Below are 72,089 nucleotides of genomic sequence, written 5' to 3' on the forward strand. Positions count from 1 at the left end.
GCAGAACGTTCTCCACGGCGTCTCCAGACTTTGTCACGTCTGTCACGTGCTCAGTGTAAACCTGCTTTTATCTGTGAAGAGCACAGGGCGCCAGTGGCGAATTTGACAATCTTGGTGTTCTCTGGCAAATGCCAAACGTCCTGCACGGTGTCGGGCTGTAAGCACAACCCCTGCCTGTGGACGTCGGGCCCTCATACCACCCTAATGGAGTCTGTTTCTGAACGTTTGAGCAGACACATGCACATTTGTGGCCTGCTGGAGGTCATTTTGCAGGGCTCTGGCAGTGCTCCTCCTGTTCCTCCTTGCACAAAGGCGGAGGTAGCGGTCCTGCTGCTGGATTGTTGCCCTCCTACGGCCTCCTCCACATCTCCTGATGTACTGGCCTGTCTCCTGGTAGCGCCTCCATGCTCTGGACACTACGCTGACAGACACAGCAAACCTTCTTGCCACAGCTCACATTGATGTGCCATCCTGGATGAACTGCACTACCTGAGCCACTTGTGTGGGTTGTAGACTCCGTCTCATGCTACCACTAGAGTGAAAGCACCGCCAGCATTCAAAAGTGACCAAAACATCAGCCAGGAAGCATAGGAACTGAGAAGTGGTCTGTGGTCACCACCTGTAGAACCACTCCTTTATTGGGGGTGTCTTGCTAATTGCCTACAATTTCCACCTGTTGTCTATCCCATTTGCACAACAGCATGTGAAATTGATTGTCAATCAGTGTTGCTTCCTAAGTGGACAGACTGATTTCTCAGAAGTGTGATTGACTTGGAGTTACATTGTGTTGTTTAAGTGTTCCCTTTATTTTTTTGAGCAGTGTATGTACTGTACTCGTTGTAGCGCTTTGGGTTTAAGAAAAGTGCAATATAAATAAAATGTATTATTATTATTATTATTATTATTATTACAAATAAACTTTCTTAGAATATTGAGTTAGTTTGTAAATGTTTTAGGAACATACCATCCTTTTAATGTTTTTTTTTTTTAATGGATATTGTCACGTTCCCATACATAAAATAGAATGTTTGAAAAATGTAAACGTTCTTAGAACATTTTTAGAAAATAATTTGTTAGCTGGGTTTCTAATTTCAGCAATCTTAAGATGCTGTCTGACTGGATGGGAAGGAAATACAGATGGTTTATTTCCCTAAAAAATGAATAAGGAAATACTTTTCTAGAGAACTAGTTTAACATTACATTCCAGTTAAACTGACTTTTCAAGATTTACGTCTCAATCATTCTGTTTATTTCAATAATTAAAACAATCATTGCATGTAGTCAATTAGCAGCAGCTAATTGCAATCAGCAGCAGCAATAAATTATGAATTATTAAAATAATAAAGACAGAAATAGCAGAAATGAAACATTCACATCTTAATAAGCAAAAAGGTGACCTCAGCTCAAAGACTTCCCCACAAAAGTCAATAACCTTTAAACTCTTTCACTTTCTTACTGCCACAACAGGTGATGTTAAGAATGCAAAACATTTTCCACATCACATTGTGTATATATAAACGCAGTTTACAGAGAAGTTTACAGATGCTGCTCATGACCGATGATGCAGAGATGGGGGACGACAGTACTCAGGTTTGATTTTACTACTTCTAAAAATATTACTGCTACATTGTGTGTGTACATACAATCAATTCCAATGGAAGTTGAGCTTCATGCTCAAGTAGTAAATTGTGTTGAGATTTTTTTAAATATCAAGTGAAAAATGCGTGGGCAGCCAATCGTTGTGAGGTTCAGTTAGTGACGTCTGTCTTGAGCATATAAAATATGCAGATTACGCCTGAGTTTATGCTGAATTTAGTGTGTAAATCATATTGTTTAGACATTTGATGCTTTGCAGTTGTCATATACAGTATATGCTAAATATTGCAGTTTGGATGCTTTCATTGTGCACTGTAAAAATTTTCCAGGAATTTACAGGATTAAAGAGCATTATTTTATAATAAATTAATAGTTAGAAATTTACAGTAAAATTATTGCATGCTGGGTCATTTTCTTAAGAATTACTGTTAATCAACAGCAAAATGATACTTATCTAATGGGCCATCTTTTGTCTCATGAATATATAATTAGTTCCCTTGCAAATAATTTTGGCTTAGGGCAAATTGAAGTTTCATAACTCTATTTATTTAGGCTATTTTTTTTTTTTTTTTTTACTGTTGTAGCCTACTAGAGCTGACTTGAATGAATTGTTTGCTTTATTTCATATTGTATAGCTTCTTATACCATTTACTTATACTTTTATAATGGCTATTATTGATCATTAAAACTGACATTTAACAAAAAAAAAAAGAGACAGGGTTGTGTTTTATGTCAGGTTTAATTGTATTACAGTGAAGATAATTAGAGTACATATGCCCGAACCATATATTAATAAGTTTAATATTTTTTTTAAATGTAAACAAAAAGAGGCAGGGTTGTGTTTTATATTTTGTTTTGTTACAATGTAGGCGTTGCCTGAACCACATTTGTGTGGCTATTATGTTTAAGATTTTTAAAATTAAAACAAAAAGAGGCAGAGTGGTGTTTTATAGCATATTTCGTCTTTCGGTTACCTAAAATATACATACATAGATAACTGGAGTAGCCAGAGCGAGCTGAGTGACGTTATCAAGAATGCTGCTTTTCCATTTGCAGAATTACGGAACTTAATTCGTTCCGATTTGAATTTGGCATACTTGGCATTGAGAAACACCCTATATATCCTTGGAAAGCTCTAAGACTCTAGCTTTCATATTTAAAAACTAAAAAGAAATTAAATAGCAACAGTAATTTATTCATTTGTGATAAGTGAATGCATCTAAGTCATAAGGGGCGTTGAGACCTTTATAATGAAATCAAATTGATATGGTCAAATCGGCGTCATTGTTCATTACTGTGTTTAGTTTGCGGTGTAGGAAGCCTCAGTCAGGACACGCAGAGCTGACGTTGTAATGGCAATGGGGGTGGGTGGGGGTGGGGTTGTTTTCGACACTCGCGCTGTACACGGTAAACCAATCACAACAAACTGAGCTGTCTGGCCAATTAGAGCAGAGTAGCTCGCGGAAAGAAGGGATTTAGAGAGATTGATTCATATGGCTAGTCGTTTCAGAATCATTGAGAATGTGGTGATGTGCAAATGTATATTATGAAGGAATTAAACAGTTTTTTGACCTTTGATGCATGTAAACCTGTTGTAAGAGACTCTAAAACAACATCAGGAAACTTTAAAATAGAATAATTGGGGCATTTTAAGACAAAAACAAAGTAATCAAAGTAAATTAACTGTTTATTTCTTCAGCAGGCAGAAATAAAGCACTGTGGAACATTAGAAATCACTACAGATCTACAACAGGAAAGGCTGCCTAAAAAAATGGATACATTTCACAGACTTCATCTTGAAGGCAGACATCACAATAAACTGAGAGCTACAGATATTCTTCAGTTAAATTCTGTACATTCATTACAGACCCATGAGTCTTGTGCTGAAGAGGAACTGATTCAAACGTACATACAAAAACTACTGATGATGGACTACAGAGCAAGATACATTAAAACTAAAGAAATCGATGACGAAGTACACAATGAACAAGGCAGCTATGATTCATTAAGACAAGAGGCAGAGGGTTTTTTTTCAAATGTAAGGTCAGTGTCTAATAAAGAAAACAGTAAATCTAAACAAATTCACCCGATGGATGTTCAGATGGCCGTGTTTCATTGTGCTGATGGTTTCCTGAAGCAGCTGATGGTCACTAAACTGTCCCAGTGTCAGTACGCTCTGCCTCTGCTTGTTCCTGATCCAGACACACAACAAATTGAGTTTCCTCTCTGGACATTCAGACAAATCAACAAGAGCTGGAAGATGAGAAACACCAACAATGAGATCATCAGTCAAACCCATCCGATCTACAAGGCGCAAACTCCAATGGTGTTTTTCTTTAGGTTTGGCTCTGTGTCCTCATCCAAGTCTCAGCTGATGAACAGTCTGATCAATGAGAAACACAACACGTTCTTCCACAGGAACTGCCCAGGCAGCAGCAGAACCAGAGTCCTGATGGATGGAGTGGTGGAGATCACCTGGTTCTGCCCCTCTGGATCATATGATGATAAATTCACGGACTGTGTTGCGTTCTGTAATCTACACGGTGATGCAGGAGATCATGAGAAACAGCTGCAGATCCTCACGGAAATGGCCTCAGTCAATGTTGTTCTTCTACCACAACTTCAGAAGAATGACAAAAACATGATAAAACTTCAACCACTCTACAAGGACTCAAAGCCACTCATTTGTCTTTTTACAGAGGATGATTCTGATGTAACTGTGATAAACAAAAAATATAGGATTGGTCTGAAAAACACAAATCAGTCAGATGTATCTGAAGAACTCAGAAGAGCTATAAATGATTGTCTCTCAGAATCATCCTCCACTTTCAGACTTGAAGATGTGTCTAAACACTCAGACATCAGAGTAGATGAGGAAGATGATGAAGACTGTAGGAGAGGAAGAGAAGCAGCACAGCAGATGATGAGTTTACTGGAGAAGAAAGATCTGACAGAAATCAAAGAATCATTTCTGCCTCATCAGGGGAAACTGTGGCATCAGTGGAGTCAGAAGAACAAAGAACTACATCGACCTCGAGCAAATGAGACGGAAATGGACATCAGTAGAAAACAAAATGAGATGAAGAAAATCCGTGAACAGCAGCATGAATCTGACATTAGTGAGTTTATGAAGTTCTTCATTAAGGAAATGAACACAGATACTGGATATAAGATGTATTTCATTAAATGGCTCGGAATCATCATGGATGAATATATCTCAGCTGACCTTTCTGATCTACATCATAAGTGTAATGAAAAATGGTCAGCAGTCTTACAAATGAAAGACAATGATGATGAATCTGAACAACTGACAGCTGAACAAGCAGAACTTGATAGAATATCTGGGAAACTTCAAGCTGCATCCTTTGGTTTGGAGCACATCATGAGGGAGATCGGTCAGATCTATGAATCATGTTCATCTGTGAAGAAGAACAAGAAAGATCTGCAGTTTGACTTCTCTTCTCTCCCGAGTCTTGCAGCAAAGATGATGATCTCTGGATTTCCACTGGAGCTGATGGATGGAGATGCTGCTCATGTTCCTGTGATCTGGATTTCTGCTGTTCTAGATAAACTCATCCAGAAACTGGGAGACCAGAGAGTCTTTGTGCTGTCAGTTTTAGGGCTTCAGAGCTCTGGGAAATCCACCATGCTGAATGCCATGTTTGGACTCCAGTTTGCCGTCAGTGCTGGCAGGTGCACCAGAGGAGCTTTCATGCAGCTGGTCAGAGTCTCAGACGAGATGAAAACACAGATGAACTTTGACTATATTCTGGTTGTTGATACTGAGGGTCTTCGTGCTCTAGAACTGGCTGGAAGTTCAACAAGACATCATGACAATGAATTGGCCACATTTGTTGTTGGTCTTGGAAATCTGACCTTGATCAACATCTTTGGAGAAAACCCATCTGAGATGCAGGACATTCTACAGATTGTTGTTCAGGCCTTCCTGAGGATGAAGAAGGTCAGACTGAATCCCAGTTGTGTGTTTGTGCATCAGAACGTTTCAGACGTCACAGCTGGAGAGAAAAACATGGAGGGAAGGAGACGACTGCAGGATAAACTGGATGAGATGACAAAACTTGCTGCTAAAGAGGAAGTGTATGATGCTGAATGTTTCAGTGATGTCATTGACTTTGATGTTCAGAATGATGTGAAGTATTTTGCTCATCTTTGGGAGGGCAGCCCACCAATGGCACCACCAAACCCAAAGTACTGCGAGAATATTCAAGAACTGAAGGAAACTATTATGTCTCATGCCTCAAAATCACATGGAATGATGCAAATAGACTTAAAAAATCGTACTAAAGATCTCTGGGAGGCTTTACTGAAGGAACGATTTGTCTTCAGCTTCAGAAATTCTCTGGAGATTTCAGCCTATAGGAAACTGGAGACCGAATACAGCAAGTGGTCCTGGAGTCTTCGCAGTGCCATGATGGAAACTGAGAACAAACTACACATCCAAATAGAAAATGAAGCAATTCATGAGGTTGAGGAAACTGATCTTCAAACAGAACTGAAGACGACAAGTGAAGAAGTGGAGAAATCAATGTCTGAATTCTTTGAGAAAGATGCAGAAATACTGATTCAGTGGAAAACGTCATTTGAAATCAAAATCAAAGATGTTCAGGAAAACATTGTGAGAGAAACAAAAAAGAAATTAATTGGGATTCTTCAGCAGCGAGACCTGAAGAAAAAGATTGATGCTCAGAGGACACATCATGAAAACACTCTCTATGAAAAGAGCAAAGAACTTCCCTTAAAACTCAAAGACAAAGTAAATGATGATGAAACACTAAAGAAAGAGTTTGAATTGTTTTGGGAACAGAGTGTGAATAGGATTGTCTCAGACACTCCTCCAATCAAAGACATTGACATAATGAGAGATGTGAGGGATATCTTCAGTAACATCAATGAAAGTGCTCCTGTAGATCACATTAAAGAGAACAGTGATTTCACCAAGATTTTCACTGTGTCGAGTTATTGTGAATATGTTATTTTCAAAAAGTCCACAAAAAAGGGGGTTAGAGAGGTGGTAAAGGGTGCTTACCGAAAAGTTAAAAAAACATTTGGATACAGTCGAACTCTGTCTCCAGAGAAGGAAGCTGAAATCAAGTCATTAATCACAGATGTTGAACAGCAGACAGACAAAATGATTGAGTCATTTAACATTACAAAGATGGGCTACAACATCAGCTGCATTCAACAACTCACAGGTTACATCAAGAACAGAGTAACAGAACATCAGAAAGGAGTGAAATATGAGTTCAAGAATGAATTTGTCATTGATTTGGTTCTTTCCATCTGTGAGAGAGCAAACAAGATGATCAAAGACCAACAAAGACTGTTCAAGGAAGCCAATGATCCTGGAATATATGTTGAGAAGAAGAGAGAAGAGTACTATAGTATTTTCCAGAAATACTGTCATGAAGCAACATCAGCTCCCATTTTTGGTAAGATCATCTGTCAAAAACTTAAAGAGCCCATTGAGCAGAGTGTCTACAAGAAGACTGCCAGATATCTGACATATGAATTGATGAAAAACTGTGAATCACTGAATGGAAACAGATCAAATCTGGAGAAACACATCCTGAAGACACTGGCAGAAGAGGAGGATTTTGTCAAATACATGGATTACATGAATTATCCCAGTCATCACGTTAAGAGTTTCATCAGAGATGAAGTCAGTCGGTACATCACTGATAAGTTCAGTGTCAGTGTTTTACCCAAGATGAAGGAGAACATTAAACTCTTGCAGCAGAAGATCATGAAAGCAGCGCATGAATCTACTGAACATGTTCAAGCGAACAGAGGAGATGTTGGTTTGTGGTTGAAGAGTTTCACACAGAAGCTCTCAGATGTGCTGATCTTCTCTGAAAAAGACCTCAGTGGAGTGAAACATGAGGATGTTGATGATTTCAACCTCCTAGAAGATGTGATAAGACAAGAACTTCCTACTATAATGTCTGAAATCAGCAGTGGATTCAACACAGAGACATTTCCAGTAAAGTTGGACAGTAAGTTCAGACCATATCAGCTTCTGTTTGATCACTTCTGTCAGTGCTGTTGGGTTCAGTGTCCGTTCTGTGGAGCCGTCTGTACCCACACTACAAAAAATCATTATGGAGATCACAGTGCTCCTTTTCATCGTAGTATTGGTCTGAATGGAATATATTACAATAATACATCTAACTTGTCTACTCATATCTGCACATCAGCAGTAGCAAACCACACTCTATATTTTCATCCCAATGCCTCAGATGATAATGTCCTCTGGAGAGAATACAGAAGAGCAGGAGGAGTTTATGCAGACTGGAGCATCACCCCTGATCTCACTGAACTGCCCTACTGGAAGTGGTTTGTCTGCAGATTCCAGAAAGATCTGGAAAAATACCACAAGAAAACATTTGAGGGGGAAGGAGAGATTCCAGATGAATGGAGAAAATACTCAAAACAAGAAGTTATTGAGAGTTTGGATAAATACATGTAAATGAACAAGTAAAATAAGTTTCTTTTGGTTTTCGACTCACAGAACACTTTGAAATTAGTACCTGTTTGTCGCTTCAGTGAGTCTGAAATCATACCTCAGTTCACAGAATACATCAGAGATGAGTTAAAGATTTGAAGGGTTCTGTTTTTAAAAAATATATTCATCACATCAGTATCTGTAAAGTGATCTCTACTTAAATGCTCTGTTCCAGACAGCTCTGAACTCAAAGTTTTCCCACATTCTACTTTAAAATAATGACTGGAAAGCAGCTCAATTATCCCAGACTTCAGTGAGAAGTGTCATTTGATGTCATTTCAAAGATACTGGCAACTATTTTGCAGTTATTTAAAAAAAAATGTTTTTTTCAATTTTACCTATATTGCGTTTTATTTTAGATTTAGTATTTTATGGGTGTCAAAGTTAATTGTTTAAATTAAAATTAAGTTCTTAAACGTTTGGGAGGAACATATTCATTTAATCCAACCAATCAGTGCTAGAATAAGCGTATAGCCTACTGTATAAGCCACTGCTTACCACTGTCCTATGACAGTTTTCCACACCAACACCTCCTTAGCTGGTTCCCACTAAAGTCAAGAAAGTCAAGGGGGTAACTTTGGGGATCGGCTCAGGTGAAGTCTCGAGTTCAAGCACTCCATCACAGACAGTAATCCTCTCTTCCATTCAAATATTACGTGAACTTGTGAATTAAGATGATTTGAATGTTTAACACTAGCCCATTCTTTAATACAGTTATCACTATGTAGTGGCAAAGGCGGTGGAATGTGAAGGTTTCAAACTTATGAATATACGATATATACTGTGCATCTTAACCAAAAAATTTTATCATTTTTATTTTAGAGAACATTGAGTAATTAATTTTTTTTACTAATTACTTTAAAATTGGTTTCTAAAATCTGCTTAAAACTTAAACACAAATATGATACCCATTAGTGCTTTCAGTATCCTCCAATAAACTCCTCCAAATGTGTATCTTTGTGTCTGCCCATCTAACTTTCTATGGGATTAAAATATTACGTGAACTTGTGAATTAAGATGATTTGAATATGTTTAACACTAGGCCACTCTTTAATACAGATATCACTATGTAGTGGCAAAGGCGGTGGGATGTGAAAGTTTCAGTTTTCTTTTTTTGTCATTTTTATTTTAGAGAAAATTGTGAGTGATTTAAATGTTTTACTAATTACTTTAGTTTAAAGCTGCTTTCTAAAATCTGCTTAAAACTTAAACACAAATATAAAACCCATTAGTACTTTCAGTTCCATCCAATAAACTCCTTCAAATGTGTATATTTGTGTCTGCCCATCTAACTTTCTATGGGATTAAAACGTGGGCAAATTTTAAACCTGTATGTATGAATGCATGTGTTTGTGAATATGCACAAGAAGAAAACAAAAATAAACTTAATGTATTCATGTGAATTTATTTACCTCTGTGTGTGTGGCTAACAAGCAGTGGCGTCATGCCCATTCAAAGTGAGGGGGCACGTGCCCCCTCAGATTTTTCCTCCCTGATAATTTTTTTGTCACAACTTTATTCCTATTATGCTCCATAATATACCAGAGCCTATAACGACTCAAATGTATTCTTCTGTATGTGTAATAAATCGGTCAGCATCAGCCCTTTTTCCTAATATGGTGTCTGTGTATATCAAATCTAGAGCTACGCGCGTAGCGCTCTAGAATCTTTGCTGTGTATGTTCAAGCAACTCACTCGTCTCACACGTTGAGCTGGCAATGTTTTACAGATGGTCTTGAAGTGGTAAGTGGGCAAAGCAACAAATCAGCATTGAATTAGTTATCGGATGATATTAAAAGGTAGTGGGATTATTTGTGGTTGACCTGGAAATTTTAACTTGATCAAAAAGTTATGGATTTGATATTAGCTGCGAATTCAGAGCATTAACTTAAGTTGTGTCAGTGTAACGTTATCGATAGCTAGCCTAGTCTAACCGTAAACTAGTTGGCTAACGTTACTGCCATACAAATCTGATCGGTTTTGAAACATCTGTTCTGTTTTGTCTTGTGTCAAAGTCTCCAGCTGGTTCAATTGTTTTCAGTTTCATAGAAACGAGGGTGTTAAATTTGTTGTAGGCTAACTGCAAAATCCAACCTAACGTTATCAAGGCATTAGCTTTTCTGTTAGCTCATAAATTACTCTTTACAAGTTCCTTATTTAAAATATAATAATGAGCAGTGTAACTACAGTATTTCAATGATTTTACTAAAGTAATGTTACATATTACATTTGATTTGATTACTTTTTTACATTTCTGTCAAATATTAACCATTTTCAAATAAACGGGGTAGTGTTAACCTTATTCAGCACTGAAATCTGTCAAACTTCTTTCAAAGTCCTTCATCACATATTAATATTAAAATAACTTAATTTCAGAGCACCACAAAGTCAGACCTCGGCACCTTTATGTACCTTTAATGTAAGATCGTTCTTAGGTCACATACCAATTTAAAATCATAACATAAAAACTGCAATGGTACTGTTTTTAAAATCATGTGTAGTAGGCCTAAGTGTACAGTAAGTGTGTGTGTAAACATGCTTTAATGAAGTAGACTTCAAAAAGCTTTTGAATTTGAGCTTACAGTTCTTTCATCAACCTGTCTTTTACATAAACTTACAAAATAGATACTTTAACTTAGTCCTCAGATAGAGGAGGGTTGCTGCTAGCTCCGTTAAGGTATTTCTGTCCCTCCCAAACTGCATTGAAATGGTATGTTTAGCAGCCAGAATTTAAACATTTTCAGGGGGAGAAACCCCCTGACCCCTCCTAACATGATCCATATCACCCGTCAGAAAACAATTGCAACGTCTCAGATTGTGCCCTCCCAGAATTTTGGCTTGCATGACGCCCCTGCTAACAAGTTCCAGAGCAGGTTTTGCTTTAGGTAATAAATCTCTAACCGTAATTGGACCAATCAGCTGTGAGCATTAAGTGACCATTGTCTGATGCAATAAAGTCACTCCTTTAAATGATCTTGCTTTAAATTAAAGGGCACCTATTATGCAAAATTCACTTTTACATGGTGTTTGAACATAAATGTGTGTTGGCAGTGTGTGAGCAAAACCACCCTAGAATGATAAAAATCCACCCAGTAGTTTTTTTACTATCTCAATAAATCATAAGCACTGTCTCAGAACGCCCTGTTCTAAGATTGCTCTCACTGTGACGTAGAATTGCACTAAGCCCCACCGACGTGTTTGATTGACAGTCTGGTTTTGGCATATACCCCGCCCTCGGTGATCTGTACACCATCGCCATTGTTTCAACGACAGCCGGTAATGTCTCCTAAGAAGTGTAGGTGTTCTGTTGTGGGATGTAAGAATGGACATACTAGTCTTCACTGACATCAGAGCCACTGAAAACGCAGCGGATGGATTTTATTTATGAAGAAAAGGCGCCACTTAAACTTCCTAAATACAAGAATCATTTTCTGACTGACTGTTCAGTGAACGAGGGTCAAAGTTAATCCTCAAGTGTGGATCGTTGCCTACTGTTCGCGATCCAACGTCACCTCCAGAAGAAGTAAGTGTATTTTATGATTTTTGAGCAAATAGTCATTTCAATCTATGTCAGCCAGTTCAACAACAAATGCGTCTAAAGCTATTTATTGTCGTCGATGTCTCAACAAACAACGTCAGACAGTTTTATGTCACGTACATTATTTTTTGCAGCAATAACAAATGTAAAATGAATACCTCTCTATCTCCATAGACTACTTCATCTACTTCATATACATCTACTTCGCAAAGGAAAACTCGACTCGCAAACAAACTCGATCCACTTTGCAAAGGAAAACTCGACTCGCAAACAAACAGAAAGCAATGTGCAAGCACAAAGGTCAGTTTGAGTGAAAATGCAGTGGAGTAACAAATATGTATTGTGTTTTACAAATATAAATAAATGAGCCAAGATAATACTTCACAAATATATACAAACCATCCTTCAAATTGCATGTAACCTTTGAACAAATACCAAATCTAGTGCATACAAATGCATATCTGTCTGTTATGATTGTGTGACACTTCGCTTTTTATGAGATCTCTCGGCTCGATTTTTTCACAAATGCGTCCAGGCAGATTTTCTCACAAATGCATCCAAGCAGATTTTCTCACAAATGCAGTTGAGCAACTTCCTCTTCTAAAACAGTAGATGGCGCTAAACTAGAGGCTAATTTAGCGCTAGTCTTCCAGGAGAAGCACTGATTTGAAACTTGCCTTTGCCTACAGCTGAGTTTCTGTCTTATTTGATCTATAATTAACCTTTTTGAGGTTTTCTCTTGCAAAATGTTTATTGCATATCTAGACAGAAATCCACATTAGCACTTAGTAGCACTTCGCTCTCTAGGATAGGGGAATCTATAAGCTGAAAGCTCTACCATCATGTTGCTTTTTGTAATTTTTTTCTGCATCGGACTCATGCGAAATTACTAAATTAGTGATTATGTCTACACTTGAATCTATTTCTTTCGTTCTCCATAAATTAATGAGAACATTTCATTTAATTGAAAGGAGGGTCCCACTTATTTATTTATTTAGTTGGAATTCAGTCAGCTTAACTGTTAATGTAATAAAATAATTAATGAAAAAAAAATATATATATATACAATTGTTTCTTAACTTGCCTGTGACGTAGCCTATGCAGTGCCCAAATTATTATTTCGGACACACAAATGAAACCCGCTGCTCAATTAAATGAAATGTTCTCGCCATCTACTGTTTTAGAAGAAGAAGTTGCTCAACTGCATTTGTGAGAAAATCTGCCTGGACGCATTTGTGAGAAAATCTGCCTGGACGCATTTGTGAGAAAATCTGCCTGGACGCATTTGTGAGAAAATCTGCCTGGACGCATTTGTGAGAAAATCTGCCTGGACGCATTTGTGAGAAAATCTGCCTGGATGCATTTGTGAGAAAATCTGCCTGGATGCATTTGTGAGAAAATCTGCCTGGACGCATTTGTGAGAAAATCTGCCTGGACACATTTGTGAGAAAATCTGCCTGGACGCATTTGTGAGAAAATCTGCCTGGATGCATTTGTGAGAAAATCTGCTTGGATGCATTTGTGAGAAAATCTGCCTGGACGCATTTGTGAGAAAATCGAGCCGAGAGATCTCATAAAAAGCGAAGTGTCACACAATCATAACAGACAGATATGCATTTGTATGCACTAGATTTGGTATTTGTTCAAAGGTTACATGCAATTTGAAGGATGGTTTGTATATATTTGTGAAGTATTATCTTGGCTCATTTATTTATATTTGTAAAACACAATACATATTTGTTACTCCACTGCATTTTCACTCAAACTGACCTTTGTGCTTGCACATTGCTTTCTGTTTGTTTGCGAGTCGAGTTTTCCTTTGCGAAGTAGATTGAGTTTGTTTGCAAAATGCTGGATTTGTTTGTTAAATTATGGCACATAATTCGCTCCATAGTAAGTGTGTAAGTGTAAGTTGCGCGAAAGTTATCACAATTTGTTTGTGTGTGTGTGTGTGTGTGTGTGTGTGTGTGTTGCACACATAGACTATTGTGTCTTTTAGAAGAGTATAACAGCGTATGCAGGCAATTATGACACACACACAAACTTAGCGTGACTGCTCTGTTTACTCTCTCTCATACATCACTGACATAACACCGGAACAAATCCGGAAACACATGTACAAAGTGCATCATGGGAAATGTAGTCACATAACAGTGTTAACACAATATACAACATCTCCTTCCCCCTAATTCTTTTGAGGTAACACAAAGATTACAATTTAACTAATATCAGTAGTTATGAATTTATGAAATTCAACTTCTCTTTTGAACATTCAGTCTTCTTTTTGATTCCCTCATGTATATGAACACAACTAATTTCCTGGGAGTGAGGGTAGACTACCTCAAACCCTAGCTGACCCTTTTGGGGATTATTCTGCCCCGAAGCAATAAGGGTAGCTCCTAACTAAGTATAATCCAAGAAACGCTGAGGTGGGTGCCGCTCCCTAACTGGATATCGGCGGCCTATTTGGTTTCCATTTTCTGTCGGTACAACAGGTGATGCCTGTTCCTTTACAGATGGACAATTTGAGGTCTGGGTAGGCTCAGTGGTAAGTACTTCAGGAGCTGGCGTACTGCCACTAATTTGGTCAGTGACATCCGCGACTTCGGGAAGATCCGTAAATGCGTTGGCTCCCTTAAGCAACTGATCAGTGTGTCTCCTCCAAGACAAATTCCCAGCAGTTTTAACTTTATACGAGACTGGACCCGTCTGGGCCTCCACAGTAGCTGGAACCCATTTCGGACCACCACCATAATTCCGGGCCAGCACCGGTGAGCCTATCGAAAAGGTTCTGTCCTTTGCTCGCAGGTTCCGTCGCTGTACCTGATTCTTTTGTTGTCGTAAGACAGTTTCTTTGAGTGTTGCTGGTTTAAGCAGCTCAAAACTTGTCCTGAGCTCTCTATTTAACAACAAAGACGCTGGTGACGCTTTGGTAGTTGCGTGCGGAGTACTGCGATAGCACAGCAAGAAGCTATGAAGGCGTTGATGTAATGTCCCCTGCCCGAGTGAAGCTTTCAACGCATGTTTCATGGTTTGGACAAACCTTTCTGCTAACCCATTTGTTGCAGGATGGTAAGGTGATGACGTGATATGCTGCACCCCATTTGCTTGTAGAAATGTGGCCATCTCGTGAGATGTAAATTGGGGACCATTATCTGAGACAAGCTGCACTGGAGGTCCAAATCTACTGAAAATTTCTCCCAGTTCCTCACTTGTCTTTTCAGCTGAGGTAGATTTCATGATAGCCACCTCAGGCCACTTACTGTGTGCATCTACGACAACCAGCAGCATTTTGTCCTCAACTGGGCCTGCAAAATCGACATGAATGCGATGCCATGGTTTCTCTGGATATTCCCATGGGTGCAGCGGTGCCAGTTGTGGTACATTGCGTATGCGCTGGCATGACGTACATGTTCTTGCCTTTTCCTCAATTTGCCCGTCCACTCCTGGCCACCAGAAGTAACTCCTGGCAATTTCTTTCATTCGGACCATTCCACAGTGTCCCACATGCAACTGTTTTAGCACTTGCTTGCGCAGAGCCGGGGGAATAATCACTCTCCTTCCCCACAGCAAGCAGCCTGACTGCACTGAAAGTTCATGACGTCGAGAGATGTATGGTTTTAGCTCCAGGTCATCACTCTCCCCTTTTCCTGTCATGACGATATCCATGACCTTGGACAGGACAGGGTCATTGCGTGTGCTCTTACGTACTTGCACAGCTGTTACTGGGGCCCTTTCCACCTGGCTGAAGTAGAAAATTTCCGCAACTTGTGCCTCTTTTATCCTGTCAGCGAGAGGCAATCTGGACAGACCGTCCGCATTTCCGTGCAATTCCGACTTCCGATATTTGATGTCATAGGTGTGAGCGGATAACAACAAAGCCCATCTTTGCATCCTACTGGCAGCAAGAGAGGGAATGCCATGGTGTGGGCCAAAAATTGCAGTGAGTGGGCGATGGTCGGTCAGCAACGTGAACTTCCTTCCAAAGATGTACTGATAAAACTTGCGAACTCCGAACACAATGCTCAACGCTTCTCGCTCGATCTGAGCATAGTTAGCTTCTGCTTTACTCAGACTCCTGGAAGCAAATGCGATCGGCCTCTCTTGACCGTTTGGCATGATGTGGGACAAGACAGCTCCCACACCATATGGAGAAGCGTCGCAGGCCAGCTGGATGGGAAGAGCAGGGTCAAAATAAGTAAGGACATTTGACCTTAAAAGTGTCTCCTTTGCTCTTTTGAATGCCACCTGGCATTCAGAGGTCCACCTCCAATTTTTTTCATGAGACAACAATTTGTGCAGAGGTTTCAGCAGCATAGCAATGTTCGGTATGAAACGGCCATAATAATTTAGTAAACCGAGGAAAGACCGCAGCTGGCTTACATTTTTGGGCACTGGAGCATCCACAATGGCCTTAACCTTGGATGGAGATGTGTGCAAACCAGAGGCATCAATGACATGCCCTAAGTACTCGACTGAAAGCTGGAAAAATTCACATTTATCCTTGCGCACTCTCAATCCGTATTCTTTCAGTCTCTCAAGGGTAGCATCCAGGTGTTGTAAGTGTGACTCTTCATCAGTGCCAGTCACTAAAATGTCGTCTAAGTAACACACCACTCCTGGAAGGCCCGCCAGGATCTGATCCATCGCTCGCTGAAAAACGGATGGAGCCGAAGTAATTCCGAATGGTAACCGTTTATACCGAAATAGGCCTTTGTGGGTGTTGATGGTGAGAAGTTCTCTGGACTGTTCCTCAACATGCATCTGCAGGTATGCTTGGTTGAGGTCGATTTTACAGAATTTTTGCCCTCCTGTCAGCCCCGCAAAAAGATCATTAATGTGAGGCAAGGGGTATTGTTCTGCTGACAACACTGGATTTACAGTGACTTTAAAATCTCCACAGATCCTTATACTGCCGTCTTTCTTTAAAACTGGAACAATGGGTGTTGCCCACTTACTCACACTGACTGGTTCCAGCACACCCTCCTTCATGAGTTCAGCTAAGCTTGCCTCTACCTTGGGTTTTAGCGCATACGGAAGGGGTCGGGCCTTTAAAAATTTTGGCTGGCTTCCCGGCTCTACAGTCAATTTCACTTTGATTCCCTCCATGCTGCCCAACTCCTGTTTGAAAACATCACTGTGTTTTCGGAGAATACCTTCAAGGTCCAGTGTTTTAGGTGTCATCATATGTATGGCCGACCAGTCCACCTTGAGTTGTTCCAGCCAAGAACGTCCCATCAACGAGGGGTAACCACCCGAGACCACATACAGAGGCAGTTTTTTTGTTTGTCCGTTCAGTTCAACTGTTACCTGAGTGAGTCCTTTCATTGTCACCGTTTCCCCAGTGTAAGTCTTAAGAACCACATCAGGTGGTGTGAGTGGCAGGTGGCTCAGTATTTCGCTGTATACCGCATCCGACACAAACTAATCTGTCCCGAAGTGTGTCATTTAGCACTTCACCAAATTCGCAGTGTTCAGCTAATTTTTTTAAAACTGCTACAAACATTGTCACGGTTTCTCCTTCCAGCTGATTTCGTCGGTGAAATCGAAATCGCTCTGCAATTACTAAGGGCTTTGGAGAGAAATGCGCTTTGAGAGTGCCCACTAATTGAGCATACGTTTTCTCTCCCGGTTTTTCTGGCTGCAGGAGGTTTCGCAGTAGTGCGTATGTCTTTGGACCCATCACACTTAAAAAAGTGGGTACTACTTTCTCTTCAGTAATGGCATTCGCTGCTACAAAATACTCAAATCTTTCTGTGTAAGAGCTCCACTGCTCACTACTTTCATCAAAGGGACCAATGTTGCCAAAAACTGCTGCCATTTTGTACCGTTCTCTGTCGTTTTCAATCAATTCAGTCACTTATCTGAATCGTTGTCTTTCTTCCCTCTCTTCAGTCAAGACGTGGATTAGCAGCAGGCTCGTATTATTTCTCATTTCCAGCGATCTCGCCGTCAAACCGCTTCATTTCCGCATTTACACCACACACGCGGATTAACGAGATCCTCGTCGCCACTTTATTGTGTCTTTTAGAAGAGTATAACAGCGTATGCAGGCAATTATGACACACACACAAACTTAGCGTGACTGCTCTGTTTACTCTCTCTCATACATCACTGACATAACACCGGAACAAATCCGGAAACACATGTACAAAGTGCATCATGGGAAATGTAGTCACATAACAGTGTTAACACAATATACAACATCGACTGTAAAAAATATGGACGTAGTGTCTGTGACGTCACCCGTTGGTTTCTGAAGAGCATTTTTGAAGCCTAAAGTAGGCGGAGCCGGCCGTCGCCATCTTGGCCTCGCGTCACTCCCGGATAACAGAAAATAGGCAAACAGGAGGGGCGTGAGTGGAGCTGAGGAGCCGAAATCACCTAGCTCGACGTCAAAGATATAAACACTGTTTTATATCTATGATATAAAACTGTTTTATATCTATGATATATCTATAAACACTGTTTATATCTATGGCTCGACGTGATCGAGTTAGCTGATGATGTAAAGCCAATTAAAAGTTCCTGTTTTTGCCCGTCGAAATATTATAATATTTAAAAGACACGGCTACAAGTGAGACTGTGTATTGTGATTCTGTACTATTCTGCTAACGTTAGTTGAAAATGTATTATGCAGTAACTTAATATTACTCTGAGAGTGTGTGTGTGACAGTGATTTATGTGCACATGTCAGTCACTCTTTCTTATGGTCCGTCAGCACGGCATCGCTCGTCAAGTTCGTAGAGAGCTTATTCAGTCCATTTTAAATTCTGATTTTGGCCGCCTCTCAAATGGGTTATATTACCTATGAAGTTCAAGTAAATGCGCTAGAAAATCCGCGCTCATTCATGGATGTGCATTTATAGCATGTACGGAGAAAGCGCCGACGCCTGCATGATTTCATCTGGCGTAAGCATATTATAATCTATACCTGTTCCGTGAGAGCAGAACGAACGAGCCTTTATTGACGTTTTTAAATCTGAAAACTCCAAAAAGCAACGAAATTGTCAGACATCCATTAGTGCATGTTCACAGAGGAAAACTGAAATACAGCGCTGGTTGTTCTCTCTGTGGCAGGGCCAATGAAATTCTTCCTGCCTGCATGTGGTTGGTTAGTCCACTTGTTGAGTTTCCTCCTATCAGTGGGCTGTAGCAGCATATATAAACGGGCTGGCTATGGTGTTAACGAGTCACCGCCCCTTCACGGATCGTCATTCGGTCGCCATCCAGGTATGTTGTGTGATGTTAGCTGGGTTGTCAATGGTATAATGTAGCTAACATTAGCCTATTTTCAGAGTGGCATACGAGTTTCCTGCGGCTGGCAGTTTATTGAGTTTGTTCCTCCTCTGGTAGGTGAAGTCATATTGGTTTTACACTTTGTATCCACTTGTATTGTAGCGACATTTTTGTTGTGTACAGTCAAAGTTTGGGGTGAGAAGTACGGCCAGTATGAATGTTTACACCTCAATATGGAAGTGCTTAGTTTCCGCTGGCACACACTGTCCTCCCGATCGACTGGACGAGCCCTTAGTCTGCATGTATGCGTTTATCTGCCTGACTGGTTTGGTTCCCAGGAATCGTACCCATAAGGTATGTGATTTAAGTCATTCTCGCCTGGGTCGCGTGGCAATCTTTTGTCAAGAGAAACAGATTTTTAAGTAATTGTTCGTAGTTAATTCGTCTGATTGTTAACTTGTAATTCTATAGATGCATCAAGTACGGATGGGTGGCGTCTGCATGGCCGATTAGCTTTCTTGCGGTTGGACTGCGTGGAACTACTGTCCGAAGGCGCTGTTGCTTTGCTGTTAACAATTGGACGGACATCGTTGTATTTTGTGTTTGTGTATTACGTGTGTGTATGCGTGTGTGTGTTTGTGGTTTATATCTTTTTCTTTTGTATTAGTTATTTTTTTGTATTTTGATTTCAAATCTGTAAGGTTTAAATTGAAAAGTGTGAACACCCCTAGTCCATTCGTTGTCTCTGTAAAGTGACAATTCTGAGTGTGTTTCAACTGACAATTCTGAGTGTGTTTCAACTGTGACAATTCTGAGTGTGTTTCAACTGACAATTCTGAGTGTGTTTCAACTGACAATTCTGAGTGTGTTTCAACTGTGACAATTCTCTGTGTAACTTCATTCTGTCGTTACAGGAGCTGAGTGCGTAAAGCAGGGGTGGATTGCTGGTGGTGGTCTTTCTCACGAGTGCTGTGTCATGAGTGGTGTGTGTACTTGTGTGTGAGTGTGTGTGCGCACAGGTGTACGGGCCAGGTGACTTGCCGTGGAGACCTTATGTGCCCTTTATCCCCTGCTCTGCCTCGGCTCCTTGTTCGCTGACTTCTCAGGTCGCTCGGTGTGTGTCTTGTTGAATAGTGACATTGTTGCCTATGTGTTGTTGATTGTGTCTTGTGAATCTTATACAAAGTATTTATTTTGAATAAAATGTATATATATTTTTGTATCCACGTCTCCTGCCACTTTACTGTGAACGAACCTGTGTTGTCTTAAAGCAGAAATTCCATTGTATTGTCCCTGGCAAGATTCCAGGGTGGCGTAGTCGCTAGTCGATCTCCTCCGATTTCCTCGCCCTGCTACATCTCGATATACTCGACGACAACAATCCTAAGCCGTGGGCGAAGTTAACGTTACTTAATGGGTGTATTCAATTGTATGAAATAATCCCGAAAAAAAAAGCACAAACACTGCAGAGAAAGCAAGTTCAACAGCTAACACTTGCTGAGGTGAAGTGACGGCTAGTAACAACAGACAAGCGGCTAGCATTGACATCAGCGACACTCTGTCACTCAAGTGGCCACACCCTTAATTATGCAGAACTTTAAATATTAATCAACTAAACGGATGAGTTATAAAAAAATTCACCCCCCTCACAGTTGTCATGAAGGGCAAAAATAGCTGTATAGACCAAAGCCACATACAGACACCAGGCTGTAAACACGTTTTTTTCTGCTGTAAAATTTGGCATTTTAACATGGGGGAGATACAGATTTGACTCACTTTTGACATCAGCCCTTAAGCGGCCAGTCAACGAATTGCAGTTTAACTCACTTCCGTGTTGGTTTCAAGAGAGAGACGGGGAGGTTGCCGCTTGGTTTGAAGCCGTTTATGGGGGGTATAGGCGGCGCCATCTTGGAAAATCTTGGGAAATCCTAACCCCGCCCACCTTCTGACACAGCGCGCGTCAGCTCAGCTTGCTCTGCTACTCCGGTTATCTCTGTGTATATTTTAGGCAACGAAATATGTTATAAAACACCATACTAACTTTTTTCGTTTTCATTTAAAGAAATCTTAAACATTATAGCCACACAAATGTGGTTCAGGCAACGCATATTGATTATATTCAACTGCACATAACGTTTGCCTATTTATGAAAAAACAAAATCTAAAACACAAACCTGCCTCTTTTCATTTTAATATAATATAAAAATATTAAACATTTTATGGTCCAGGCAATATGTGCATTTGTACTAAACAACAGATTTTTGCAGTAAACATTACAGATCATCTTCGTTGTATTAAAATTTAAAATGACAAAACTCAACCCAGTCTCTTTTTGTTAAATTTCAGTTTTATCAATATTAGCCATTATAAAAGTATAAGTAAAAGGTATAAGAAGCTATACAAATAAAGCAAACATTTCAGTCAAACATACAAAGTCAGCGCTCTAGTCTAACCATACAACGGTAAAGTTAAATAGCTTATAAAGTTATGAAACTTCCCCTCAGCCAAAACGATTGCCCAGGGAAAAAATTATAGATTCACGAGACCAAATATCGCCCATTAGATATACACAAGACGAATTATATCTCATGTTTAACCACTACAGAGAGACCAGAGTCCGCGGCATTGGCGGCAAACCTCAGAACGTCTAGCCGAGGAAAGGTTGCTCCAGGCGGGGTACATGAGCGCCGAGCGCCCGGTCATCGCTGGATCAACTGGATAAAATTTTCATAAATCTTTAAATAAACCACAGATTTGAGCTTTAAACAACTACATTCTCGCATGAAAAACTCTTAAAACTACATTTCATGAAACAGAAACAGTAGTATTATATGTCAACTGTATTAAAAAAGGGCGCTTCTTATGTTGTCATTCTCCGTGGCGCTGCCTTGTCAGCTGTCAATCAAGCTGTCAGTCAAAGTTAACCACGCCCTTATTGTCATACATTTTATATCTAAATACGATCTAAACTAACGAGTTAGAAAAAAATTCACCCCCCTCACAGTTGTCAGGCACTCGGAAGCTATCGAAAAATACAATAAAAGTCCATGGGACCAACCTGTAAAAACATGAATTTATGCTGTGAAACGGACATTTTAACATGGGGGCTATGGACATTTGCTCCCTTTTGGGACCTGCCCCTAGCGGATTTTCGATGTATTGCAGTTTTTCGCACTTCCGGGTAGGCTTCATTTTTCAGATCAGAATGTTGCCGCTTAGTTGCACATCCATAATTGCAAAGGGGACGCGATTAAAACTCTATAAGTACATAAATGTATCAAATAACCATTCCGAGACGTTTAGTCCATTCTCATTCGTGTTTATTCTGTGCCGGACTCTCTTCATCATCTGGGTCCAGCAGGGCGGGGATATGCAGCTTATTTACATTTAAGGTGGTACACACCAAAACAGCTCTTTTTAAAACAGGCCCCAAAAATGACATTTTCAAAAGGTTATAATAAATTAACTGTGGGGTATTTTGTGCTGAAACTTCACAAATACATTCTGGGGACACCCAAGACCAATATTAGGCTACATCTTGTAAAAAGAGGCATAATAGGTGCCCTTTAAGGGTCACTTCACAGGAATAGAATTTAAAAGACAAAATCGCCAGGCTTTTAGTGATGACGATTAGGCTATTTATTCTAATTATTTTATATGATTTATATATAATTATACCCATAATCCATTACAGAGCTCAAACCTCAATCAAAAATGTAAACTAAGCCTAAACACCTTGATTAACAAATTATTAGAAAAGATTGAAAACACTGAAGCAGTACTGCAGTTGACGAGATAAGTAATGACTAAAGGCGGGCATACACTGTGCGATTTTCGTCCGATTTTGAGCCAAATTCTGACTCCTGCGACTCTTTTTCGGGTCGGGCCGATTTTCAGCTTAGTCGTGCATCGTTTATTGTGCAGTGTTCGTGCAGTGTACAGGGGGAAACGAGAGGCGATTAACCTCTCCCGACAGGCAATCGGATGGTCGGAAGAATTTCTGGCATGTTAGAAATTTTGGTCGCTCCTCGTGACTAATAATAATTTAATACATAAATTGGAAATGCTAAATCATCTTGATATTGATAGCTGAAGCTTGTTTTGACAATATCTCTGGATACATGATATCGATAGGCACAACCCAGCATGAGGGTTTATCGCGCTGATTTGCGCATATTTCACACGTATAGTGTGAGCAGTGAAGTCGCAGCTCGACGTTCGGACCGTATAGTGTGAGCACATAAATCATAAGCTTTGGCTTTACATTGCATGCAATCTACTCATTCAGTGTGAGTATGTACCTTGCTGAAATCGCACAGTGTATGCCCGCCTTAGTGTTGAAAATTTGTTGAAAGGTTCTGTGGATATCACCATTATTGTGATTATGTTTGCTTTAGTTGAGCTCTTGAATTTTTATTTTTTTATTTTTCTGGCTGCTGTAACAATGCGTTTATAAAACACATTTGCTTTGGCACAGAAAGCTGAGATTAAATGCGATCAGGTGATGTTATCAGGCCAGTTATTGATGGTACTATAATCATCATGAAGTGGCCCAATTCACTGATCTTATCCAATCTAGACAACAGAGATTAGGATAGTTGTGTCATTAATACATGTAAGTTTTGCATCACTAATCTTGTGAGACAACAGCATGAGATCCAGCAATGTCGTGTAATATGCTGAAGGATTTGAAGTCAAATCAAGCGTAGCATCGGTACTGGCAGATCACGTTAGTCAAGCTCGCATCGGCTGACTCTCAGCTGATCCATGTCTACCAATAGGAATACGATTGCTGCTCTCCCTGCTCTTATCCATGCTAGGCTACATGGATGCGCAGGGAGTTCTTGCCCAGAACAGAACCATACCGCCAATACAAACTGTATGCTAACAGTCAATCGTACTTGACTATAGTGGTCCATAAACATTTGACTTCTGTTGATCTGTTTCTCTTTCAGTCTCTTTCTGCTCTATTGCAATAGTTAAAATTTTATTTAACAGAATTCAAGGACCAAGAGCCCAACTAAAGCAAACAATGATCACCATACATTTTGTAATCAATACAAAAATAACACATTTTCAATAAAACATCAACACCTAACCTCTGTTAATTCTCAATAAGAGTGTAATAGAATGAGGATTAGTTATGTCTGCAGGTAAGACATAACAGGATAGTGTAAGGGCATCATAGAGAAAGTGACAGACCCCATAGAGTGGGGTATGCCAATGGTGCCAGCTCCCAAAAAGTCTAGACAGGTGTGTATATGTATCGACTTCAGGAAGTTGAACAAAGCTGTTAAGAGAGAAAGGTTTGTCTTACCCACCGCAGAGGAGATCACAGCAAAGCTGAACAGGCCAACAGTATTTTCCACACTAGACACAACTGCAGGGTTCTGGCAAATTATACCAGCAAAGACTGACGACCTTTATTACTCCAATAACCAATTTACTGTTTCAAATACCTATTGAAATATCCAGCGCTCCTGAAATTTTCCAAAGGAAAATTATGGAAACTCTAGAAGTTCTGGAAGGGGTGGACGTTTACATAGATGATATTATCATACATGAAAGAGACATGCTGGTGCACGACCAGAACTACAGTTGGTGATGGAATGACTACAATTGGCAGGGCTGAGGTTGAACACAAGAAAATGTAGGATGAAGCAAGAAAATCTACTTTTTTTAAGTTTTAAATATGGCTGACTGTATGTTCTGCAGTAGAGGGAAATACAGTGTCCCTGTTGAAACCAGCACACATACACACAGTCTCCCACACAGAGGTCAGTATGCAGCAGACATAACACAGACATAACCTGCTTTACAACAGTTATGCTTTACATTGGCCTATTTTTATTTATTAGGGTGGAGGAAATGAAGACACTCTGTCTGTGTGTTCTCAGACAGTTGCTGATGTGAATGCGCTGGGCTTTTTTTATGGCAAACATTTGAATGTGTGGCATCTCTTTTATTGTAGGATTTTTCACAACCTGCCCCAGAAACTGAGGCCTCTACCTCAATGGGCTTCAGAAGAAATGTGAACAAGGTAAGGATTTAAAACCCTTGACATAAATTACAGTCAGTCCTGTGTTTGTAGGAAGTCAAGGAACTTTTTGTGATTTGATGAGCCTCCAGAAAACTTGTAATGATCATGTTTGTGGTGGAATTATGTTTCAGGTGGAAACAGACTCAGTCAGAGCCCTGTACAAAAGGAGTCTTGAACTAGACTGCACACTAAAGGAGTCTTGAACTAGACTGTTCACTAAAGGAGACTCGAACTAGACTGTTCACTAAAGGAGCTGGACTGTGAGCTGAGGAGGCTCCAAAAAAAAAAAAAAATGTCTGTTTGGAGATCAAACAGCTGGATAAAACTGATCTCAGTATGTGAACTTATTTAACCAAGTAACACTTTACACAAACAGCAAAAGCTTTCCCAATGTGAACACTTTAAGAACAGGACACTTCAAACAGTAAACTCACTGTGATCAAGGCACATGAACAGTATCCAGGCAAACGTCCCCGTGAAGTTGGGCTGGGCTGGTTAGCTGCTGCGTTGAAAGTAGAAGAGCAGTAGAGCAGTCAAGCAGTCGGGCCGTCGGAACACCACAGAAAGCCCGTTTCAACTGACAGCATAGAAACCAGAATACGAGCAAAGCTCACAATGACGCACAGATCAGGGGAGTCACTCACCGGCAATCACACATCCCATCACATCGAACTATACAGTAGGCATATACGGCACTCAACTTGACAGCATCGGGGCCGTGTTTACACGGCGGCGGCAGCCGTAGGGATCGCGAATTCCAATTCCGTCAAATGCCGGTTTCGTTCCAGATCCTCGTCGGCTTCGCGTTCCAAATGCACTCGATTAACTCACCGGCCGGGTGTCTTTTCTGGATGCCATCTTCTCCCCCGCATCTGCTGTCCCCACTGTCGGCCATAATCAACATATAAAGCAATCCCACCCAACATACGTGCCAATCATCAGTCTAGTGTCTTCCCGCCGAACACCTGAAGCTGATTTATTCAATTCAATTCAAATTTATTTGTATAGCGCCTTTCACAATACATATTGTCTCAAAGCAGCTTTACAGAGAGTGCATTTCAGAAATGTACATAGAAAAATACAGTTAGTAAATCATGTATTAATTTAGGGCATAACATATCGCCGGCGTCGAGTCATCTCTTCACGGGTGTTGGGGCATCTGAAGGTTCCATGTGAGGCTGGATACAAAGTAGCGTCCCGAGATAACGACAGAAAAGCAGATGGGAAATAATTAGCATAGCTGCTGTTCATAATATTAATGCATTCGATATGATTCAACTGTAGTATAAAAGGCAGTATTATGCGAACGCTTGGCTAAAGAGTTGCATCTTTAATCTAATTTTAAACTGGGACAGCGAGTCTGAGCCTCGAACAATGTCAGGAAGGCCATTCCACAGTTTAGGAGCTAAATGTGAAAACGCCCTCCCTCCTTTAGTGGACTTAGATATCCTAGGAATGACCAGAAGCCTCGAATTTAGTGATGTTAAAGAGCTTGATGGATTGTAGGACGATAGAAGATCCGTTAAATACCCAGGAGCTAAACCATTTAGGGCTTTATAGGTCAGTAGCAATACTTTGTAATTTATATGGAACTTAATAGGTAACCAGTGTAGAGATGATAGAATCGGTGTTATATGATCATATTTCCTTGACCTAGTAAGAACTCTAGTGGCTGCATTTTGGACTAACTGTAGCTTGTTTATTGAGGATGCAGGACAACCAGCTAATAAAGCATTACAGTAATCTAGTCTCGAGCTATATTACATATTTATTATATTTTACCTATATCATTAAAATATTATAACGTTGTTATTATAAAAAACGCATATTTAATTTGAGATGATATTTAATAATAGGCTACCAGCTGACAGGGCTCGGTATGTTTACAGAATTAGGTGAGATTTCTTTTTTCGTTTTTTTTTTACATAGCACATTAACGTATCTACTGTAGCCTACCTAATATTTATCCAAAGAAAACAATATTGAATCAAGATCAGAATCAAATCACAAGAATTGAATTGAAATTATTATTAATTATTATTAATTTTATTTATTTAACAGGACAATGCATATTAACAACAGTATGCCTGTAACATGCCAGAGTTAGCCAGTGGCTAATTTTCATCTGTAGTCCTGTTTGCCAGATGTACAGTGGCACCCTAGAGAGAGTACACTTTTTTTAAGGATTTGCATGTAAGTACAAATATGTCTGCTACAGCGTAGCTACAGTAGACGGTAATTATGAAAATATAAAATCTCACTAAAATTAGTTCTGAAAAGCATCCTAATTATATACACAGGCAGTAGCAGCAAGTAGCATGCATTGTCGGTGTAACAGGTTAAACCATTTGTTAGACGCATATGAAGATGATCAGTTTTAACATCATTAGCAAGGTTATAAAGAAATAAAAAATCAAAATCATGAAACAAAGACACACATTCATAACTATAACACAAACGGGCAAAAACAAGACTTTAGTGTTGACAGGTCTGAATACTAATAAGCCACTGTTTCAGATGTGATCGAAAAAGGCTATATGTGTTGATGTCTCTGATTGATGACGGAATGGTGTTCCACTCCTGCGAAGCCCTAACAGAGAAGGTGGATTGACTAAAAGCACTTTTTCTTAGTGGAATAATGCAGTCACCTCTTGACACTCCTCTGGTGATTCTTTGTGTGGTTGTTCTAAGTTTGACAAAATCACCAAGGGGTGGCGGGGCCATTCCATGTAAGATTTTATAGACCTGACAGCAATTTGTGAACTTAATTAAATTTTCCCAGCTTAAAATATTGTATTTTAATAAAATAGCGCAGTGGTGGAAATGTTTTGGTTTCTTGTCAAGTACTTTGAGTGTCTGTTTGTATAAAGATGGTAGTGGTTTCAGAGTAGTCGAGTTAGACTGGGACCAGCTCGTTAAACAATAGGTAAAATAAGATAGAATCATTGAGTGCATGAAGGTTTTGGTTGCTTGAATGGACATTGAATTTCTAATAAATCGGAAGTTAGCTAAATTAAATTTGACTTTTTTACATGTTTGCTTTATATGTGATCTAAAATTTAATTTGGTGTCTAGATAAATGCAGAGATTTAATTTTTTCCCCTGACACTAGGATATCTGCATCTTTGTTTGATTTTGTAAAGTACATACCCACAGTTTTTGACATATTAAGTTGTAAACACGATTCATTCAACCATTTTGTTACTTTAACCATCACATTTGTAAGCTTTTCAGCTACCTCAGTTTTTGAAGATCCATGTACATATAAAACTGTCTCATCCGCGTACATTTGTGAAATTTGTGTCAAGCAATAATAAAAAAACAGTAGCATACCAGTCATTGTACCATGTAAACATTGTGTTGTCACTAAACTTAAATAAAATTCTGTTTAGTTACCAAATGTTTTCACAATACACTTATTGTGATGCAAGTTTTTTTTTTTTTTTTTTTTTTTTTTAACCCAGAAGGGAAGATCAAAACAAAATTAAGTTAAAACTTGTTTTGAACAATTTCTTTGTCATCTGCAGATTGATTTTAAGCAGGGGAAAAAATATATATTTAAATCGTAAATCAAAACTGTCCCATGTTCCAAGGATATTCTTTTAAAACGGCAAAAAAAATCGTATTCATTTGAAGTTATGTTCTACCAACATTATGAGGATATAAAAAAAAAAAACTTCTACAAACAATTTATAAATATTTTTGTGTTAACTTTTTGAGAACATTATTAACGACCAGATAACTTTTGAATGAATGTTCTATTAATGTTACTGGAAGAACATTTGCTCATAATTTGAAAGAAACTTCGCAGAATGTTAGAAAGTTCTCCGTTATCTGAGATGCTAAAAAGTGAGACTGATAAGAGTTAACAGGTTAAAAGTGAAATCCACAAAATGCTATCTACTGTCAAATGTAAAGTTAAGACTAGAGTGATATTTAATAAAGACAAAAACAAATTAAAGTAAATGAAATGTTTATTTCTTCAGCAGGCAGAAAACAAGCACTGTGCAACATCAGAAGTCACTACAGATTAACACCTACAACAGGAAGAGTTGACTAAAAAAATGAATCTATTTCACAGGCTTCATCTTGAAGGCAGACATTACAATAAACTGAGAGCTACCGATATTCTTCTGTTAACATCTGCACATTCATTACAGTCCCATGAGTCTTGTGCTGAAGAGGAGCTGGTTCAGACTTTCATACAAAAACTACTGATGATGAACTACAGAGCGAGATACATTAAAACTAAAGAGACCAATGAGGAAAGTAACAAAGAACAAGGCAGCTATGATTAATTAAGACAAGATTCTGATGATTTTTTTTCTAATGTATGGTCAGTGTCTAATGAAGAAATATGTAAATCTGAGCGAATTCACCCGATGGATGTTCAGATGACTGCGTTTCATTGTGCTGATGGTTTCCTTAAGCTGCTGATGGTCACTAAACTGTCCCAGTGTCAGTACGCTCTGCCTCTGCTTGTTCCTGATCCAGACCAGAGCATGTGAGCGGAGTGGAGCGGGAGCGAGCGGGGAGCGGGAGCGGGCGGATCTTGGTCAGAGCGCAGAGCGGCAATTTCAAAAGGACGGAGCGTCGCATTTCCCGCTCCAATTTCGCTCCGCTAGTCCGCTCACACCTATTTTTTTACAGTCTAGCTATGGCTCACACCACGAGTCTGAAGCATGCTCAGTCAAGCCTGACTCCATTTGTCTTGCACAGTCATCAACAGTAGACTATTTTCAGGCAAAACTCGGCTCAATAATGGAATTCAAAAAGTAAAATGAGAATTCATACAGCCAGGTGTAGCCTATCAATAGCCTATAAGTCGCTCCGGAGTATAAGGCACATCAGTCAAAAAATTCGCCATGAAGAAGAAAAAACATATATAGGCCTAGCCTCGCACTGGACTATAAGTCGCATTTATTTAGAAATCTATACAAAAAAAAAAAAAAAAAAAAACAATGTTATGGACGGGACAGTTATCCGTTACGGACGTGAGCGCTCAAGCAGCACTAAGACTGCTTTAAAACTTTCACTGAGACCTCAAACAGAAAGCACAAAGCCTGTCTTTAAATTTAATTTCGTTTTGTATTAATTGTATCTTAATTTTAATCAAGGTTTCATCAACCAATTGTCTGGATTTAAGAAGTAGGCTAAATATATTAGAAATAGATAACCATGATACGAAGGCGCCGGCGTGAACCTGGAGTTTGTCTCATGAATGAACAGAAACTCAGCGTATAGCCTACTTGCCTCACAGACCCGGCACATATATATAAAGCTTGAAATGTCTAGCCTACTTTTAAACAGAACAATTCAAAACGAAAGAAAACAGACTGCTCTCCCGTATGAAATGTGCATTTCTCTCAGGCGCGTTCACTACTGCGAAGAACACGAGTCAGCATCTTTCCAGCCGACAGACCTAAAAAAAATTAAAATGTCTTCTGCTATATTTTACATATTCATAATTATTAATTTTGCCGTTCGTTGTGACAGCTTTTAGGTGCTTTATTGGCAGCGCCACCCTTACATGATGTTACATGAACGAGATTTTTTTCTTTTGGGGTCATTTTGTTTGTGTTCAGAATTTCTCATTTGCCTGCGCGATGTTAGATGACGCTGTTAATAAAGTTGCGACTTGCGAGTAAGCCACATTGGATTCACGTTTTTTTATTATAGGCTATTTAAAAAATACCCCAGTTTTTATGCCAGCTAGTCGTATCATTTTATTTTTGTTGTATTTATCCGCCACACACCTTGAAGGCCGGTCCGTGAAAATATTGTCTGATATTAAACCGGTCCATGGCGCAAAAAAGGTTGGGGACCGCTACAATTGATATAGTCTACATGTAGATTTTTTCCTTTTTTGGAGCGAGCGGGGGGTGATTTGAGTGGAGCGCGAAGCAAACTGCGTTGAGCGCTGAGCGGAAAATGAGCGGAGCGGCCTGATGTAGCTTTGAGCGGGGGAGCGGAGGGGTGAACAGTTCATTGAGCGACGAGCGGGGATTCTCACCGCTCCACTCCGCTCACATGCTCTGATCCAGACACACAACAGATAGAGTTTCCTCTCTGGACATTCAGACAAATCAACAAGAGCTGGAAGATGAGAAACGCCAACAATGAGATCATCAGTCAAACCCACCCGATCTACAAGGCACAAACTCCAATGGTGTCTTTCTTTAGGTTTGGCTCTGTGTCTTCATCCAAGTCTCAGCTGATGAACAGTCTGATCAATGAGAAACCCAACACGTTCTTCCACAGGAACTGCCCAGGCAGCAGCAGAACCAGAGTCCTGATGGATGGAGTGGTGGAGATCGCCTGGTTCTGCCCCTCTGGATCAGATGATGATAAATTCACTGACTGTGTTGTGTTCTGTAATCTACACAGTGATGCAGGAGATCATGAGAAACAGCTGCAGATCCTCACGGAAATGGCCTCAGTCAATGTTGTTCAACTATCACAAGTGGACAAGAATGACAAAAGCATGATAAAACTTGACCAATTCTACAAGGACTCAAAGCCACTCATTTGTCTTTTTACAAAGGGTGAATCTACTTTAAAGAAGATGAAGAAAAAATATAGAATTAGTTTGAAAGACAGAAATCAGTCAGATGTATCTGAAGAACTCAGAAGAGTTATAAATGATTGTCTCTCAGAATCATCTTCCACTTTCAGACTTGAAGATTTGTCCAAACACTCAGACATCAGAGTAGATGAGGAAGATGATGAAGACTGCAGGAGAGGAAGAGAAGCAGCACAGCAGATGATGAGTTTACTGGAGAAGAAAGATCTGACAGAAATCAAAGAATCATTTCTGTCTCATCAGGGGAAACCGTGGCATCAGTGGAGTCAGAAGAACAAAGAACTACATCGACCTCGAGCAAATGAGACGGAAATGGACATCAGTAAAAAATAAAATGAGATGAAGAAAATCCGTGAACAGCTGCATGAATCTGACATCAGTGAGTTTATTAAGTTCTTCATTAAGGAAATGAACACAGATACTGGAGATAAGATCTATTTCATCAAATGGCTAGGAATACGCCTGGATGAATATATCTCAGCTGACCTTTCTGGTCTACATCATAAGTGTAATGAAAAATGGTCAGCAGTCTTACAAATGAAAGAGAATCATGATGAATCTGAGCAACTTAAAGCTGAAAAAACTGACCTTGAGAGAATATCTGAGGATCTTCAAGCTGCATCCTTTGGTTTGGAGCACATCATGAGGGAGATCGGTCAGATCTATGAATCATGTTCATCTGTGAAGAAGAACAAGAAAGATCTGCAGTTTCACTTCTCTTCTCTCCCGAGTCTCGCAGCAGAGATGATGATCTCTGGATTTCCACTGGAGCTGATGGATGGAGATGCTGCTCATGTTCCTGTGATCTGGATCTCTGCTGTTCTAGATAAACTCATCCAGAAACTGGGAGACCAGAGAGTCTTTGTGCTGTCAGTTTTAGGGCTTCAGAGCTCTGGGAAATCCACCATGCTGAATGCCATGTTTGGACTCCAGTTTGCTGTCAGTGCTGGCAGGTGCACCAGAGGAGCTTTCATGCAGCTGGTCAAAGTCTCAGATGAAATGAAGAGACAAATTAACTTTGACTATATTCTGGTTGTTGATACGGAGGGTCTTCGTGCTCTAGAACTGGCTGGAAGATCAACAGGACATCATGACAATGAATTGGCCACATTTGTTGTTGGTCTTGCAAATCTGACCTTGATCAACATCTTTGGAGAAAACCCATCTGAGATGAAGGACATTCTTCAGATTGTTGTTCAGGCCTTCCTGAGGATGAAGAAGGTCAGACTGAATCCCATGTGTGTTTGTGCATCAGAATGTTTCAGACGTCACAGCTGGAGAGAAAAACATGGAGGGAAGGAGACGACTGCAGGAGAAACTGGATGAAATGACAAAACTTGCTGCTAAAGAGGAAGACTATGATGCAGAAAGTTTCAGTGATGTCATTGACTTTGATGTTCAGAATGATGTGAAGTATTTTGCTCAGCTCTGGGAGGGAAACCCACCGATGGCACCACCAAACCCAAAGTACTGCGAGAATATTCAAGAACTAAAGAAAACTATTATGTCTCATGCCTCAAAGTCACATGGAATGATGCTGATAGACTTAAAAGATTGTGTTAAAGATCTCTGGGAGGCTTTACTGAAGGAACGATTTGTCTTCAGCTTCAAAAATTCTCTGGAGATTTCAGTCTACAGGAAACTGGAGACAAAATACAGCAAGTGGCCCTGGAGTCTCCGCAGTGCCATGATGGAAACTGAAAACAAACTACACATCCAAATAGAAAATGAAGCCATTCATGAGGTTGAGGAAACTGATCTTCAAACAGAACTGAAGGAGACAAGTGAAGAAGTGGAGAAATCAATGTCAAAATTCTTCGAGAAAGATGCAGAAATACTGATTCAGTGGAAAACGTCATTTGAAATCAAAATCAAAGATGTTCAGGAAAACATTGTGAGAGAAACAAAGAGGAAATTAAACGAGATTCTTCAGCAGCGAGACCTGAAGAAAAAGATTGATGCTCAGAGGACACATCATGAAAACACTCTCTATGAAAAGAGCAAAGAACTTCCCTTAAAACTCAAAGACAAACTAAATGATGAAGAAACACTTAAGAAAGTGTTTGAATTGTTTTGGGAACAGAGTGTGAAGAATATTATCAGAGACACTCCTGTAATCAGAGACATTGCCATTATGAGAGATGTGAGAATGATCCTCACTGACGTCTATGAAAGTGCTCCTGTAGATCACATTAAAGAGAACAGTGAGTACACCAAGATTTTCACTGTGTCGAGTTATTGTGAATATATTCATTTCAAAAAGTCCACAAAAAAGACGATTAAAGAGGCGGTAAAGGGTGCTTACAGAAAAGTCCAAAAAACATTTGGATACAGTCGAACTCTGTCTCCAGAGAAGGAAGCTGAAATCAAGTCATTAATCACAGATGTTGAACAGCAAACAGAGAAGATGATTCAGTCATATAACATTTCAAAGATGGGCTACAACATCAGCTGCATTCAACAACTCACAGGTTACATCAAGAAGAGAGTAACAGAACATCAGAAAGGAGTGAAATATGAGTTCAAGAATGAATTTGTCATTGATTTGGTTCTTTCCATCTGTAACAGAGCAGAGCAGATGATCTCTGACCAACACAGACTGTTTAAGGAAGCCAATGATCCTGCAATATATGTTGAGAAGAAGAGAGAAGAGTACTTTAGTATTTTCCAGAAATACTGTCATGAAGCAACATCAGCTCCCATTTTTGGTAAGATCATCTGTCAGAAACTTAAAGAGCCCATTGAGCAGAGTGTCTACAAGAAGACTGCCAGATATCTGACAGATGAAATGATGAAAAACTGTGAATCACTGAATGGAAACAGATCAAATCTGGAGAAACACACCCTGAAAACACTGGCAGAAGAGGAGGATTTTGTCAAATACATGGATTACATTAATTATCCCAGCCATCACTTTAAGAGTTTCATCAGAGATGAAGTCAGTCGTTACATCACTGATAAGTTCAGTGTCAGTGTTTTACCCAAGATGAAGGATAACATTAAACTCCTGCAGCAGAAGATCATGAAAGCAGCACATAAATCTACTCAACATGTTCAAGTGAACAGAGGAGATGTTGGATTATGGTTGAAGAGTTTCACACAGCAGCTCTCAGATGTGCTGATCTTCTCTGAAAAAGACCTCAGTGGAGTCAAACATGATGATGTTGATGATTTCAACCTCCTAGAAGATGTGATGAGAGAAGAACTTCCTGCTATAATGTCCGAAATCAGCAGTAGAAATCCTTACCTTCGTACTTACCGTTTGAGCTCCGAAGAAATGCAGCATCGCTGGTGAAGTAAGCTTTTAAATCACTGTCTCACTACTGTGCACCGACGAAAGTATCCTGTACTGAGAAGAACCCTTACCTGTCTACTCACCGTCTGAGTCCTGGAAGTATGCAGCATCGTTGGTGAAGTAAGCTTTTGAATCATTGTCCCACTACTGTGCACTGACGAAAGTATCCTGTACTGCGAAGAATCCTTACCTTCTACTTACCGTCTGAGTCTGGAAGTATGCAGCATCGCTGGTGAAGTAAGCCTTTAAGCCATTGTCTCACTACTGTGTATCGACGCAAGTATCCTTGACTGAGAAGCATCCTTACCTGCATACTCACTGCCCGAGTCCTGAAGTGAGCCGTATCATTGGTGAAGTCGAATATGCACCATTAAAGTTTCGTCGTGGCCACATTAAGGCAGTAAATACGGTGTTCACATGGAAATCATTGTTGTGCGAGCTTACCTTACGGCACGAACCCAGAGTCTCCGCTGGTAACATCGGACGGAAAACGGTAAAACGAGCATCTTTCATTCGACGACTTGTGGTTAAATCTCGGGACAAAACAAAACACCATTGACATTGTCTCTCCACAGAAATAAAGAACTGGTAATCGGTTACCTTAATATCACAGAATTCTGTGTACAACAATATTTGAAAAACTACAATTTGAAAAGACTAAATATATAACGTATATTAACTGAAAGGTAAACTTCTAAGAACGTGAAGCTGAAACGCGGGCTAGTGAGAGATTTCCTCATTATGACGTCTAAAGTCCCCGCCAAAGGATGTAGTCCCTTTTAGCAACTTGTTAGCAACCACTGTTTTTAAGACACAAAGTTTAAAAAAAATCACAAGCAGGTTATAACTGGTGTGTTTTATGTCAAAGATCAAAACGTGAAAATATTTAGAGGCTTTGTTAACCACAGACCTTATTTCAGGAGATTTAGCAAAAACCCATTCAAAAAACCCATAGACTTTAGGGCGAGGGAACCGGAAGTGCTAAAATGCTAACTCACTTCCGCGTTTTGGCCTACAAAGTGACGTCATAACTTCGGCACTCTATTGTGCTATGATAACACCCACAAATCTTCCTGCTGGTCAGTATTTGGCATATTTCATTCTGTAACATACAGATCTGTATTATGCTATTGTTTTTGATAGTGTTGTACATGTCTTACAGATAATAACGATGATCATTTGTATTACCGAATGTGGTATCTTCCTGTCAGCAATTACAGTTTGTCTAGCTTCTTTTTAATGCCTGCCACGAAAAACATTCAAAAAAATAATAATCCGAAATAAGTTAAAAGCTTGTGTTTTGGAAAAGAAAATTAATATATCACTAGCCTAACATTCAACTTCCCACTTTATTAACTTCCTAAAGTGTCACAATAAATGGGAAAAACAAGTCCAAAAAAACGTATAATAGGTGGATCTGGCAACCCTCACAACACGCTCTCAAGCCCCGTTCACTGTTATAACGTTACCTTCTCGCAGCGACATGAATTGCAAACACTCATATGAAGTGGTTTAAACGGCTAATTAATCATTCAGAGAGCTTGAAATTTTATTTTTGAATATAAAAAAAATTACCGAGGTCCGGACCTCGGTGACCTCATAGCTGGCTGCGGCCATTCACCCTACCGACGACAGACATTTCTGGAGTTTGATATTTACTAACTAAATACTAACATTACTAACATTTGATTTTTCACCAGCAACGACTGCAAACTCACCCGTTGGCCACTCATCTTGTTCAAAAAACATCCACCACGCTAGCGTTTCTTCTTCTCTTCTCTTTCCATGTCCGTGGCGGCGCCACCTGCTGTTGTGGAGTGCGAATTACATGACAGTTTACCAGCATGTGTGTGAATCTGAAGGCATTTGTGTGTGGACAGAGCCCGTCTACGGAGAGCCTTGGCACTTCCTATTAGCCCCATTGTATCGATCTTGGTTGCAGTTCCATTAGAATTCCACTGGAGGTGATCACGGGCGAGTGCAGACTGAATGGGAGTCTATGGGGCTAGACGGCTAAATGTGTCTCTTTCACCCAATTGCCGTTGAGAAATCTCAGATTTTATTGTAGGTTTTGCAAGTTCAACATGGGTTATAGGTCGAAAGTTGAATGAACGAGTACTTATTTCTTTTCGATTTCTTACAGGTTTAGTTATTGTTGCCCATAACACGCTAGCATTCTGCTAATGACATCAGCATTCTGACGTCATTGACATTTTAAAAGACTTTTTAAACCAAATAAGTGACTCTAAAAAATCTAACACCCAGCAATGTGTAATTTCTTTGCATCTCCTTTCGAATACAACATTCAAATTACTAGACAAAAAATTATATCCTGAGAAAAGTGGATTTTGAGGGGTATTTCGCCATAGACCTCCATTCAATCTGCACTCGCCTGCGAGCGCCCCCGCATGGACAGAGACGTGTTACTGCAGCCAGTCCAGAAACCGGAAGTAAGCAGAGAGTGCCAATTCTCTTCCTATTAGACATTCTCTGGTGTGGATCAGCAAGACGGAAGATTAGTGCCAAAAGTCACGTGACAGTTTTTCGTCCTTGTAGAATTTTGTTTTGTACTTGAAGGATTTTGTTTTGTACTTGAAGGATTTTGTTTTGTACTTGAAGTTTTTTTTTTTTTTTACTCGAAGGATTTTTTTTGTACTTGGAGGATATTTTTGTCATTGAAGAAATGTTTCTTTGTATATGTAAAACATACTGTATTTGTTTGAAGGTATGTTTTTAGCGCAATTTTCCACCGGACAAAATTGCGATTGTTAACTCATGATTTCTGTTCTGTCTGTGCGCACCAATCTTGCACTTCTATCTACTCCTCAACCAGACCACCTAGAGACTTCGGGTTTTCGGCATTATGTTAAGGAAGGTCTAATCTCGGGAACGCACAAAAAAAAAATCCAGGAAAAGATTTACTATCTCTTACGCCGCCTTCACACTGGCAGTTGAAATCAGCCCCGTAATACGCAATACGCCCCCAGCGGACGTCGTACACAACGGTGAAAAGCGTCGGAAGCACTGATCTATATAGAATGATATATATATATATATATATATATATATATATATATATATATATATATATATATATGTCATTATATAGATCAGTGGTCGGAAGCCTCGGAAGCGAGTATATTTAAATATTGAATTATTTAATTGTATTAACTGCCCTAATAACGTTAAAACATCATGAAAATAAAAAAATGACATGACAACTAATCTTTATAAAATCATTATTTATTTTATTAAAAGTTAAGAATCCAGGTTTGTTTATCAGTACCATAGCAATGCTAACTTCCGTTGGGATTTTCGGATAGAAACCGTCCGTAGCCTTTCGCAAGAGTTCAATTTTTTGAACGCATCCGGATGCAACGGACACGATTTTTTTCGCACCGCACTCGTTCGCACCTGGTTCGGACCCATTCGCATGCGGTCTGTGAATCTCCATAGGAAATGAATGACTTCCGGTCGTTTCGCTGCCGTATCGGAGCTGATTTCAACTGCCAGTGTGAAGGCGGCGTTAGTGTTGTGATCCCATGACGTCAGAAAATTGCGCTAAAACACTCACTGAGTTTTTATTACTTGTTTTTATTTGCAGAACAAAATGCATTAGTTTGTGAGTGATGTTTTGTATTTGCAAACCACACTGAGTTTGTTTGTGAATCGTTGGGTGTGAGTAAAACACGTTTTGTGTGTGTGTGTGTGTGTGTGTGTGAGGTTTTGGCATGATTTTAACTCCATACCTAGACCTACAAGTTTGAAAAACTAGCATGATCCAGCAGTTAAGAGATAACACCATGCTAACTGTATAGACTCATTGTGTAGCCTACTAAAGCACTAAAACATGTGAAATGTTTTCAAACTTGTCTATAATTGTTCAGACACTACAATCAAAAAACCTTAAATCATAGAAATTTTACTTTGAAAGGGAAAAAACAGTTTTTTTGCACCAAAATGTGCTTAAAGGGATAGTTCACTTTGAAATTAATTTTTGATATGTTTTAGCTTACCTCAAGGGCATCCAAGATGTAGGTGTCTTTGTTTCCGCAGTAGTTTCAATTTTGATATTTTTAGGTCAAACCGTTCTTGTCTGTCAGTCATATAATGCAGGTCGATGGTCACTGTCTCAAAACACAAGTCCAAATTAAAACAATTCCCCATCGTCCAAATTAAACAATTCCCCATCATAAGTACACATTGATGGCCTAAGACACGAAACGAGCGGTTTGTGTGAGAAAACGAACAGTATTTATATCGTTGTTATCTCTTGAAAACAGCACACGTCCAAATGATCTGACGGCGCGGGCGGGCAAAGAGTATAGAAGTACCAAGAGGCGAAACTCAATAGAACGTTCCATTGCAACAAACTCACCCATGCGCAGAGCTGCAGCTCCGCCATCTTGGACTGAACGCAACACAGCTGTCATAGAATTGAACGATACCGGTTCAAATTCAAAAGCGGTTAAATGAACTAAAAAGTAGTTTCTAGTTTTTAATATCTCTAGAGCAGACATCCCATGTCTCCCGGAAGATCCGGGAGTCTCCCGCATATTGATAGCGGCTCCCTGATGCCCACAAATTAGCTAAAATCACCCGGAATCTAGAGCGAGCGAGCAAGAGCGCGCAGCTCCAAACCGTGTAACGTAGTAGAGCACACGGCAGAAAGGGTGAGGGAGCGAAATATCAACATATCAACCTAAAATGTGGAACACAACTTGTTCAGATTTTTTGCTTTCATTTTCTTGCAGTTCTAGAGTAAAATATATTTTGTAATATATATATTTTATATAAAATATAAATAATTATATTTTAAATTTGTACATTTTAATAAACTCAAACTTATATAACTTTTTTCTGTTTCACTTTCATAATTTATTTCACTTCAACAATAATCTGACAAATTAAAACAAGACCAACCATAGGTCTAAATTCCAAAGCATTCCTGAATTACAACCATTAAGTTTGGATAGTGATTTTCATGTTTATGCGAAAAAAAGTTAAAGGGTTAATTTAGTGATAACAATGAATTAATAAAGCGGTCATTTGCCAGGTTAGGTGTTCATATATCTCTGAAAGTATGCGATTTAAAAAGCCAATTTCGAGTCTTGACAATTTCGACCAAATACATAACATTAGCAAACTGTTACTGCGGTTATGGGATAGCTTACATTAACGTTACAGCACCTGTTATCGTTGACGTTAGCTCACTTTAAAGTTAATAAAAACCTTTTCTACTTTACCTCTCTGGATCTTTGGGGAATCTATGAAATGCTAGTTGATTGGTTGTACACTGGTAGTTGTTGCAGTTGATGGCAGAACACTGTTTTCTTTGTTTCCAATTATTTCCAGACATAATGTTAATGCTGTACAGTAGTTGTGCTAACGGTAAAGCCGTTGGTTAAGTCCAAAATGGCGGCCGCGCTACCGAAGCGCCACCTAGTGGCTGTTGTCAAAACTGCAACGGAGTTTCGCCTCTTGTTACTTCTATACTCTTTGGGGCGGGTATAGATATATACATAGATGTCGCCTTGGCTACTGCAGTTCATTGGAACGAAACCGTAGCCAAGTGACTTCTAGTGTATATATCTATACCCGCCCGCGGGCGGGTATAGATGTATACACTAGATGTCGCCTTCGCTACTGCAGTTCATTGGAACGAAACCGTAGCCAAGGCGACATCTATGTATATATCTATACCCGCCCGCGCCGTCAGATCATTTGGACGTGTGCTGTTTTCAAGAGATAACAACGACCTGCATTATATGACTGACAGACAAGAACGGTTTGACCTAAAAATATCAAAATTGAAACTACTGCGGAAACAAAGACACCTACATCTTGGATGCCCTTGAGGTAAGCTAAAACATATCAAAAAATAATTTCAAAGTGAACTATCCCTTTAACTCTCATGCCATGTGTCTTTTTTCTTTGGAGGATGAGTAAAAGTGATTGCTTTTCAAAATTATGTGGTCGCATGACCAATTTCTTCTATGGTTTTCCAGAAACAAGGGGTGGAACTACTTCCCCCCTGGCACAAATCACCCCACTCTCCCCTAACTGATTCACGGCTGTACCACAAACACTTACTATTTTTATTTCATCATCATCACTTTATTTATAAAGCGCTTTCACATCAGCAGCAGCTGAACAAAGTGCTGTACATAAGGGTACAAAAACATCGACCAAGACATAAATAACAGTCACAATATCATAAAAATAATAAACTAGGGGTGAAAAATCTAACCCAATAAAACTATATCAAAATAAGACAGTTAAGAGCAAATACTAGCAGATAAGATCAAGTCTCAGTTTGGGTTGAAAGCCAAAGTATAGAAGTGAGTTTTAAGAAGAGTTTTAAAAATCGATGATGAGGAAGCCTGACGAATGGTTAAAGGTAAGGCATTCCATAACTTGGGAGCACAAACAGAGAAGGCCCTATCCCCTCTGAGCTTCCGCTTGGATCCGGGGACGACCAGGAGCAGCTGGTCAGCCGACCGGAGGGACCGGGAGGGAGTGTAACGGTTGAGTAGCTCAGTTAAATAAGACGGAGCAAGACCATTTAAAGCTTTAAAAGTAAACAAGAGAATTTTAAAATGGATTCTAAAATGCACAGGCAGCCAGTGGAGTGAAGCCAGGACGGGAGTAATGTGTTCTCTCTTCCGGGTTCCGGTTAAAACCCGTGCAGCGGCGTTCTGAACCAGCTGCAGACGTGCAAGTAAGGATTGACTGAGTCCAAAATAAATGGAGTTACAGTAATCCAGCCGTAAGGAAATAAAGGCATGGATTACGGTTTCTAACTGCTGCCTGGAAAGGAAAGGTTTCACCTTTACCAGTTTCCTTAGGTGATAAAAACTTGATTTGACTGTGGTGTTGATTTGGCTGTCGAGTTTAAAATCACTGTCCAGTCTAAAACCAAGATTTAATACTGTGGGTTTAAGATACGAGGCTAGAGGACCCAGCTCAACAGGGGAGGTCTCACATGAGCCACCAGATCCAAACATTATCACCTCTGTTTTCTTTTCATTAAAATTTAAAAAGTTTAAGGCCAACCATGCTTTAATATCCTCCAGACATGCTAAAAGAGGTGTAATTGAACAGGTGTCATGTCGCTTTAAGGGTACATAAATCTGGCAATCATCTGCATAGCAATGGAAAGATATACCATGTTTTCTAAGAATAGACCCAAAAGGAAGCAGGTACAATGAAAAAAGCAAGGGACCTAAAATTGAACCCTGGGGAACGCCACATGACAGCGGAGCAGGGCAGGATTCAAACTCAGCCATTTTAACATGAAATGTTCTGTCAGACAGGTAGGATCTAAACCACTCCAGGACAGTGCCAGAGAGGCCTACTTGGTGCTGTAACCGTGAGATTAAAATGCTGTGGTCTACAGTATCAAAGGCAGCGCTAAGATCCAACAGGACCAGAATTACGTTGTTACTGGAGTCGCATGCCAAGAGGATGTCATTGCAAACCTTCAGCAGTGCTGACTCCGTGCTATGTAGGGATTTAAATCCAGACTGAAAGATCTCTAATAAACCCTGCTCATCAAGAAAAGACTTTAGTTGTAAATACACAATTTTCTCCAAGATTTTAGATACAAATGGGAGCTTGGATATTGGCCTAAAATTATTCAGCACAGTAGGATCTAAACCAGGTTTCTTTATCAGGGGTGTCACTACAGCATGCTTGAAACCTGTAGGAACCACACCGGATGACAGGCTACCATTTACAATAGCAAGTACCCAGTACCAAATAGTGAGAAAAACTTCTCTGAACAATCGTGGTGAGAGAGCATCACAGGGGGAGCCAGAAGGCTTAATATGAGCAACCACATCCTTCAAGTGTGATAGCGTCACAGGCTCAAATTGATTAAAAGCAACAGGGCAAGCAACACAAACAGAGGGATCAGAAACAGGATGAGAGGTGAGAGCCCTCGCAGAGGCGACCTTATCAATAAAAAACTGCATAAAATTGTTACACAGTTCAGTAGAGGATTCTAAACCAGCAGTTTGTGGAGCGTTACAAAGAGAGTCAATGGTACTAAAAAGCATTCGTGGATTCTGGGCGTGAGATGAAATAATATTAGAGAAATACTCTTTTTTAGCCTCTTTAACAGCATTCTGGTAGTTTCGCCAACAGTCTTTAAAAATCTGAAAGGACACTTGCAGTTTATCTGTTTTCCACTTACGCTCAGCTCTACGACATTCCTGTCTGACAGCTCGAGTCCCAGCATTAAACCAGAGTTCAGGTTTAGTTCTGGTTTGCATGACCTTTAATGGAGCCACAGAGTCCAGGACAGCTTTACAGGAAGAGTGGAGCCAGGTACTGAGCTCCTGGACATCAGTCATGTCAGGAGGGCAGAGCTGGTCAAAAGCCATGGAGAACTGAGTGGCAGTAGAGGGGTTAATAATCCGACAGCTCCGTGCAGGCGTGGGAGTTTTAATCACAGCACGGGCAAATACAGTCTCAAATGTCACAGGCATATGATCAGAAAATACAGCGTCGTGTGTCTCTAGGTTTAACACAGGCAAACCGTAAGACAGAACTAGATCTAAAGTGTGTCCTTTCTCATGTGTCATTGTACGTAGAGACTGTGTCAGATTAAAAGCATCAATCAGGGATAAAAACTCAGTTACCAATGGTTTACCAGGGCAACATACGTGTATGTTAAAATCACCAACGATAAGAACATGTCCATAATTAGTCAGGATATCGGCCATGAATTCAGAGAAATCAGCAATAAAATCCTTACTGTATTTAGGCGGGCGGTAAATAACGGCACATAGTACCGGATCAGAACGACCCACCTCAAAAGAAGTTAGCTCAAAGGTGGTGAAAGAATATTGCTGAACGTGCTGTTTACATTTAAAAACGTTTTTGAAAACCGCTGCCGTTCCTCCTCCGCGACCTGATGTTCGTGGTGTATTAAAGAAGCAGCAATCCGCTGGTAAAAGTTCCAACAGAGCGCACGACTCACCCACATTCAGCCACGTCTCTGTAATACAGAGAAGGTCCAGATCATAGGAGCAAAAGAAATCCTTAAGAATAAAGGATTTATTGGTCAGCGATCGAGCGTTAACTAGGCCAACCCTGGCCGGAACAGGAGCGGGGACTTTAGCCGATGGGGGAGCACGACACAACAGGCGAAGGTTTCCCGGATTCACACCGCGACGGTTGAGCCTGGAAGGACATGGGTGGGACTGGACCACCGCATCCACGCTGACAGGTACCAGGCAGGCATCCATCGGATCCAGCAGGCGTAGTGGTATGAACATGCCGGGAAATAATCCACACACTGGCCGGAAAGTATACGAATTCTTAAGGCGGATCTTCAGCTTTACCAGCCGTCCGCTTCGGGTGCCGCGGCGGCGACGTCTCCTCCTGGAAGCAAGCACCGGGACCCGGCTCAGGTCAGTTGGGATTTCAGAGAGAAACGGGGGCCATATTTTTTCTCCTCCATTATCAAAGGTAAGCACATCTTTGACATGGAACCTTAGATTCAAAAGAGTTTGGCGATCATACACCAACGTTGACTTGATCTCAAAAATATCAAGGCCAAAAATCAATAAAACTAAACAAAGCAAAGAGAGTGACAGACGGCCAGCCAAACACACCGGCGCCATCTTGTGTATATTTAAAATCCATAAGTTACCCTGCAACTTTTATTTAAAAAAAATGTTTTTTCAGCATTGCGATTCTCTTTGTACACATATAACTTACACTCTTTAATGGACGCATGCACGTTTAAACACAATTTAAACAACGTAGGGCTATTATTCCATGCATTACTTATATTAAGTTGCTCAAGCAAGTGGTCAAATATTTAACTGTAAATTGACAAAAACAGCCGACTCTCATGCCTTTTCTTTTCCATTTAAATTTTAATAAAATAAATCTTGCATGTCATAAAGAACTTGTTTTTCCACCTCCACCAATGAGACGAGTGTTGTTCATTATGTCGCCTTGTTGAAGTAAATTGTAGTTTACCTTGCTTTACCCCGGTCTTCTAAAAGTAAAAAGATGACTGTGAGAAATAGTAGTAGGCCTATAGAATTAAATGCATTTATGGTGAGATTACTACATTTTATTTAATTAAACGCATTTATGGTGAAATTACTACATTTTCAGGTCAATCTTTGTTCATTTTGACCACGAAACATGCGCTGTCACTTTAATTCAGCGTTTGCAGCACAGCAGAAATAGACTCGGTGCGGAAACGATTTCTGCACTTCTGTATTCTGTATTTTTGCCGCACCTGGAACGGATCAATGGACTGCAACCGCGTGCCGTGTGAAAGCTCTAACCCCCAATTTCCACCAGATGCGGAACGGCTGCGGAACGGCTCCGCTGCGTGACAGCTCCGTGTTCCGTCGTCCGTCAATACCCACCAGGTCCGGATTTGTTGCGGAACGGCTGCGGTCATGACTGACAGCTGACGTCACGAGGACCCACGAGATCTCGCTAATTCACGTATGATCGCGCGATATATAGTTTCTATAAACAGAACGTTATGAGGAATGGTATATTATGACGTTTTCAAGGTGTAGTGTAGGGAAATATGATCCGCCATGATCACGGTGTATTTTATTTAGAAAATTAACCGGATCTTTTATTTTGTTTTGGTTTGTTCTGTTTTTTTGATCGACTTCCTGTCCTGCGCACTCTGCCCTGTAGTGCTGCGGAGCTCTCCGGCATCCGGCAAAAATAGAAGCTCTGCGTATCTGCTCCGGAGGGCTGCGGATCGCCGGAGTCGGAACGCAGCTGTACCGCATTCAGTGGAAATACACTCATTGACTTTAATGGCAACCTATTGACTCCGCCGCCGTGCCGGAGCCGTAACGCAGCCGTAACGCAGCCGGTGGAAATTGGGGGTGACCCCCAATTTCCACCGGCTGCGTTACGGCTCCGGCACGGCGGCGGAGTCAATAGGTTTCCATTAAAGTCAATGAGTGTATTTCCACTGAATGCGGTACAGCTGCGTTCCGACTCCGGCGATCCGCAGCCCTCCGGACCAGATACGCAGAGCTTCTATTTTTGTCGGATGCCGGAGCGCTCCGCAGCACTACAGGGCAGAGTACGCAGGACAGGAAGTCGAGTGACAAAACAGAACAGCCAGAAACAAAATAAAAGATCCGTTTAATTTTCAAAATAAAATACACCGCGCTCATATTTCCCTACACTACACCTTGAAAACGTCATAATGGGCGGAGACAGGCTTGTTGAAGTTTTAACCCCGTTGACACGATGGATGAAGAAATGTTGATTATTGAGGTACAGAATCAACCCATCATCTATGACCCCTCACATCCTTTTTATAAGGACAACATTAAAAAGGATGCAGCGTGGAAAACTATTGCAGAAGTGATTGGTGTGGATGGTAAGTCACTATTTTTGTACAAGAAATAAAGATAGAAAGCAAATAGCTAGTTATGTACTCGTAATGAGGAGTTATATAGCTATACAGGTTAAAAACACATTAAATTGTTTAATTAAGTAGCCATTGCAGGATTGTTTGAATAGCATGAAGAACTTTATTTACAGATATTATGTTTTGTAACGTTAATGAAATATTAAATTTGAGTAAAGTTATAAATAGAATAAGGATTTTAGACATTAATTTATTTATATATTGTGTGTGTATGTTTGTAATATATATGTGATTTAGCCATTTTTTTAATATTGTGCTTGACATAAGAGTGGAAAAAAGTTTAAACTGTGGTTTACTGTATAAGTTTATTTTATTGTGTGTGGATGGTTCACACTGCTAAATGATGGGGCTGACACATAGTTAGCAAACCAATGATGATTCAATAAAAAAAAAACTCAAATTCACAAAACTTGAACTTTATTACAATAAAATACTTCACACCAAAAAAAAACAAAAAAAAAAACAGTAAATGCATACACACAATCCAAATATACCAGTTACAGTCAGTAAAGATGTTTTATTAGATCATTCTGTCCTGCCATGACACACTGCCCTCGGGCGAGTTGAAGAAAGTTGCAAAGCTCTCCCTGATAGCACAGGCTTCTCTTGAAGCCCTGTTTCCCCCCATGTTCCTCACTGGTGCCATGCGTCTCCCCAGTTCTGATGCCTCTTCCAGCAGTTGAACATTTTCTGTTGGGGCAAGGAGGAAATTGTGCAGAATGCAAGCTGCCACAACAAGAGTGTCCACATTTTTGGGGTGAAGGTTAATCCTTCGATGGAAAATCCTCCAACGTGACGCCAGAATGCCAAAGGCATTTTCAACTACCATCCTTGCCCTTGAGAGTCTGTAATTGAAAATCCTCTTCCTGTGGATGAGGTTCTGTCCTGGGTAAGGTCGCATTAGGTAGGGCTTCAGAGGGAATGCTGCGTCACCCACCATGACATGTGGTACATTCCCAAGGTGAGCAGCACCAGGCAGAGCGGTACTAGGAGGAACGTGTAGTGTGTTTCCCTCCATTTCCATCCCCAAATCTGACCCTGCATACACCCCACCATCAGATGTTCGGCCAAAGTCCCCGACCTGTATGCACCTGAACCGGTAGTCTGCATCCACAAGTGCCAAAAGTACTATGGAGAATGTCTTTTTGTAGTTGAAATACTGACTACCGGACAGGGGTGGTGCTTGAATAACAATGTGCTTTCCATCGAGTGCTCCTAGGCAATTTGGGAAGTTCCATTTTTCCCAGAACCGTTGTGCAACCTCCTTCCATGAATCTGCAGTCGGCCGGGGCAAAAATGACTGCATCATGTGTTTTTCAATGGCAGCACACACCATATGTACGGAGTTCATTACAGTTGTGTGGCCAAGGCGGTAGCTAAATGCAAGGCTGGTCAATGAGTCACCAGAAGCCAAGTATCTGTAAATGGAAAAAACAAAACAAAGATTAGTTATATGTGTGAATATTATTTTAATCTGTCTGTCTCTTTTTTCTTTTTAGTTGATCTTTGCAAGGCAAAATGGAGAAATCTAAGGGACAGTTTTGTGAGGCACCGAAAAAAAGTGCTTGCAAGCGGTTCAGCAGGAGGAACACAAAAGGAATGGAAATATAGTGAAATGATGTCCTTTATTTTGCCCCACCTGCTACCAAGAAGGTCTGTATTTAATTAAATATCAGTATTGTTGACAACATCATCGTTAAATTCAATATCCACATTTTAAAAAAGTGATAGATATTTTTTGTGTGTATGACATAATTGTGTCAGAAGGTCAACCAATTATTTCATTTTTTTTTAAGTTCCAAAAGCAATTTGAGCAGTGGTTTGTCCGAAGAAAGATCTTCAACACCACTCTCTATGTGTGGATCTGATGAAACGGGTCCTATTAGTTCATCAGTGCCTCAGGGCAGCCAGGGACCAGAGACAACCACACCATCGGGCAACACTACATCTGGGGTTACAGACAGGCACCACAGGTCAAGGAGCCCAAGGGATAGGGTGCCTCAAGTCCCAACTGCCACTGAAGCAAGGAGGAGCCACAGACCACAAACATCAAATGTGGAAGAACGCCTTCTCTCCATCTTACAGGAGCCGCTTCCCAAACCAGAATCTGAGCTGGATGAAAGTTATCATTTTGCCTTAAGCCTGGTTCCACTGCTCCATAAACTGGATCACAACAGGAGGCAGCAGGCCAAGATTGGCATTTTAAACTTACTGCAACAAATAGAAAGCAGCCCAGCTTTAAGGCAGGAACCAGGAGCACATTCCAGTGCATTTCATTCACACCCTCCCCCTATGTTCCACACCCCCACTGCAACCTTGTCTAGGCCAGGTACTTTCAGGCCATTAACACAACCCCCATCAATAAACCCAACCGGAACATTCACACAGATGCTTTCCTCTGATCAAGATACACAGTGGGGGTAGGGCAGCACTCCTAAACAAATTTTATATATTACCATTTTATGCTGTAAATAGTTATTTTGCTGTGTTTTTTGCTATTTATAGATATGTATATGTTTTAGATAAGATTATTAGTAAGAATTTGTAATTTCTGTTTGTAAATGTTCCTATCTTGTTTAATTTATTTTTGTTATTTTGGAAATAAAAGTTCAAACCTATTGTGATTTTTTTTGTGTATTAAATCTGAAGCTCACCTCAATCCAACAGCCAGTCTCTGCTTTGGTTCTATGGCGGACCTGTAGTTGGTATTCTGTCTGGTGAGTTCAGGGCCAATGATTGAGAGAAGCTCATCCATTTTCTCTGCACTCATCCGAAAATACTGGTGATGCCGTTGACTGTCCAAACGCAGTTCTTCCACAAGATGATAAAAATCACCTTGTTGAGGCCTGCGCTGGTTCAGTGGATGGACCCAGTATTGGCTCCTTCTCCTACCCCTCCTCCGTAGTCTTGCCAGCAGAAGTAAAAAAGCAATTGTTCTCCTCCTAGTAAAGGGAACTGAAATACACAGAATAATTTATTGAATTAGTGTATTAAAAATAAAAAAATCATTTTACCATGAACACAATATACATGGGGTGACTATTCAGTGTGCATTCAAATGCTTACTGTTAAGCAAACTTTTACTGTTAAGCAAATTTTGAATGTTTCATGCAGCCTTAACTTCTTATCTGTAGACTATATTTAAAAAATAATTTTGTAAAGTTTTACTATAAAAGTTTGTTACTTATTATTGTCACTCATCAGTAAAACATGTTTTATTCCAATTCAAACAAGAACAATAGTTAAAACTTTATTTACTACTACACAGTACATTACATTACAGCTACTTTCCCAGTACATTTAAAAAGGAACAAAAAATAAACAAAGCATTTTATAAGTTAATTATTTAAATATTGTAGGCTACTTACCCATTGTAGAATCAAAATCCACAGAAAAGAGAGATCGGTAGGTAATTCAGAAAAGAGTTCTATCCTATACTCCTCCGGATGGAAAACTGTTCCTGGTTTGGTAGTTCTGTTTATAGAAACTACATATCGCGCGATCACACCAGAATTCGCGAGATTACATGGGGCCTCGTGACGTCAGCTGTCAGTCATGACCGCAGCCGTTCCGCAACAAAACCGGACCTGGTGGGTATTGACGGACGACGGAACACGGAGCTGTCACGCAGCGGAGCCGTTCCGCAGCCGTTACGCATCTGGTGGAAATTGGGGGTAACCTGTTAACATGGGTACGTATAAGGAGCACTGCTGTGTGCCACTTTGCTCTGATTCAAGTCGCTAACAGCCTTTTGAGCTTCAATTTCGCTGCACGAAATAGACATTTTGGGGCGACGATACAATAGACCGGAAACAGATATGCCGACCTCTGGCGTCAGCGGAAGTTCGTTACTACGCTTGTGCACCAGGCGGGAAGGAAGTCGACCGGAAGTTGAAGCCGGCCGCGTGCCACCATCTTGTAGCAGAACTTCAACTGCAGTTAGCATCCCATTGACTCCCATTCATTTTGGCGTCACTTTGACAGCGAATAACTTTACATCTGAGGCGTTTGAAGACTCCATTTTTCCATTATTTATTTCTAAAGAAACACGACAATGTATAAAATGCTCCATTACCTTGTACAGATGTGGCCTTTAGAAACGCGCGTTTTCTCCCGCGGCATTCGGCAATTCATCTCGCACAGTCTCGCAGAATTCTGCAAGTGCTTTCGGGGGGCGCTACTTACAAATTCCCTCAATGTGTTTCGCTTCACAGAATATCCACCAGGTGGCGCATAAAAAACAACTTTACATTAGATTTTTTAGTTTACTTCACATTACGTCATGATTGTGAGAAAACATCCACAATAAAATATAAATTATAAATAGTAATAGACACAAATATTTACAGTAGGCTACTGTATTATACAGAAATATTTGTAAATGCAAAAGGTTCATCAAAGTTGTCTTAAGACAAGAAGGGGTATTGGACAACGTTTACGAATTTTTATATGCTTTGTCATTGCTGTGGTTTCCAGGAGATGAGTGCATGCAGAATATTTAACATTGCTTTTATTAAAACACCAAAGTGACGTTCTTGCCAGCGCATAACTTTTTTGTACAACTATTAAGATGATTGTGCATGCAATGCGCATTTATATAAGTGCAACAGAGAATTTAGTGTGAGCATAAAACACGTGACTGCCTGTAAAAACCCAGCAGTATTTTTATACAGCATATATATATATATATATATATATATATATATATATATATATATATATATATATATATATACACAAAATCATCCTAACATAATGAAAGGCTTAAATAATGCGACTTACCCAGATTCTTTATTCGTGCAGATATTTCTTTTGTGATTGTTCTTGGGCAGATATTTCTTGTGAGGTAATGTTGCAGCACAACGCATAGCATTTATATTTTGGGCGCATCTGATTTGCCATTACATTATTAATAAATATTTTAATTGAACTGTCTTAATGCATTAAGCATAAAGATTTTCCACGTTAGTCTCAGAATGTCCGGGGTTGGTTTGAGGTCTTGCCGACAGTTTGTAAATCTTCTAAATATTCATATTCACAAATTCCATAAAGGGTGATCAACAGTTATGACTTCTAAAATAAAATAAAAATGACCAGATAAGAGGTATCTGATTGACAGTTTGACAGATGTTGTTTTAAAAAATAATTACAACATTATGGGGAAGTGGTATTAAATATTTGGTAACACATAATACAATTATTTTAATTACGCGTTTTGATCAGTTTTGCTTTTACAAAACGTTCCCTGTTTTTTATATAATTAATTTAACCTGAGATATGCGTTATATTGCTTTTTGATCATTCTTTGTGTTGTCGAATTTTGACACAGTTTCATTATTTGTTCATAATAATTTGATTCATAATTATGTCATTTTTATTCAAGTAGCAATATTCTAAAGAGATACAAAGACAGTGTACATGTACCCACCAGATTTCGTCATGAGTCATTTTGTACCCACCACTTTTAACTTCCGTTGACCGTTTTCAGTGGTTATGAGGAGCAATATGAGAGAAAAAATTGGTAATCATTGTATGACACAACAAAAAAAACATTATAATATTCATTTTATTTTAATTTTCGTGTTCGCATTTATGAGGGAAAAAACAACGTGTCAGTTTACGGTTACGGACGTGAGCGCTCTGAAAGCGGCACTAAAAGACTGCTTTAAAACTTTCACAGAGACCTCAAACAGAACAGCTGCCTTTCTTTAAATTGAATTTCGTTTTGTATTAATTATATCTTAATTTTAACCAATGTTTCGTGAACCAAATTGCCTGGATTAAAGAAGTAAATATAGCAGACAATGGTCTTAAAGTTAAAGACATCGCGGCCTTGTATGGAGTTAGTCGCTGGACGGTACATCGACGAATGCAACAATGTGGACTAAGGTAAACATCAACTTAAATGTTTATTTTTTTTATTTTTTTTATGGTTTCATAGAACGTAACGTTAAACGCCCTGACTCTAAACATTAGGTCATGAATGCCCTCTTTTTTTGAAGCATCATAGAAACACATATAGGCTGACTTGAATAATCTGATATAAATTTCACTAGGAAATTCAGAGGCATGTTTCCCTGCTTGGAAAAAACAACAACAAAAAAAACCCCAATAGATCCCTGCCTAAAACACAATAGAAAACAATGGGAATTGCATTGGTTTTAATGGTGTATACTGGTATGTGATGGATTTTATTGGTGTTAAATCCTATTGGAAAAAAGCCCAAAACACACTACAAAAAGGAGTTTTGTAATGGTTTTACATGAAAAAGTTAATGGTTAATAATGGCATTTTAATGGAAACCATTAGAATTTCTGTGATGATTTCAATTGGGCTTCTATTGTATTGTTTTGTTTTGTTTTGTTTTGTTCATCTCACAAATAAAGGCATAGAAGTTTGCTAGTCAAAATGTGGTCAAACTCTGATGTACCTTTCTTGTAATTTTTTTTCAAAGTAGCTGGCGATTTGTGATTCATGGAGGTATCGATGGATTTAGTCGTCTTATAGTGTATAGCCGCCATCTGAATGCTGCTACTAACAATAATGCGACCACTAGAGGTGGGCAGATCGATCCTAAAATATCGATACTTCGATACTGACGTGGTATCGAAAAGGATCGATACTCACATAAAAATATCGATCCATATGTGTGTGTTTTTTTTTTACCAGTAATTTTTATTAATTTAGCACGCAATTCAGTGCGTAAAATCAGCTTCTAAGTGGAAAAATAAGCGAATGTTAGCGGATAATTGTGTAGGATAGAACTTTTTCTCAGTCATCTGGATACAAGACGAAACCAATAAATCACAGAGAGCGTTCGTTGCTGGTGCTTCACTGAGCTCACAGGCACGTTTGGGAAACGAAGCCTTGCTTAGATGACAGAGAAACAATCGGGAGTTATTTTGCAATAAACAAAGCAAAAGTGTATATAACGGTTCAAAATGTTGAGGACAGTAAGATTTTTTTTAATGAAATTAATATTTTTATTCAACAAGGATCGATGCATTAAATTAATCAAAAGTGACAGTCAAGGGTTTTTCACTGTTAAAAAAAATCTACTTCATATAAATGCTGTTCTTTCAACTTGGTTCATCAAATAATTCTGCATCATGGTTTCCACAAAAAAATATGAAACTGTTTTCAACATTGATAATAATAAGAAATGTTTTCTGAGCTGTAAATCAGCATATTAAAATTAATTATCATCATAACTGGAGTAATGATGCCGAAAATTACGCTTTGATCAGTTGAATAAATTACAGTTTAGTATGACATAGAAAACAGATAGCCTATGTTAAATTGTAATATTACAGTTTTTACTGTATTTTTTTATCAAATAAATGCAGAAGTGAATTAAAAATCTTACAGACCCCAAACTTTTGAACAGTAGGCTAGTGTACAATAGTACTTTTACTATAATTAGGGTAGTTTTGTAAAAGTCACTGACTAATAATTACAGGCGAGTTGAGAGCACAAATCACAAAATATTTAGTAGTAATGAAAACGTTTTCAGATTTAGCATATTAATGATGCATTCACCTCATAAATCATGACACACTGCTCTAGCACAGGAAAGTGCATACAAGTTCAAGTGCATGCTTTTAAAATTAAAAAGTATTGGTATCGGTATCGATATCGGCGATACTGGCCCTGTATTTACTTGGTATCGGATCGATACCAAAATTTGGAGTATCGCCCACCTCTAGCGACCACTGTGCTTGATGCCTTTGTAACCCAGACTAATTCAGTATTATAAAATATATTTTTGTAAATTAATGGGGTTCACAAAAACGTAAATAATTAAAGATTGGTGATGTCAACAAACCCTTTTCGTTGAATAAATTATGTGGGAAAAATAATTTGTAATATTTAGGGTTATTGGTTCAGCCAATCAGAATATTGTTGATATGATCCGCCCACTGAGCATATGCGCGAGACCGGAGAGTGGAGAAGTCTGAGAGAAATTCGTCTAGTTTAGTCATAAAGAAAATTGAGAAATAATTGAGTAAAACTATAAAAATAGTCTTTACATCTCTTCAGGATTGTTAAAAGAGGAAGATATTGAGTGGATTCTGTAGTTGTTTTACTCCTGTGACGATCGATGGGTTAATTACATCGTCGTATTGCTGCAAAGTGAATATCTGGATGTGGTGAGTTCATTTATGTATGCTGAATTTAAAGGGTAACTAAACCCCTGGTCAGAGCCTGAATCCACCCACTGGCAATATTTGAAAAATGCTAGAAAAGTGGGCAGACCCCAGCGGAGATAGAGGGGACGAACCGTGAGCGGGGGGCGTGCACCTGAGACCCGCTGTCAGACTCTCTAAAATGGAGAGTGACTCACAGGGTCGCAAGACGACGTAAAATTACATGCATCTGATGAGTTTTATCGAGTTGATGTCAATAGCGCGCGCTCTCTATAGGCATTTTCATATTTTGCTGCTATGTGAAAAAATCCAGTAAAATGCGCCGACGCGTTTGTCGACCCCAGAGGATTAACTTTAGCCTAACCATAAATTGTGATTAAAATATATATGATCACTCACATCAAGACGCCGCTGCGGTGGTGGAGTCCATGCAGGAGGAGTATGGAACGCCGTTGGGGACAATACTTATTATATGCAACGCGTGAAATTTGGACGCATTAAAGGCCTCATTATACTTCTGCGTCGGACCTACGCCGGAGCCTATACGCCGTAGGCAACGTGTTGGTTTTAATTTATACTTCTGCGTCGTTGTCCGCGTTGACGCGCACCTAGGGACCATGTGAAACCCCGAGGGAGGGGTTCTGGCAGACCAATCACAGCGCTTGCGTCCGCGTAGAATTGACGCGTTGTTACATTTTTGGAGAGGTGCACGTCAGGGTACGGCGAAGGGTACGCGCGCTACACACAGCCTACGACGTAGCTACGGCGGCAGTTCGACGCAGAAGTATAAATAGGCCTTAACACGCACAGTTTGTACGCGTAAATACGAAGTATATGTTCGGGTGTCGCGTCAGACCGCACAACAGCCAATAGCGTTGCTCTATTTAGGATTTCATTTGCATTTGTGATGCGATGGCACGTTGCTGTATACATATATAAACATCAGACGACATTTCTTTCCGTGAGGGATGATGTGCTGTTAGGTAAGCAAATACCCATGCAAACGTCACACGTAACATTTGTTCGTGAATGAGATCGTAATTTTATTGGCATGTACATAGGCAAGCGTAAAACTTTAGAGTCAATGATGCATTTATACGTTGGCTGTGATGTCAGTGCTGTGTCATGCTGGCATCTCATCCCGTTTGTACTCATGCAGGTTTTTTGTCTCCGGTAACGTGGAAAAGTGGATTGCTCTCTACGATGGCTCTTAGAATTTTTTTTATTAAACTGTCAAAGAACTTTTACAGACTGCATTCAGTTTGCATCCTCTTATAACAGGCTATATACACATGTACAGTGCTTAATTTGTAAAGTGGGAGGTCCCGGAGCGCAGATCCGGCGACTCAAAACGGGGGTTGGAGGTAACGGAACAAAACAAACAAAAAAAATAAAATAAAATAAAAATTACACTGCCTACGTAGCTTCTCTGCAGGGACAGCGCCAGAGAATTTTTAACGCATGTGCTGAGTGGGTGCTAGATTTGACGGAGAGCCGCGCAAAACTTGGCCACTAAATATTTAATATTCAGTTATGTTAATGATCACAATTAAAGTTTTAATTTTATTAAATTGAACAAGGGCAACTTTCAGCATTCAATCAAATAGGCCTATTCTAAAAGATGTAGGCTATTATTAATAATAATGTTATTTCAACACAATATCTCGTTATTTCGAAATAATATGTGTGCGTGCATCTGTAAATCCGGTGATGCGTGTATTGATTTTTATTAATAAACAAGTGTTTTCTCTAAAAGTGTCGACTCGGCTGCAAAGATGAAGTTGACGATCGCCATCTCCGTGTGAACGCGCTTATAGAGAGAAATGCACATAAATAAGACTAATGGATTACATAATCAGAGAGTAGCCTTTTTCTTTTTTCGTTTTGAATTATTTCGTTTAAAGACATTTCAAGCTTTGTGTATTTGATGTATTTGTCATGTCTGTGTGAGGCATACACTGAGTTTCGTTAAGTTAGGGTGTGCTCTAGTTCACGTGCAATGGAAGTGAGCGCGCGGGCGCCTCCGTTATATTTGTTTCGTAGGCCTATACAGGCAATTGGTTGATGAAAAATTGATTAAAATTAAGATACAATTTATACAAAACGAAATTCACTTTAAAGAAAGGCTTTCTACAAAACAACTTCAACTTCAGCGGTCAAAATCATGTCTGACCCGCTCCATGTCTCATATTGCGCATCCTATCTTACTCGGTCGTGCTGTTCACTTTTCATAAATCAACATAAATGGAAAAAAAAATAACATTATAGAATGTTACATGACCCACCCTTAAATAGACAAAGCACGACTCAGGTTCATTATATAGAAAAATTCCCAAGATTTATTTTGGCTTACACAAAGATATATCTCACACAGGAGGATGCTCTCATCACAAACTACCTGAACAGAAGGAGTCTTTACACCACAAAACCAAAAAGAAATCAAAGAAATCAAACAGTCACAATAAACCCATAAGTTAAATTCATTAAACAAAAACTTTGTGAATCACTCAGTTAATTCAAAGTAAAATACATGCAAAAATAGCTCCTCTGTTCAAACACTAGACCTGTAGCATCCTCATGCTGCAATAATAAACAGTGGGGGAACAAACAATATACAAACAAACAAAAAGAGAAAAGAAAACTAGTCCGCCCCAAAATTAATACTTTAAATCAACTCATACCTGTCTCCAAGATCCAAACAAACTCACATGCGAACCTCTCGCATACGAACACCACGAGTGTTGATTTATTTCCGCCGGCCAGAAACAAACGCACCTACTATTTTCGTTCCTACCCCTGATATTTATACTTGGCTAACCACACCCCCTTGATTCATAACTTTACTGCCTTGATATCACCCGCTACATAATATTGTAACAAATATGAAACTAAATGCGATTTTTTAATGGCTAAAACAGTATAGTAGGCCTACATACTTTCTATTTGTACAAATTTCTGCACATTAATTTAATTCTGAATTTTGCACACACAAGTTGAAAGGCATTTGTTCAAATCAAGTTCACGGATAATTGTGCGTGCATTTATTAATCATTATGATACTAAAATCCTAACAAATAGGCTATGCTATGTACAAAAATCAGAAAAGCTAGCCCAAATCAGAAAAACAAATCAAATGAGCCCAGAATATGAACGCATTTACACGTTAAGCATTTTCCTCCCATAGAAACCCATTATAAGAACGCTTAATGTGGCTTAATGCAGATTAGAATGTCCACTTATTATGTCGAAATAACGAGATATTATGTCGATACTAGGCTACTGTGTCCACCGTGGTCTCCTTTTTGATCAGCGGAAACGATCGAGGCTAACAGCAATCTCAACTCGTACAACAAGCGCGCAAGTCATGTGTCACAAACATTGAACACTACACAAACAGTATTTATTTATTTATTTTTCATTTAGGCAATTAATTTTAGTGACACAGTAGGTGCCGGATCCAATAAAAAAGGTGCCGGATCCAATGTCGGAGGTGACGGAACATGTTCCGGCGTGTTCAGGCTCAAATTAAGCCCTGTGTATAACATATGTATGTATACAACATACAACACTGGATACGGCCATAACCAGGGTTTAATAATTAGTGAGGTCCAGGGTGGGGTGTCAATAATTATACATAATAGTGCCAATAAATGCCATAAATCATTCAACTTTAATAAATACAATGAATAATAAAGTTAGCAAAGGCTAAATACTAAATACTGTGGCTATTGTTTTTTCAAAATGACTGGAGTAATCTCAGAGTGGGCCAGCATCAATCTGGTATGAGAGACTCTGGAATGCTCCTTGAAGTCGGGATGTCAGTTTGACTGGAAATAATTAATATACATATACTGTATGTATACTGTATATGTCAGATAAAAATAATCTAATAACAACAATATATTGTAACAATCACAAATTTAACAATTATATTATAACAATAAGGCAAATGGGTGGGAGACATGACATGCAATTCTACCCGTCCATGATGTCATAACCTAATAAAAATGGGTATTTGTTAAAAATATATATCTTCATGTTGTTCCTCTGACAAGATATTATTACAGCATACCATAGCTGTAGTTGGTGTATAAAGACCTCTACTTCAAATTTTTAACTAAACATCAAAATTGTCATGTGGTGTGACTGTCCGGGATATGTGTGACCTTACTAATATGACAATATATATCAGCAAAGTATAAATAATTGATAGATTTACAGTTTAAGTAACAGAATTAGGCCATTTCAACAGACACAGAAAGTGTTGATGTCTGTGTATGATTTTAAAGCAAGTTCTGGCCAAATACATTTTGTCCGTAAAATGGGCGTCATATGGTGTGACACTGCAATCTATATTTTGAACGGGCAATAATTTGGACATCATTATGATGAAGAGGTCCACACTCAACCAGGAAGTTGCAGTGCCATCTCTGGAGTGGTTTGCAAGGTCAAGAGTTGAGTTCTGGCTTTTTAATTTTTAATTAAAAAGCTCTGTATCTGATATGCTCACTAGTGGTCAGTGTTTTGTGTCTTATGGTGTGACATTATTTACATAAAAATGAAACACTTTTATACGAATTTTACTTATTAATTCTTAAAAATCATTCCTGCCATGTGGCAATTTACATGCTAAGTATAAGCTAGCTGTTTTTAGTTAACCAAGAGATTATCTTAACTGAAAAAAACGTCATATGGTGTGACACTGTATCATATGGTGTGACTGTTTTTCTAAGTCACACCATATGATATATTTGTCACACAATATTACAAACACCTTTTTTAATGATAAATAAATAACTATTCAAAACATATTCAATGATAATAGTGAATGTTTAATAGTGAACATTAAATTACCTATACAATTAATGTATTTCTTTTAAATTTTATACTTAATTTAATGTTCTTGAAGTGAGATGGTGTTTGATTTACTCATACACTCACCTAAAGGATTATTAGGAACACCATACTAATACTGTGTTTGACCCCCTTTCGCCTTCAGAACTGCCTTAATTCTACGTGGCATTGAATCAACAAGGTGCTGAAAGCATTCTTTAGAAATGTTGGCCCATATTGATAGGATAGCATCTTGCAGTTGATGGAGATTTGTGGGATGCACATCCAGGGCACGAAGCTCCCGTTCCACCACATCCCAAAGATGCTCTATTGGGTTGAGATCTGGTGACTGTGGGGGACATTTTAGTACAGTGAACTCATTGTCATGTTCAAGAAACCAATTTGAAATGATTCGAGCTTTGTGACATGGTGCATTATCCTGCTGGAAGTAGCCATCAGAGGATGGGTTACATGGTGGTCATAAAGGGATGGACATGGTCAGAAACAACGCTCAGGTAGGCCGTGGCATTTAAACGATGCCCAATTGGCACTAAGGGGCCTAAAGTGTGCCAAGAAAACATCCCCCACACCATTACACCACCACCACCAGCCTGCACAGTGGTAACAAGGCAAATTCTGACTCTACCATCTGAATGTCTCAACAGAAATCGAGACTCATCAGACCAGGCAACATTTTTCCAGTCTTCAACTGTCCAATTTTGGTGAGCTTGTGCAAATTGTAGCCTCTTTTTCCTATTTGTAGTGGAGATGAGTGGTACCCGGTGGGGTCTTCTGCTGTTGTAGCCCATCCGCCTCAAGGTTGTGCGTGTTGTGGCTTCACAAATGCTTTGCTGCATACCTCGGTTGTAACGAGTGGTTATTTCAGTCAAAGTTGCTCTTCTATCAGCTTGAATCAGTCGGCCCATTCTCCTCTGACCTCTAGCATCAACAAGGCATTTTCGCCCACAGGACTGCCGCATACTGGATGTTTTTCCCTTTTCACACCATTCTTTGTAAACCCTAGAAATGGTTGTGCGTGAAAATACCAGTAACTGAGAAGATTGTGAAATACTCAGACCGGCCCGTCTGGCACCAACAACCATGCCACGCTCAACATTGCTTAAATCACCTTTCTTTCCCATTCTGACATTCAGTTTGGAGTTCAGGAGATTGTCTTGACCAGGACCACACCCCTAAATGCATTGAAGCAACTGCCATGTGATTGGTTGATTAGATAATTGCATTAATGAGAAATTGAACAGGTGTTCCTAATAATCCTTTAGGTGAGTTTCTTATCGTTTTAAAAGTTTTAAAACAATGTTAGTATGTTTTTTGATTAATGTTAACTGAACTGAATTAACTGAATGTTGAATGCAAATAAAATACAGTTTTTTGCATTGACAAATTGTGGAGTGGTGCAGTTCATCATATAGCGTGACACTATATAATTTGGTGTGACATTCAGAATTGTGCCAGTAAAAATACTTTCTTAATTATAAATCATAAAAAAGTCAACGGAACACAAGAGAAATAGTATCAGCAAGAGTCACAAGCATTTTCATAGATTTATAACCGGGTTTAACATAATTAATCTAAAATATCTGGAAAGGCTGAGGAGAGATGACTTACTTTGCATGATGGTTTAGAAAAACAATACAAAATCTAATGAATCTGCACAAAAGAAATGTTAAATCTTAAGATAGTAATGAAAACAATTTATGTTGAAGTTAGTTACTTAGGGAGAGTATATCCCATTTTCATTTTATATAGAATAACTTTTATGTCACACCATATGACAATTTTAGGCACGAATGCAACAAATTGGTGAATAAATCCAATTTCAAATACAAAATCTAAAAGACCACATATATTGTGGGAAATGCAAGAGTCAGTACAACACAACTCAATATTTTTTATGCCTAATATTTGAAGTAAAAAATAAAAACTTTTTTCAGGCTTATATGTCTCCCACCCAAATACAAAAGCAGAAAACAAAGCACCAGTAGCCTATGACAATTTACAAATCTTTATTCAACATTTAAACACAGACACAATCATACGACACATAAACATTACAGAATCACTACAGCAGGCGGACCACGTAAACTGTGGGGCAGCCAGTCCAAGTCCAAGTGTAAATAGCAACAGTTGTGGATTCAGTAGACATTTAGATGCTATTTACTTATAAATAGTGACAGATAACGTTACTATTTGCTCATCAGTATTGTTGTGCATTAAACATCCTGCAATTTAACTGACAGTAGATTATTAGATGTATAAAACAATATTAAAATCATGGCAACTTATTGAGATATTAAAGACTAGAGCTACCCCTAACCTTACCCTAAATGTAACTTTTATGAATTAAAATGAATTTTAAGTCAAATCATTTTTATTGAAAACAATTTTGCGTTTAATAACTGTAAAGTTATAAAAAAAAAAGTGCTGTCAGTGGGAATAGAACCCCGGTCTCCCTTTACACGTTACACCACAGAAACCGCTGACTAAAGAGGTGACTTTTTCCACATATAGGGTAGACTGGCCTAGTGTAATTAGTTCTGCCAACAAGTAGGCTATTTGCAGTGGTCCAAATAGACACCTCGAATGCATTAACTAGAGGGGAAATAGGCTATGGTCGTTGGATCACAGAGACCACTCACTTTTCCTACAGGACAAATTCCTTTAACGTTACAAAAGAATATAATGTTAATTCATGCAGTCATTGAATGTATTTAATCATTGACTCTAAATTATCACCAGTTTAACTAAAACAGAAAAATTTGTATGTCGCACATCAAATAAGACTCAGAAATATTACACGTTCAAAAATGTCATGTTTACACGACGAAAACGTTCGTATAGAAACACGTAACAAAAAATTCACGGCCAAAAATGTTGTGTTAAGGCGATACAAACGATCGTGTCTTTAAATAACATGACAAAAAACTTTGCGTTTAGACGTACAAAACGTTCGCGTTTACACGGACCAAAAAGACGCGTACAAACTGTGCATGTTAATGCGTCCAAATTTCACGCGTTGCATATAATAGGTATTGTCCCCAACGGCGTTCCATAGAGGAGCAGCGTTTGGCACTGCGTCGCTTTTCAGCGCGAGCTGTGTGGAGAAGCCCATTACCACCTCTATTGCGTTGGAAAAGCAATTCCGCGTAAAATGCAGGTTTCACACTCACGGTCTTCCAGGCCAAGTGCATGCAACCACTGCCGCCTAATTTCCAAGTCTGCTGGAAAGCTATGCAGTCCAGCAGTGCTGTTGCCACTAGCAACACTACACCTACACTGTACTAAATACAGATAAATCTACGCTAGCTCATCCAAGGGCGTGGTGAGCTAGTACCAAGGGAGGGCGTGGTGAGCTGGAACCTGCTTACGTCACGCAGTACCGCTTACGTCACGCAGTACCGCAACATCCAATAGGAAAATTCAACTGCAGTAGCCATCGTTCAACCTGAAGAGGGCAGCACTCAGACGTTTTTACACCATATATTGTAGAATTAAAACACTTTATACCCAAATGTCAAAAAAGTTACTCGAATCAATGAACAGCACTAATAAAGCCCCATTCTTACAGATCATTAACTAAAAAAAAGTTGGTTTAGGGTTTAGTTACCCTTTAATGTATAAAAGAGGCTAAGTGTAGCTACATCGCAGGTGGCTTGGAAGAAGTGGGTAATGGTTAATCCATTTTGCAACACGATCTGGAGGTAGCCTAAGCAACAGTAATTTCCCAGATAGCAAAAATCATCTGGCCCAGACACTTCGTAAGTTCTGGGCCAGATCCGCGCAACGGACTCGGGCCGGTGTCTTTTGGCACAACGGGCCAACACCGGCACGGATCCGTTTTTTCTCATCTGGACCAGAACTGGGCCAGCTCCGGATTCCTTTATGGTGATTTGGCCCAATTGTGGGCCAGATCTGGTCCAGCTCTGTTCTGGATCTGGTCCAGAATCATGCCGGATCAGGGCCAGCTCATTTTGTTGACAGTACACAAACACTCGCTCGCTCGATTTAAGTAGTGAAGAATCCAAATTTATGAACAATGAACAATTTGGTGCCTGCGACCCGGATGGAGAAACTGAAACTCAACAAAGAATGAACTTTCCAGACGGAAGCTTGAAAACTTCAAGCTCAAAGATCTCAACAAAGCTGACTGAGTCCCAGACTGCATCTTGAAACTTCAAGCTCAAAGATCTCAACAAAGCTGACTGAGTCCCAGACTGCATCTTGAAACTTCAAGCTCAAAGATCTCAACAAAGCTGACTGAGTCCCAGACTGCATCTTGAAACTTCAAGCTCAAAGATCTCAACCAAGCTGACTGAGTTCCAGACTGAATCTTCTGAATCCAGATTGAAAACTTCAAGCTCCAAAAAGATCTCAAAGACTGAATTTTTTCCAGACGGAATCTTTCTCTACAAATGAAAGACTCGGTGAGTTTCACACCATTAAAAGAACCAATGCAGACCAGAACAAATGTTTTCCTCTGCGCCGTTCAGAGAAGTAGTTAACAAACAGCTGTAGAGTTTGGTTAACTAAAGATAAGCCTCTAAAAAGTTTCTTTTAGAGATGAAATTTACCCTCTGTTGTTGGCAGGGAAGATTAACAGTTACATGTTAATATTGTGTGTATGTTCTTGCTAGAGAAGACCTATCTGTAAGCTAGAGAAAGTTAGCATCAAGTGCTAACAGTTGGTGTCCTTTGCTTTAGGCAGAGAAGAATTAGCTTTACGTGCTAGTTATTTCTGTTGATTCTCTGTTCTTGTTGGCAGGGAAGTTAAGTGTGGTAATTTGGAAAGTTAACAATAGTTAAGCTGTGTTAACAAGTGTACCCTCTATTGTAGACAGTAGAGAGAAGTTTTAATGTTTTTGATTGTGTGGTAACAAAGAAATTCACAAAAATGTTTAGGAAAAGTACTAGACTGATTAAACCTTTATGGACAGACAGTGAATTCAAGTCTTTGTTATCAGAGCACATGGACTCAATCGTGACTGAGGAAGTCAGATTGAATTTAACAAAGAAATTTAGCATTGATCCAGGCAGAGTTTGGTCAATCGAAGATTGTAAGAAGGTACTAGGAGAAAGTATTCGCAAGAACAGTGTCAAAGGCATTATCTTCTGTCACAGAGAATTTGGTTTAACCCTAGCTACAGAACAGTCTAAGCGCAACTCTGAGCTAGAGAAACAGATCAAAGAGCTCCATGCTAGAATATCTTCGTTGACTAAGAAAGTAAACCGCAACAAAGATGCAGAAAAAACTGATGTGGAAGAATATACAATTGATAACAATTATCCTGACTTAAAAGCTTTCGTTGAAACAAATGTAGCCATCCAATCAGTAACTGATCAGCCTGTAGATTCAGTGCAGGTTTGTGGGGCTAGGAGAAGATCTCAGGGAACTGAAAGTGTTACTCCGAACTCTTCTGTTGTCCAAATACAAACGGTTGCCAAAACATCTTTAGGTCCTAAGGATATAGATAGACTCTCCCAGAGTTTACCCTCGGCACGCACAAATTTTTCTGAATTTAGAAGAGCATTGCTCAGTAAAATGCATCTTTACGACATGTCGTTGCCAGAAGTCACACAGCTGATGTCACAAATTCTAACTGAATCTGAATTCAACAATTTTGAGTCTGCTGTTACTTCCGAACTGCAACCTCTCAGTAAAGGCGATTTGAGAGAAGGTGTTTTGAAAATCCTAAAGAATATCTTAGGACCCAAAATCGATTGGTCGAGAGTTACTAGCTGTGTACAAGAGAAAGAAGAAACTGTGAGTGAATATACTGAGAGGTTCTGTCAGGTAGCTGCAGTGTACAGTGGAATAGTGGATGATTCCGAAAGTGTGTTAGCTGACAGAGGAGCTCTAATCCGAATTTGGGCAGATGGTCTTGTAGCTGAGTACAGAACAGCCTTGCCATTCCTAGATATTACGTGGGCTAAAAGAACTCTCAGAAGTAACCTAGAAAGTTTAGCTATTTGGGAAAGAGACTCTGATGTCAAAGAGAGAGTAAGAATTGCAGCAGTTTCTGTTAAGGTCAACTCAGAGAAGCCAAAGAAACGCAAAAGTCCTAGAGAAGCCAGTTGTTCTTACTGTGGCAAGCATGGACATTTTGGAAAAGAATGTAGAAAAAACAAAAATAACTTAAGACAAGTTAACAATGTTATGCAGATTTTACTACATTTGTTTGCTACTTTGAAGCAACCCCTCCCCTCGTCATTGGACTCGTGGTTAAGCTTTTTGAGGTGTTAACCATTTGGGCTGTGAGTGCTTTCCCCAGTAACTCACAACAAAGATGAAAGACTTATTTTTGTTTAATAGAACAAAAGGAAAGTGACTGTCTCAGCTTTTGTTTGGGGGACATTAAATAAGACTCACAGCCTTAAATGTTATGCCATAGAATATTGCAGTCAGACAACCATCCTCTGTTAATGATGTTTATTAGGACTGATGTTTCACTGAAGAATGGAAATTTTCTCACACACTGTACAGTGTGTACACAACACAGGGACAGAATAGGACACGGACAAGTGAGGTGCCCTGGGAAGAACTGACGCAACAGGCGTTCGGGGGTGAACCCAGGGTGAAGACACTACCTCATAGGCCTTTCCCCATTTAGTCCATCCTTACCTCACTGGTCCATAGGTGTCAAATAAATTAAGAAATAGGGAAAGAATGAAACAACTGCAGCAGACGCTACAACCCTAGTGTTTAAACAAATACTGCTACAACCCTAGTGTTGGGACAAATACTGCTCTGTCGTCTTTTGTTTTCTTTCTTCCTCTGTGCAGATAAACACTTGATGGCTGTTCCAAAAATCCATATGCAACGACGTCTCACCTAAAAAACTAAGGTGAATTATACTGTATTGCATATGAAGCCACAACCTCAAGAAGACAACTACACCCACTGCTGAACGAGCCAATCACAAAAGAAAAAGAAGAAAAAACACACAACGCAGAAATACAAAACCTTCAGTCATCCATCGATATGATCAAGACTACAAGCCTGCACCATTATCTGAGTGCTGCACCTGGTTAATATGACTGAAGATAACTTTTCATGGTTCGGAAACCTGTTAGTATCAAGTGTGTCAACCAGCAAATGACTCACGTCCAGCACACCCGTAAGATTTCACGGACCCTAAGTGCATGTTTGTTTCTGTGTCAACATGCAATTACAGATGAACAACACAGAGCAAGTTATATGTGCCTGTAACTTACACAAGTTACAAGAATGAACATATGCGATGTGCCTGTAACTTACACCAGTTACAAGAATTAACTTTATGTGTTTAAATTTGTATTTTGTGAGAGTTTTTAAGAACTCTCAAACGGGGGACTGAAGAATCCAAATTTAAGAATATGTTTAAGATCTGCTGATCTTACTTCCTCACATGAAAAACTAAGGTGAATTATACTGTATTGGGCATACAAGGTGAACATGATGGCATCAATTTACTGATCAGAAGTCAGCTTTAAGTCAGCTGTCTAAACATTGTAATAGTCAGGGGTTTTTTAGTCTTTGATCTTCCAACTAAGAGTTGGACTGTGTGTGAATGTTATCTAGTCTAAGGTCTCGTGACCATTTGTTGTGTATACCTTTTGGGGGGGGTACCATTATCTCAGTTGGGGGCAATTGCCTCTATTGTCTTTAGATGATTAGATTTAGTGGTTACCTCTAAGGCTGTGTGTATGTTTAGCACCTTTAAAGACAAGCCCACTGAAAGGCCTATAAAGAAACCATGTGAAGTATGTTAGTCAGACTGATTTGGGAAGAACTGCAGTCGCGTCAACGCGAAGTCCTCAATAAAGAATAACTTTGTTTGAACGTGATCCCCAACGTCTCCTGGTCTCTTGCTTCGACGAAGAAAAAGTTTTCAACAGTAGTATACATATCTAGAATTTTATGAATCTTCTCAGTTACATGATCTAATCTTATGGTCTTATGCCACTGATATTTTTTCTGTTTTTAACACAAAATGCTTAGGCAATAAAAAGTTGAATTACTGTACTTTTTTACACTAAAATACCACCTGATAATCTAGTGTCAGCACTAACTCACAGCCACTACTTCACAGTAAACATGCATTCAAAGAAAAATTTGACATATTCAAGGGCTTTATCTTTTGCTACATTTTTTTATTTATTAAGCATATTAAAACAAATTCACAAAACAATGCAAAACAGTGCCACTGTGCATCTTTTCTTTTTATTTTGATCATTTTTGCACAAGTACTCAGTTTATATAAAACACTTAAGTCTCTACTTGCCGTTAACGGGATAGTTCACACAAAAAATGTAAATTCTGTCATTAATTACTCACTTTCATGTCGTTCCAAACCCGTAAGACTTTCATTCATCTTCTGAACACAAATTCATTGAGATCTTTTTAATGAAATCTGAGATTTCTTTCCCTCCATTGACAGCTACGCAACTACAAGTTGAACAGTAAAGAAGATTTTTAGCTGAAAATGTGGTCCTTGATGATTTGTATAATGCAAGTCAATAGCTAGTCAGTTTGAGAGTTAAAAAAACATTACAGGCAAAACAAAATGAATACCTGTGGCTCCGATTCATTGAGGTCGTATGAAGCAAAACAATTGGTCTGTCAAAGAAACTGAACATTATTTACAACATTATTACCTGTAATCCACAGCATCTGCAAACAGTCCTGTCACGGCAGTCTTGTTTTGCCTGTAATATGTTTGTTTTTTACTCTCAAAGTGACAGTAGCCATTGAATTGCATTATATGAATCACCAAAGACCACAGTTTCAGCTCAGTGGCGGTTCTAGACCATTTAAACTGGGGGGGCCAAGCTGGGGCCAGTTGTACTGTTAGAGGGGCCAGTTACATTTATACCTTATTGTTGTCATATCATTTTCTGCACTGCACTGTAGGCATTAACAGGCAAAATACCATGTTTACAATCATTCAACAATGTATTTGCATTTTCATTATATTTTTTAGATTTGCATTACATATTCAGAATCAGTTACAGTAACTGTATTCTACGATTTTTGTGTTTTTTTTGCAAAAAGATCAGCAAATTCATCTAGATTTAAGGCCTTTGCCCTCCTTGACTCAATACTTAGAACACCTAAATTGCTTAATCTGTCATCTGACATTGTGGACCTGAGATAGGTTTTCACCAGCTTTAGTGCATGCATACAATATAATATACAATTAAATTATGCTTATTTTAAATGTATTGTGCAGGCTAGGTATAAAAAATATAGGAAAAACCATGATAATATGAAACGCTTCAAAACAGAGCGCACAAAGCGCATCGCGGGTGCAGAATGATGTGCTCAAAGCAACGTGGAGTCTCAGTGTGCTGCGCTGCACAAGTGCGCATTTAAAAGTTCACGGCACAAAGCGAAGAAATGTCGAGCGCACAAATCCTAGTGTAGCCTATATCTGTCCAACAGTTTATTGATAATTTGTTTATTCACATAGTGAAGTTTTAAATTCCAGTTATTGTGCGTTTGATGCCGATTCATAGTCCTTGTGGTGTGAACAGGCACACGGTAGCGAGTCGTTTTAAAACGGCAACAAACATAAAAAATACAAATACACAAAATAAAGTCATTTATGCAAATCCACAGCCTTTTATCTACAGATCAAGCATTAATGTGAATATATCATTTTGGAGAGAGTTTTACCGTGCAACCTGCTGTAACCGGACGAGGCGCGCGCACTGTTTGAATACTGAATGGAGAATGATTGACAGATGAGGGAAAACGAGTTTCCATAAACTTTAATTTAATGATGTAAATAGACTTCTGTTCCTCACATTAAGCTATGGAATGGCTTCAGATGACTTTGTGAAATTATAATCAGACCCTCGTCACCCAAACTCACGTGAAAAAGAGGCGCAGAAAAGCGCGCTGTTTGCATCCCTATTTAAGTAAAAATACTCAGCACCATGAGTTTGTTGATCATATTTTTCAAACTGCCACAAACTAACAAACGGCCAGGTTAAGATTAGCTGATCTAACGTTACACTTCTGTAATGCATTTAATACAAATACAACATATTAACAACTTTACACAGTCACCTCTTTCCTTCTTTGCTTTAACTATAATATTCGCGCAAAACGTCCACCAACTTCTGAATAGAAAAAAACCTGCAGATCCGATTTAAGCAGTCCCTCTAGGGTTACATTTGTGTTCCGTGTTGCCACTGTCTAATAACGGATGTGAAAAACAACGATAGCAAAAAATAGTTTTGTAAAAATTATTTCACACTCCACATTTAGGGGGGCCACAAGGGGGTCCAAGCTTGTTGTCACAGGGGCACTGGCCCCCCTCTAGAACCGCCACTGTTTCAGCTAAAAATCTTCTTTACTGTTTAACTGAAAAACAGTCACCTATATCTTGGATGGCTTGAGGTTGAATGAATTAAGAGCAAATTTTCATTTCTCAGTGAACTTTCCCTTTAAAACAGTGACACAATCTCAGAACTTTTCTCAATATATATTTGAAAGAATGTTTTGAATGGGTATTCATGTTGTGTAGTGACATAAGCCTCATGAATGTATTATTTATCCCAAAAAAATGTGGCATTGATCAAAGAGGCAGTGAAAAGCTGCAAAGAAAAAAACATACAAAAAATAATGGCAACACTTTACAATAAGTTTCATTAGTTAATGTATTAACTAACATGAACTAACAATGAGCCAAACATTTGTTACAGTACTTATTCATGTTTGTTAATGTTAGTTAATAAAAATCAAGCTGTTCATTGTTTTGTTCATGTTAGTTCATAGCGCATTAACTAATGCTAACAAATCACCTTTGATTTTAATGTATTCGTAAATGTTGAAATTAATATTAACTAAGATTAATAAATGCTGAAGAAGTGCAGTTCATTCTTAGTTCATGTTAACTAAGGTAGTTAACTAATGTTAACCAATTAACCTTATTGTAAAGTGTTACCAAAATAATTGTATAGAATGAACTGTAAACACATCAAGGACAGGACAGGAAAGCCATGGTATTACAAACCACTTCATATGTGCCGTTTAATTCCCATGAGGCATCTAAAAAAAAAAAAAAAAAAAAAAAGACCAAGAAGAAAGATTTTAGATATTCATGTAATTGTCACACTAAATAAAGAATATGATGGCTGTTCTGTAGTGTGCTGTGCTTCTTGTATCTGAAATTTACCTCAGTTAAGGCCTCTTTGGCTCTTGAACGTTCCTTCCAGCCGCCGTCACGGGTCAAAGGTTAAATCAACGGATGCCGCAAGACCACTATCTGCTGCACTGGTAGAAGACTGTTTTTTCCTTACAGCTCCTGTTGAGAAAAAAAATATGTGCAAAAAACATCAGCCTCCAACTAATAAGCTTCTGAGTCCTGATTTATAGTTCTTCTATAATGTAGATCAGTTAAGGGATAAACTGGTAGGCCTATATCAATTACTTAAACATTCATTTAAATTGATCATAATCAGATATCACATGATCCTTCAGAAATCATTCTAATATGCTGATTTGGAACTCAGGTAACATTTATTATTATTATCAATGCTGAAAACGGTTGTGCTGCTTAACATTTTTGTGGAAATGGTGATAATTTTTTCATGATTCTTTGATAAATGTAAAGTTCAAGTTGAACAGCATGTATTTGCATTTATTAAATTAAGATTATTAAAGCATTTACTAAATATACATTCTTTTGTAACATTTTAAATGTCATTGACTGTTAATTTCGATCGATTTAAGACATCCTTGGTTAATAAAAGTATTAAACTTACTACAGATTTTTGAACGGTATAGTTGTTTCCACAAAAATATGAAGCAGTACAACTGTTTTCAACATTGATAATAATCATAAATGTTTCTTGAGCATCAAATCATCATATTAGAGTGATTTCTGAAGGATCATGTGACACCGAAGACTGGAGAAATGATGCTGAAAATTATAGCTTTGATCACAGGAATAAATTAGCCTATTTTACTATAGAATGTAATAATATTTCACAATATTGCTGTATTTTTGAATAAATAACCACAGTCTTGGTGAGCAGAAGAGAATACCATCATTAGTTGACAAACTAAAAATGAACTGCACTTCTACATCATTTATTAATCTTTTTTAATGTTATTTTCTACATATACTAATGCATTATTAAAATAAAAAGTTTTAGGCTGTTTGTTAACCTTAGTTAATGCACAGTGTGAAGTAACATGACCAAACAATGAACAACTGTTAGTATTTATATTAACTAACATTAACAAATACAGTAACAGATGTATTGTTCATGGTTAGTTAATTGTAATTAATGTTAACAAATGAAACCTTATTATAAAGTGAAGGTCTGCGGGAGGCCTTAGCTAAGCTAACGCTAGCCTATCACTAACATTACCGCAGTAAAAACTTTAACAACAGTGAAAATAAATTAAAGCAGTTAAAATTCGTCAATTACATATAATTACAATCCTCTGGGTCGTCTTCGTGTTAGCATATGCCCTCTGAAAACATAAATAAGAGTTAGGCTAGCTAACATTACGATTCAGTGCCGATCGAGCAATACAAACTCCAAAACTTAAGTTAAAAATTAGTTAGTTAGTTAAAAGCTAACGAGTACACAATATAATCAATAAGAAATTTATTAATTAATAAAACAGTTTGACCATGTGTGACTTACCTTGGTGAAGTGTTTGAGGTAGGATACCGAGTACCGACCGTGGCAGCCTCCTTCTTCTAAACTCCAGAAAAAATGTTTCGCGCGCTCGTTTCTACGGATACGGCCCGAATCTGTTTTGCGACTGTTGTTCCCGCCCACTGAAACCGGTCCCGGGCTGGATCCGTTTTAGAGCAGTGAAACGGAGGTGACTGT

General features: G+C 39.1%; 2 protein-coding genes and 1 pseudogene across 3 annotated transcripts in view; 2 read left to right on the plus strand and 1 right to left on the minus strand.

Moving 5' to 3' along the window:
• Positions 1 to 8,083, plus strand: part of LOC311097491 (interferon-induced very large GTPase 1-like) — a gene marked incomplete at both ends in the record, with an annotated part of 8,095 nt that extends 12 nt beyond the window's left edge. Inside the window, 3 exons of the mRNA XM_084137197.1 lie at positions 1 to 393; positions 3,464 to 4,844; positions 4,911 to 8,083. The exon at positions 1 to 393 is cut by the window's left edge and continues 12 nt beyond it. Of these exons, the coding sequence (XP_083993323.1) occupies positions 1 to 393; positions 3,464 to 4,844; positions 4,911 to 8,083 (4,947 nt within the window). The remainder of the gene's footprint in view (positions 394 to 3,463; positions 4,845 to 4,910) is intronic.
• Positions 8,084 to 29,000: 20,917 nt separating this feature from the next.
• Positions 29,001 to 34,814, plus strand: LOC311097499 (interferon-induced very large GTPase 1-like; annotated as a pseudogene). The gene is made up of 2 exons: positions 29,001 to 29,430; positions 30,981 to 34,814. The product of its transcript is annotated as an interferon-induced very large GTPase 1-like (transcript).
• An 11,856-nt stretch (positions 34,815 to 46,670) lies between these two features.
• Positions 46,671 to 49,923, minus strand: LOC311080449 (uncharacterized protein). Its single transcript, XM_084110424.1, has 3 exons — positions 49,620 to 49,923; positions 48,906 to 49,206; positions 46,671 to 47,669 (listed from the first exon to the last, which is right to left on the minus strand). Exons 1-3 carry the CDS (start codon positions 49,621 to 49,623, stop codon positions 46,772 to 46,774), a joined length of 1,203 nt encoding a protein of 400 aa, XP_083966550.1. The 5' UTR covers positions 49,624 to 49,923; the 3' UTR covers positions 46,671 to 46,771.
• Positions 49,924 to 72,089: the final 22,166 nt, after the last annotated feature.

This window comes from Abramis brama, assembly GCF_963993115.1.
Source record: "Abramis brama genome assembly, chromosome: 1".
Classification (NCBI taxonomy): domain Eukaryota; kingdom Metazoa; phylum Chordata; class Actinopteri; order Cypriniformes; family Leuciscidae; genus Abramis; species Abramis brama.

What these genes read in the sequence shown, in the direction of transcription:
- LOC311080449 (XM_084110424.1), bottom strand. An exon ending in AGACTGGCTGTTGGATTGAG is followed by an intron (nt 47,670 to 48,905) that starts GTGAGCTTCAGA and finishes TTCCATTTACAG; the next exon opens with ATACTTGGCTTCTGGTGACT.